Raw genomic sequence first — 70,790 nt, 5'->3', positions numbered from 1 at the left:
GGTTTTTACTATTTACTAAGTATATTCTAGGTTTTCAAGGTATGAAGCTTGATATTTTTTAATTCGATCTAACTTACTAATTTAACAAATCAGGTCCTCTACATTCTTATTTGTTGTATGGTTTACTGATCAGCCATGGGCTAAGAGATGTAAATTAAAATTTTCTACTATTCTGAAAAATTTGTCAATTTTTTCATTTATTTCTTATTATTTTTGCTTTATGTATCCTGATGCTAAGCATTTTGTGCATAATTATTTATGACAGATCTTCATGTGGCTCTCAGCCTTTATCATTATAATATTTTCTCCTGTGTTTAGTTTTCTGATTTTCTATAAACTTGGGCATGTCTGGTAATACTATTACACTTGTTTTCTTGTCACTTGTACTTGCATTTGTTTTTGCTATTTCTTTCTACTCTTGTACTTTCAATCATTCTGAGAAATACAATTTTAGGTGTATTTCTTGCACATGGTGCTTTTGGGTTGTACTTTGTGATTCCATGAACTGTTTCTAAAGAGTAAGATTGTTGGGTCAAAGGTAATGATGGCTTTTATGGCTCTTGATGTCTTTTTTTTTTTTAAATAAATTTATTTATTTATTTTTATTTATTTATCTTAGAGGGGAAGGGAGGAGATAGAGAGAGAGAGAGAGAGAAATATCAATGTATGGTTGCCTCTCGGGTGTCCCCTGCTGGGAACCGGGAACTGGCCTGCAACCCAGGCATGTGCCCTGACTGGGAATCAAACCGCGATCGTGTGGTTCCCAGGCCCGCACTCAATCCACTGAGCTACACCAGCCAGGGCGGCTCTCGATGTCTTTTATGGCTCTTGTTTTCCACTGGTTGCACCACTGTATTCTGTCACCAGCCATTTAGAAGTAAACCTTCTCCCCACCATTGCCAGCATAGCTATTATACTGCTGCTTTAATTTTTAATAGGCAAATATGGGACCTTACTGTTCTTTCATTTGCTTTTCTTGGCTATATCAAATTCTACTTTAAATAAATAAAGATAGGAAAAAAAATAGGCCGAAACGATGCATTCCTCTTCAGATATCTCCAGTGAGATTAAAATGGGTGGTGACATTTCTTAGTCCAGTTTCATATGACGTTGAACCAGTCACTCCCCACAGGCTCCTCAGCCCTTGGATCTTCCCAGGAGAAATTGTCTAGGCTCCTTCCTCACAGCCCTGCACTTGCTTTCTTTCCTTCTGTAGTGAATAGGTAACGTAACAAAACAGGAAGGTATAGGTTCTGGAGCTAGAGTGGGTGGATTTAAATCCCAGCTCTGTCTCTGCCATTTACTAGTTACGTGACTTCTGGTAATTGCTTACCCTCTCTGTGCGTTGGTTTCCCAAGGGTAATAATAGTAACACCTCTTGGGGTTGTTGTGTGGAGTAGTTAATTTATGCAACGAACTCAGTCTGGATTACTACTGCAGGCTCTGCCTCTGGGAACTACTCCTTTTCTTCTTCAACTATGAGGTTTGGGGGGAAGATTTTCCCTCGTATGTGACTCTGCTTCTTTAGCCTCTGCATTTAGTCTTATACCAGGGGCAGGCTTCTAATACAGCAGAGCCAAGCAGAGTCCTTTACTGGGATCTCTGTGGTTGGAAAACAAGGAAGGAAACCTGAAGTAACTCTCGTGTGAAACCCGGATTACTGGCAGCTGTGTTTCCAGCCCGTGGAGAGAAGCAGACATTAGAGATAGAAAGAGCCTAACATTATTAGAACTCTTGGTTCCATTTTCCTAAGCTCACTTGCAAGTAAAGAGAGTTTTAATGTATCTCCTAAGGTACCTTAGGACAGCACATATCATGAGGTCTCCTGTCTGTCTGTCCATCTCTTTCTCTTTCTCTGTCTCTCTCTCCTTTTTTTAAAACTTATTTATACAGAGAGAGGAATGAAGGAGGAAACAGAGGAAGAGAAACATTGATGTGCTAGAGATACATCATCGATCTGTTGCCTCTCTTATGCTCCCAACCAGGGAGCTGACCTGCAACCCAGGCATGTGGCCTGATTGGGACTCAAACCAGTAAGCTTTCGGTTTGCAGGCTGGCACTCAATCCACTCTGTGACATCAGGCAGGGCTCTTTTTAAAATTTTATTTATTTAGTTTTAGAGAGGGGGAAGGGAGGGAGAAAGAGAGGGAGAAAAATATCAATCACTTGCCTCTCACATGCCCCCAGCTAGGGACCTGGGGACCTGGCCGGGCATGTGCCCTGACTGGGAATCAAACTGGTGACCTTTCAGTTCTCAGGCTGGCACTCAATCCACTGAGCTATGCGAGCCAGGGCTGCCTGTCTCTCTCTTAAAGGACAAGAACTCTTGTAAACCCCTTTCTAACACACACACACACACACACACACTCTAAAGGCAATTGCCAGCTTCTTGTGGTCCTCCCCCTGCCTGCACTGTCTGCACACACTGAAAGACAGCTGTGTCGATGCCGGTCCTTAGGAACTGCACTTGCTAAACAGGATGTTGTCCCAGAAAGATGTGCCCTTCTCTGTGTGCTCCTTGTCCTTTTTCTCACTGCCCCATTCAGTAACTTCACAAATATACAATGAGCAGCTGCCAAGAACCACATCAGGCCTGGGGCCCCAGAGAGGCAACAAACAATTACTGCTGTCAAGGAACCCACAGGCTTGTGGGACCATCAGGCTGTCAAGAGACAACTCCAAGAGAGACAGTGGGATGAGTGTTGAACAGATGTTATTACCAAATGCTGCAGCAGCTCAGAGGAGTCTCTGTCACTGGTTGTCTGGGCAGTTGTCTGGCTGGCCTACCGCCTCCAGCTTCTCCCCACCCTGGGGCCACCCTGCCCACTGCTTCCAGAATGCTTTCCTGAGCACTGCTCCTTCCCCCACAGGCTTCAGCACACATTCCTTAGCCTGGCAGGGGGTTGCCTCAGCCACATAGCCCACCGTTCCCCATTCATTAACCTCACCCCCAAATCTAACCAGCCCACTCACTTTTGTCATACATCTTCAGTGTTTTCATACCACTGTGCCTCTCCTCACCCTGTTCCTTTTGTCTCCTGTTCCTGCAAGTGTCAATTGCCACAAGGTGTGGCAAGGGTGTGTTACCTCTCATGTGCCTGCTCTGGTCATCTGGCTATGTTGCTATGTAGATAAGGATTCTGTGGGCACACCTGGGCCCAGGGAAAGAGTGAAGGGATCAGGTAGCAAAATCTGCCATGGACACCAAACTGAGTGCATGTTGGGGGTTTGTGTGTGGGCAAACGACGAACTTGGGATACATTTGCAGACTTTGTTGCCCTTTTTTCCCCTCCTGATGAAGACTTCCTTATGCTTCCAAGTGAAATTAACACTCCGCCCTCCCCCCCCTGAACTTTTATAACCTTCTCTCTACAGCTCTGTTCAGAGCACAGATTGCTCCTTTCTTTTTAGGGATACACCCCCCATTTTTTCTATCTGAGGGTACAGATCTACCATCCTATGGAGCATGGTACAAGGTAAGAGGTCAAACACATGATCTGAACAGATGGAGGAGCCCGTGGAACACCACCGCCATTCAGCAGGATGGGTGTACGGCTCCTACAGAGCCTCAGGGGCTCTGTCCTGAGGAGCCCACTTTCCCCACGGGTTTCTCTGCCAGGGGCAGACTCAGAGGACAGTGTCATTGTGGCCATGTTGTCACTCCTCAGTCCATTCCCTGCGCTGTTACCTCTGTCTGACCTGCCATTTGCTAACTTCTTGTGCATCTGTGACCACTGAGGTCTGAGCCCCCAGCCTGTCTCTTTCATTCTTTTACTCACTAAACTATTACTGATGCCTCCTCGGTGGCCAGTTCTATGTTTGCTGTTTGGGGTACAGGGATGACGTCCTGCCTTCATTCCAATCCCTAACTTGGGGAGAGTGGGCTAGAGATGGAGGCAAGTCTGAGACCTGAGTAACAAGAGACAAGTGGTCTGGGCCGTAAGAGGAAATCGGGGGAGCTGCTGACTGAGAACTGCAGAAGGCTTCTCGGGTAGGAGGTGGAGGTTGCCGACACACCCACACTCACCAAACTCCCTTCCCCTCTGTGCTCCTCAGCACCTCATGACTGAGTTGCCTGACTGCCACCGCTGCAAGCTCTGTCCTCCCCAGTCCAGGGACTTACAATGGTGGAGCCTCAGTATACCTTACCACCTAGACCCCACCCCACGCAAACATGAAAACCCAGCACCAATTACCTACCCTCCACACCTGGGGCCCTAAGATTACCCACTGGACTCCCTGAATCACCTTTGCTGAGTTCACACTGGGGTCTCTGGGCCCAAGTAAACCCTTGGGCTCCTTAGCTGCATGGGGCCCTGGTTTTCCTTTCCCGGGTCTGAGTGACCACTGTGGGCTTCTGTGATATAACTAAATTATTATGGGAGCTCCAGAACTATTGGCAGGTTCGCTGAGGCTGCTGCACCCCTCTCTCCCTCTGGGTTCCTGGCCCACAGTGAGCACCTCCCCCCTCCCTCCTCCCCTCCCCCTCCCCCTCCCCCAAACATGTTTGGGCTGCAGGCCCAGCTGCAGAGCTGTATAGCCCTGTTGGCAGGAGACGGGCTGGCTCCAGAGAGCTGGCTGAAGGGAAGGCAGCAGATCGCATTTCTTCAGCCCGTGCCAAATATTATTCAGACATAGCTTTTCAGACAGACACAAATTGCTCATCCAATAAACACAGAAGAGCTAATCCCCGGACATTTATCAGAGCAGGGAAAGACGAGAGAGAGGGATGGTCACAAGAGGCTTTTGAGCGCTGGCCTGGTGTGGCTGGCCCAAGGGGAGGTGGTGAGACCTCCATGCACTCCCGGGGTTTTCTCCTCAGAGGGCCTGAAACCCAGCACCGAGGCTTTGGGATTCACTTTCATCGTGACACACAAAGCCTGTGTTGGTACACACACTTCCTGTAGTGAACAGCGAGGAAGAAATCCACATGGGCCAGGGTGCCTTTGTGGGCCGACAGACCTCGCCGCCCATTGTCAATGATCTGGGGTAGCTGGCTGCAGGGACTTCACAGCTTCCCCCACTCTGCACAGAGTGTCCTCTGGCATTCTGTGTTTGTCTATTTGCAGAGCTCTCAGGAGATATCTCTCCTGGCCTGGAATCTCTCACTTCTGGCTGACAGGTGTGAGAGCATGGCAGGTGAGAAAGCAGGCCAAGGGACTGGGCTGACCACATGGCAGGGGACCAGAGACACAGGGATCCTCCATCCATACCAGTGGGCTGGCTAAACTACTGAGGTCTTTTGCCAGCCCCTTTTTGCTAGGCCCTTCTAATAGGCTCCACAAACTTTTCCTATGAGGGACTTTGCCCCAGAAATGAGAGAAACAGGGCCCTGCTCTGAGCCCGGGGAGAGGAGGACCAGGTGAAGCCTCTGGAGAGAGCCTGGGTCCTCCCACTGCCCTGTGCCTGGCTCTGTACCACACTGGGACCTTGCAGTGTGCCCAGTGGAGAGGACACCCCGGTGGTGAGAGGGGACAATGACTGGTTCAGGGTTAGGGCATGAATGTAATTGCCAACTTTTACACAATCAGGCACTTTTCTCACCTTTCTCACAATACGACGAGGTAGCTGTACTAACACTGGTTCCACTTTTCTGGTGAGGCACTGAGAGTTTAGAGCACCCACCCAAGGTCATCCAGTTAGCGAATGGAAGGCTTCAGATTCTGTGTTTTTAATTGGACTCTGCTGTATTTGCCTACAGGCCTATGAGAGAGGCTTTGGTTTTAGAAATTCCAGTTGGATTGAAATCCTTAGGAGGCTTTGGAGGTTTCCACTGAGAACCTGGAGGCTCAGTTAGGGTGACCAACTTTCCCAGTTTTTTCAGAACTGAGAGGATTCCTGGGATATGGGACTTTCAGTTTCAAAACTGGGGTGGTCCTGGGCAAACAGGGGTAAACTGATTATCCTATCTGTAACCAAGGGGCTGGGCACAAATCAGTGCCATGGACTTCAGGACACACCTGCAGGTCATTGTCCTTCTCACACCTTGCAGGACAGGGCCTTGCAGAGTGACAAGCTGATTAGGAGGATGGGTGAAGTAACAACCAGCTGGCAGTTGCTCTTTTTAGACGCTTGGGAGAGGCAGACCATAATGTCAGGTGGCAATAAAGCAGGGGCACTGTGGCCCCTGAGGGGGAACCAGGTGCCCTCTGGTGTGGCCAATCCTAACACAGCAGGAAGACTAAGGGGAATTCTCAGGTGAGGACTGGCAAGCCGGTAGGCAAGCGTGAACTTAGTGGCCTCAAAGGAAGCCAGAGGCAGGACTTAACCCACTCTGACAGCAGGGAGGGAGTTTATTTCTGGTTCTTGAAACTTAATTCCCATCAGGAATGGCCTCTTCCCTACCCACCTGCCATCTGGATCTGCACTGACCTGCATTCCTAGCCCAGGAGCCCTGATCCTTCTTCCTCTCTGAGTTGCTCACCACTTGTGTCTATTTGTCTGTCCGATTGGTTGTGAAGATCTGAGACTCGGGGAAGCAACAGCTGGAAGGTCTCAGTGTGAGGAGTTTGGGTTCCGTCCGAGGCACAGACCCCAAAGGCAGCAGTGCTGCTGGGCCTCAGGAGGGATGCCGATAGGGCCGGGAAGCCGCGGGACCACAGGCACTGCTCTCTTCCCTTCTAGCTCCCCTTCTCTGCCGTCTGTTCCATTCTCTCAGCTTATTTGCTTCTCCGTGTTTTGGCAAAAGATGGAACATTTATATAATTTCAATTACAGCCACAGCCAGGGACTGACTGAATGTCTTGAATCTCAAATCCAAATTCTCAGAAGAGACCATCTGATTGGGCCAGCTTGGGTCAGATGTTCACCTCGGGTGCAAACGACTGTGGCTGGTTGGGGGGGTCAAGCAGTACAAAAGTGACTATGGATGATCCATTCATCTGAGGAAAGTCAAGTTTTCAGAAGAAGGAGCCACTATGAATTGGCTAAACACTTACATAAATTTCCTGGAACTGATAGTTCCTGAATGATGCCTTCTCTTATCTGAGTTTGTAAAAAAATTTTTTTGTGGATCCTTCAGTGCTCGATTCCATGTTACTCTCACTCTGGAATATTTTAAAAATTAATTGGAGTAACTGTGGTAAGCTATTCAAAAGTCAGTTTTTAAGTCCATTACCTTTAGCTTATATAGCACCTTGTCATTTTCTCTTTTGCACTAGGGTTTAGGGCCTGGCTACTCAAAGTGAGGTACACAGACCAGCAGTGTTGTTAGCACGGCAGAATTCCCCTCTCACCTACATAAGCAGCATCTGAACTTTAACATCTCCCTGGGTGATTTTATATTAAAGTTAGGTTAGCACTGGAGGGGGTTCTTGTCTTATCTCTCTTACTAGAATAGAAATTCTGAGGTGGGGTGGCTTTATTCAGCAAATATCAATATTGTGTACTTTCTATATGCAAAGTATCTTGCTTTGTCTTGCAATGGACGGAACTCCACAAATGCCATAATGAGGGGATTTAAAGCTCAGAATAGTGGTTGAAGAAGATAAATTAATCACATGGTATCTGAGCTTTGGTTTAAAATAATCCTGTGGGCCCTGACCAGTGTGGCTCAGTTGGATGGGCATCAGCCTGCAAAATCAAATGTTGCCAGTTCAATTCCCAGTCAGGGCATGTGCCTCGGGTTTGAGTTCAGTCCTCAGTCAGGGCACATGTGAGAGGCACCCGATCAACATTTCTCTCTCTTTTTTAAAAATACATTTTATTGATTATGCCATTACAGTTGTCCGATTTCCCCCCCTTCATTCCCCTCCACCCTGCACACCCCCTCTCTTACCATTTCCCCCCTTTAGTTTATGTCCATGTGTCACAAGTTCTTTAGATTCTATATTTCCCCTACTATTCTTGCCCTCCCCCTGTCTATTTTTTCCCCACCGCCTAAGCTACTTATTCTCTGTACCTTCTTCCCCCTTCTCCTCCTCCCACTCCCCTGTTGCTAACCCTCCATGTGATCTCCATTTCTATGTTTCTGCTCCCGATCTAGTTGTCCTCTTAGTTTGCTTTTGTTTTAGGTGTGGTTGTTAATAACTGAGTTTTCTGTCCTTTCACTGTTCATATTTTTTATCTTCTTTTTCTTAGATAAGTCTCTTTAACATTTCCTATAATAAGGGCTTGGTGATGATGAACTCCTTGAATTTGATCTTATCTGAGAAGCACTTTATCTGTCCTTCCATTCTAAATGAAAGCTTTGCTGGATAGAGCAATCTTGGATGTAGGTCTTTGGATTTCATGACTTGGAATACTTCTTTCCAGCCCCTTCTTGCCTGTAAGGTCTCTTTTGAGAAATCAGCTGACAGTCTGATGGGAACTCCTTTGTAGGTGACTGTCCCCTTATCTCTTGCTGCTTCTAGAATTCTCTCCTTCATTTTCATCTTGGCTAATGTAATTATGATGTGCCTTGGTGTATTCCTTCTTGGGTACAAGTTCTTTGGGACTCTCTGAGCTTCTTGGATTTCCTGGAAGTCTATTTCCTTTGCCAGACTGGGGAAGTTCTTCTTTATTATTTGTTCAAATAAGTTTTCCACTCGTGGCTGTTCCTCTTCCCCTTCTGGTACCCCTATAATTCAGATGTTGGAATGTCTAAAGATGTCCTGGAGGTTCCTAAGCCTCTCTTCATTTGTTTGAATTCTTGTTTCTTCCTTCTTTTCTGTTCGGTCATTTTTTTCTTCCTTCTGGTCCACTCCATTGATTTGAGTCCCAGTTTTCTTTCCATCACTATTGGTTCCCTGTGCATTTTGCTTCATTTCACTTAGTGTAGCCTTCATTTGTTCCTCTAATTTGTGACTAAAATCAACCAGTTCTGTGAGCATCCTGATCACCAGTATTTTGAACTGTGCATCTGATAGGTTGGCTATCTCTTGGTCACTTAGAATTACTGGCTTTGGGGCTTTGAGCTGTTCTTCTTGAGCCATTATGTTTTGGTCTGTTTGTGCCTGTTACATATGAGGGGCGGAGCCTTAGGTTTTCACCAGGGCAGGGGGACCCAGTCACTGGGTTGTGACGCTGTAAGTGGGGGCGGGGTCAGAAAGGGGCAATGGCGTTTGTTCTGCTCTCTCTTGGATTTTGGTCCCCTCTACTGCTTCCCACAAGTAAATTGGGCCCTTCTGGTGCTGGTTCCCAGGTGTGTGGGCTTGTGCACCCTCCAGGACCCTGTGGGTCTCTCCAACGAACTCTCTGTGAGCCTGGGAGCTTCTCTCGGCACCTCAACCCCAAAAGTTTTTCCAATGGTGCTTTTAGGCTTTAATTCTCATCACTGGGACCCTGGTTTGCACGGTCTGTCCCACTGCTTGTTCCTCTGCCTGGTTTATCTAAGTGTGAATGTGTGACTGCGGTCAGCCAGCCACCCCTCGCCCTCACGGGGTCTGCCCGTTGCTACCCCACACCTGGGATCTGCCAACCGCCATCTGCACGCCTGGGTGGGCCAACCACCTTTTCCTGTGCGACCCTGCTCTGCCAGCCACTGACTCCGCCCCTCTTACCAGTCTGGCTGAATGGTTAGTTGTTGTCGAACTTTTATACAGTTCAATTATCTGTGTTTTGGTTGCGTTTTTGTTACTAAAAATTTGTTGTCTTTAAACTTGGTTGTGCAAGGAGACACAGTGTTTCCACCTACACCTCCATCTTGGCTGGAAGAACATTTCTCTCTTATGTTGATGTTTCTTTTCCTCTTTTCCCTCCCTTTCCCTCTCTCTAAAAATAAATAAATCTTAAGAAATATCCTGTAGGAGGTGGAAGGAAGTTTGGGGTAGGATGAAGCAAATATGGGGTGATAGAGAAATGGGAGTTCATTTCACTATTCTTTCTACTTTTGTGTATTTTGTATTTTTCCATAATAAAATTAAAAGAAAAGAATAATGGTGTAATACATTGTGAGAGGTTATCTAGCTGCCCAAAGTAAATTTGTTTCCTGGCTAAACAAAGCAAATCCAAGGCACTAAGAGAATTTCCAAGTAAGATTTTTCAATCCTGTCAAAGACTTTTGGAGGACGTGTGCAGTAGGAAGAAGTTTCAAACTTTGGTCATGTTTACTATATCAAATGGGCCTAATTAGTTTAAAATTTCTCTTTTAAAAGGAGAGAACAAATCTTTGAGGTATTACAAGGGCTCCTTGAAATAACTCAAAGCAATTTCCAGATTAAGAAAAAGTCTCCTTTTAAAACCTAAACCCTATGAAGTTTGTCAAATATCCTCGCTGAAAAAAGATTATATATAATTGTGAAACAATATTAAATTATTCACTTATCCAGAGTGACAATAAAAGATATCAAAGACAAATATAAGTTCTCTATTGTTAGCAAAACTTTATTTAGTTCTTAGAATTGAGAAGATTGCTTTCTTAAGTACTTAAGGACTTGATTAAGACAGTATGAAATACATAAATGTTTTTTATATTTCTTGTTTAATGTGTAATAAAACATAAAATCTTTGTTTTCTAGGCAAGAAATGTTTCATAATATCTGGAGCAGAATAAACACGGGAAAAGCTTTGTCATTTTAACAAAGGCCTCCCCCCAAAAGAACTAACTCTAATTCTGTATTAGCTTACTTTTGGTATTTAAATTAATTTACTTAAATTTATTCCAATCATATTCAGCTCAACCACATATAAAATTTCCTGTCTCAGGATTCTTTTTCCACAGACGTTCTACAACCTTCTTCATTCCTCTTAGATTGCCTCTTCTTATTTATTCAGAAATAACCAACTTTAGGACAAATTATTTTCTTTCGATTCCCTTAAAATGTACCTCCATACCTGATACCTTTTATTACGAAAACCATAATTTCTTTTCACTTTATAGAATTCTTAACCCTTAGAAACCTTAATTTCAAATGACAATTGAAAAGTGTAATCAGCATTCTTTAGATTCGTTGGCAGCACAACGGCATCAAGTATTAGATTGTGGAGTCGGCCTGGAGCTCGATTCAGCAACCTCAGTACTTAAGTTCTGGCTAAGGAAGAATTTAGGGCCAAGACTCAAACTATAAGACAAAGTTTATTTACAAAGTCACAGAGGTAAAAGAACTGAGCTGTAGAAGAAACGGGCTCAGGAGACACGATACAGAAGTAAAAGAAGGGCCATCGGAGCTCATGAGAAAGAGGGAGGCAAGGAAGATGTTCCTGCCTTGGGGGTGGGGGTGGGGAAGGCATGGGCCTGCTCCACAGAGAGAGCACCGCTGGATCCTCAGTCTTGAGGGTTTCTACCTGGAGGTCTCAGGGGAGGACGCCAATAAAATATTCATCCGCTTTCCAAAGGTGTCCTTTTGGGTTTGTGGTTTCTGTTGATCGGTCAATGTCAGAGCTGGGGGTCATTAGTCAATGCAGTTGGTCCTGATGTTAACCATGGCATCACTTGTCTGGTTTTCCTGCTTTTCTAGGCCTGAAGCTGGAACACAAGTGAGGCCTAGAAGTTATCCCTAGGGGTTAAGTCTTAAGGGAGTGGTCACGCAAGGCCCCACATGGGACTTGCATGAGGCCACTCTTCAGCCCTTTATTCCTCCTCCAAGTGGGTCTACCACATAACTAGTGACATGCCAGGGAAGGATAGGTCCAAACCGCATGACCAGTGATATGAAAGGTCAGGGGGTCTAAACTGCATGACCAGTAATATGCTAGGGGAGGGAGGGTTACCTCGGCAGTGAGGTCCCATTTTCCCAGTTTTGTCCCTTGCTAGGTACCCTGGTGACCTTCTGTACCTGGCCCATCATCTTTGCTCTACTCATGTCTCTCTAACTGCCTGCCACAGATTGGCAAATTTATGATATATTTTATAATCTTTAGAAACATAGGCTCTTTCATTGGCAAATATATTCACAAGTTTTTTCAGAAACATGCATTTTTTAGTAAAGTACAAAGCATATTCATTCACAGATTCTAATTTATCTTTTAGTTTCTCTAAAATAAGGAGCAGAAAGTAGGAAAATTTAGATTAATATAATAATTAATGTTTCAGAATTTTGAATTGTTTGAGACATCGAGATATTGAGTAATTTTTATCATTTAACTTAGTAAAACTCTAAAGTTTTAAGTTACACAAAAAATTTGGGAAACTATGTTTAACATGTAATTATTATTAAAAGGTTTTATCTAAAAAACCTTTTTATTTTATTTATATCAATTTATTAGTTTTTAACTCTATGAGATACTAAAACCTGTCGGAAGCTGGCCAGCAACCGTCCCTTGACGCGGTCGGGACGGTTGAGATGCAACTGCAAGGCAGAGGCAACTGTGGCTGGACTTCCTGTCTATCCCTCCATACATGTTTGTTTTAGTGACCAAAAGGTGGTGGGATTGTTAGACACCTGTATTTCAGGTTCATTGATTTGCATAATTCCAATGAAGTTATACAAAATAATTTCATGACCAGAGAACAAAGTCTCCCCCTAATGAAGTAGCCCCTGAATGCCTAAAAGTTGATGGAGTAACAGCCCCTCCTCTACCTTGGACAGGAATATATTTCAATTAGAATTAGACGGGCAAAGAAATAAGAGGAGCACAAACTAAGCACATAGAAACAGTTACCAGGGAGTCAGAGTCCATAGTACATAGAGAAACATTTTAGACAGAGAGACAGATAGCTAAGTTATACATCACAAAGGCTTTATAATAAATTTCCTATAACTTCTACTCAATCTAGCATACCCTTTTGCCCCATGCCAAATTCTAAGACCTTTAATAAACAATAAGACATTCAAACTCTGTGCATAGAGCTATTTCAGATCATCTGATTAATGGCTCTCCTGGTCAAAACAGCTTTTGTTTAACATAACTGAAACTATGGAAATTCTTGTACTTTTTCTAATTACCTCTGTATTGTTTTTTTCTGCTTAACTGATCACACCTCTTCCTTTAATGTTATACAACAATCTTTATAAAAATAAAGCCTAAATCAAACTCTATGAGTGCGGTCAGTCCCACAGAGGCTGGCTGTTCTCTGGCATCCATTCGGGTGTCTGACTCTTCATTCACCTGTGCTGTCCATCCTTTGGGGACTCTGAACCATGCCAAAGCTGGACCCCGGCAAAAACCAATTATTATCCAAGCTATTTTTTTGATAAAATTTTACCAGAAATAACATGAACTTATTTTGGTAAATGCAGGTAAAACAAAAATACATTTAATATTAATGACTCTAAAAGACATGTCTATTTAACCAAAATTTAAGCCAGTTAATATCAAATATTTTCCTAGACCATGTGATCATGAAAGGCATTTGGGTTAGTTTCTATTACATATCTAATCTATACAAGTATTTAATTATTTTTAAGGCTTTAAGTATTTCAGATTAGGAATACCATATGGAGGTAGAAAATACCATATTATACATAAAATATACAAACAAACACAAGCATGTCACAAACAGATAAAAACAGAATTACTACTAGTTGTACGAAAGACACAATTTTTCTTATTTGTCATTCATAGTGTTTGAGGAGGCTGGGAAAAGGAAATGGGAGGGTGTTCAGGCATAAGATATTTCTACACTTGTGTTTTAAAAGTGCTCCTTTTCCATTTTTTTCCCTTAGGTTTCTCAGCCTCAGATAGTTGTAGGTTGTGTTTGCATTTCTAAGTACCTAGCAGAAAGACCATCTGAAACTTTCAAAATATTCCTATCAGAGCTTAAAAATCAACTTCCAATTTTGCCAAATTTCTTACCAATTATTTACTTTTATTTTTTATACCTTCACCTGAGCACATTTTTTCATTGCTTTTAGGGAGAGAGAAACATCGACTGGTTGCCTTCCTTACACCCCCAGACTGGTATTGAACTCGCAACCTACATATGTGCCCTGACTGGGAATCAAACTTACAACCCTTTGGTTCACAGGCTGGCACTCGATCCACTGAGCTACACCGGCCAGGGCTTGTTTCTTAATAAATAGCTTAAAATCAATATCTCAAAAGGTAGCTTCAGGGTAGCAAATTTTTGGTCCCCTTCAGTTATGTGCAAATTATTCTTTCCTTTTTTTTCAATTTTTAAAAATATGTTTATTGATTTTAGAGAGACAAGAGGTGGGGGTGGGGAGAGAGAGAGAAAGAGGGAGAAAGGGATGTGAGAGAGAAACATTGATTGATTGCTTCCTATATGTGTCCTGAGCGAGGATGAACCCAGCCTTTTCTTATACAGGATAATGCTCCAACCAACAGAGCCACACTGGCCAGGCTACAACTGATTTTCTAACTTTGCAAAAGGATGGGTGGTTAGTCAGTTTCTTTCTGTTACTTAAAACTGACTTAAGGAAAAAAAGGGAGGGGGGTATTCTAGGTTACATAACTGATCATTCAACAGGCCGTCGGATACGACCATCCCAGGGTACATCCCCCTTGCCTCCCTGTTGGCTTATTTCTTGGTAGGCTCTTTCCACATGATCAGCATAGAGGCTTGAATAGTATACCACCCAAATTCAAGTCTACCCCAAATCTCAGAATAGAACTTATTTGGAGATAGGGTCTTTGAAGATGTAATTAGTTAAGTCAAGATGAGGGCATACTGGATTAGAGTGCGCCCTAAATTCAATGATTGGCTCCTAATAAGAAAAGGAGAAACATCAACAGAAGAGAAACATACACAAAGAGGAGGCCAGGTGCAGACAGAGGCAGACTAGAGTGATGCAGCTACAAGCCAACGAACACCAAGACTGCTGAGAGCATCAGAAATGAGAAGAGACAAGGAAGGATTCTTCCCCAGAGCTTTCAGATGGTGTGTGGCCGTGCTGACATCTTTATTTCAGACTTTTAGCCTCCGGAGCTGTGAGAGAATACATTTCTGTTTTTTTTTAAGCACCCACACACCTGTGGCAATTTATTATGGGAATCCCAGAAAACTATTACAATACCCTCAGCAACTCCAGGCTGGCAACTCCAGAAGTAAGGAAGAGCCCTTTTCTCAGTATTTTCAGCAAAAGTCTTGGGGGAAGAGCAAAGTTTTCCCCAATAAACAATATGTCCAATCACTGTGGCCAAAGGAAAACATTGCTCTGGCCAGATACGAGTCACCGTCCATTGAGGAGCCCGTGGTGAGGTTAGCCTATCTCAACCTCATGAGGACAAATGGGCACCTCTTACTAAAAGAAGTAATGAGTACAGGGCAGGGTGAAGTAATGAGTACAGGGCAGGCATCTCTTACTGAAAGAAGAAGTGAGTACAGGGCAGGAAGCCAGGCAGCCACGTGGAAAGGCCCACATAGAGAAGAACTGAGACCTTTGGCTACCAGTTCCAGCTAAGCTCCCAACCAGCAACCACCTGTCCATCACAGGGAGAATGAGTTGATTCTGAAAACTGCACTCTCATCTAGGAATAGATTTTTAAAGATATAAAGGAAGTAGAGATTCTCAGAACAAGTCAGAGCAAGGACAAATTTCCTTTTTGACAGGTTCCTAAACTGACAGGTCATAGAGCTGCACTTGTTGGTAAATTGGGTCTTCAGCAAGGACTTCTAACCATCTCTGCCATTATATTCTTGTTGATTAAAACGGAAAATATGAGTTGGATGATAGTATAATTAAGAGGAAAAGTGCCTGCTAAATGACTAGAGTGGCCTTTCTAGGCTCTGAAAAAGTAGCACTTGAGGCAAAAAACTTATTCCAACAGATTGTAGGCATATCCTGTCCAGGGAATAGATGTTGCTAAAAATGAATGTCTCTCTCTCTCTCTCTCTCTCACACACACACACACACACACACACGTCAATAAAATTTTTAAAAAGCCCTAGCTGGGTTGTTAAGTTGGTTAGACTATCATCCCTAAATGCCAAGGTTGCAGGTTCAGTCCCCAGTCAGGGCACATATAAGAATCAACCAATGAACTCATCGGTAGGTGGAAGAGCAAATCAATGTTTCTCTATCTCTCTTTTCTTTCTTCTCTTTCTAAAATCAATACATTTTTTAAAAAATTTAAAAAGAAAAAAATGAATGGCACTATATGGGGCCTAGCACCAGTGTTACAGGCATTTTGTGGAGACTGGGGTAAAGAGGTAAGAGGAGGAAGCTGGAGGAAGCCAACCTCACTTGAGGTTACGGAAGGAAGTCTAGCTGGGCACTCAGAAGAAAGTGTTGATGGGAGCAGCACCACGACAGACTGTTTATTTGTGTTGTGATAGATTAAAATTGGCCACAAGTTATTTACCACATCTCTCATCAACAGGTTAAGTCTATTTCCCTTCCTCTTGAATCTGGGCTGGCCTTGTGACTTGTTCTGACCAACAGAAGTAGCAAATGTGACCAAGACTTGACCTGAAGATATCTTCCACTCCATCCTATGCATTTTGAGTAGTCCTTCTTATAATTTAGCTGCTGTGCTCTGAGGAAGCCCAAGCAGCCACGTGGAGAGGCCCACATAGAGGAGAACTGAGACCCTTGGCTACCTGTTCCAGCCAAGCTCCCAATCAGCAACCAGCAACAACTTTTGGCCATGTGAGTGAGAACACTGGTATCTTCCAGACATCCTACTACCCAAGCCAACACTACATGAAGCAGAGAAACACTTGGTTAATACACTGAATTTTAAGAAATAATTTGTTTTAAGAGACTCATTTTGGTATTGCCTTTTAAATAACAATAGGTGGAAAACTTTTTACGTAAAAGATTACAATGATGTAATTTTTCTGTGGGTGAAAAAGGGGGTTCTATGGAAAGTAGAGTGATCTGATCATAAATTCCTAACTGGGCATATCATGGTGGGTGGTCATGCCCCAGACATAGAACTTTTTAGTAAAAGGTTTATCTTTGTCTTAAGCAGGATCTGTCCATTGTTCCTATGCAGCTAGGTGAAAATACTTTTGAAATAAGCCACAACCACCCTCAAGAAAGCACACCCTGTAGCCCAGTATGCCCTGCTTTTCCTCCACCTCCATGAAATCTTCCTTTCCCTCCTTAATTTCAAGTGCATAAAAGAAGCTGCAAAACTATTGATCTCAACAGCATTTGAGATCTTGCTCTGGCATATGTTGTCAGTTTGGCTCAAATAAATTCTTATAAAAATTCTCTACAGGTTTGGACATTTCTCATGTCGACATAGTGAAAATGAGATCTGTCCAGAAAAAGTCCAACCACTGTTAACGTGACAAGAATGGTTTGCATGACATCGACATAACCTGGCAGCCAAGGAGAATGGACTGGAATGCACATGTGTGAACAAGGATGACTTCACTGTACTAGTCAGTGGGGGCGGTAGATGTCATTGAGTGAGCATGTGTACTGCATGGCTGTTGAGTTCAAAATGACTAAGTGAGTGGAGCAATGAGTTTGTATCAAATTTTGCATTAATCTTGAACATTCCTCTGCGGAAACCATTTGGATAATTCAGAAGGCCGCAGCTATGGGGAGCTGGTGATTGGCAGCTTCATTATAACACAGTGTACTTATATATATCATGTCTCATGCAGTTTTGGGTGAAACATCAAATCACCCAGATGACTCAACACACTTACAGCCCAGAATTGGTGCCCCGTGGCTTCTGGCTTTTCCCAAAATACTATCACCTTTGAAAGGGTAGAGATTTCAGACTGTTGGTGAGATTCAGGAAAATATTATGGGGCAGCTGATGGAGACTGGGAGAACTGTGTGAGGTCCCTACTCACACAGGTGCCTGCTTTGAAGGAGACTGAGGTGTCATTGCCCTATGTATAAAGTTTCTTGTATCCTCTTCAAGAAATTCCTCTATTTTTCATAGTACATGGCTGGACACTTTCTGGACAGACCTTGTACTTTAGGTTTTACAGGCAAGACAGTCTCTGTTGCACTACTCAACATTGCCATTGTAGCACAAAACCAAACACAGACACTAGGTAAACCTGTGAAGCTGGCTGTGGTCTAATAAAATTTTCTCTACCAAAAAAATTGGGCTGGATTTGGCCTATGGAATCTGTTTGCCAACACCTGCAATAGATCATTGAAACAGAAATTGGCATCCAGAAGTGCAGTGCTTCCATAACAAAAACCTAAAACAGAGCATTGACTTTGGAAGCAAAAAGCTTATAGAGTCCTGAACAGTAGCAAGGAGATTGCAAGTGCAAATAAGGAAATTGTTACTGGAGGTTATTAGAAACTGAAACCAAGCCCTGGCTGGCGTAGCTCAGTGGATTGAGCGCGTGCCTGTGAACCAGATGATTGCGGTTCAATTCCCAGTCAGGGCATATGCCTGGGTTGCAGGCCGGTTCCTTGCAGGCTAACTACCAGCAGGGGACGCACAAAAGGCAACCATACATTGATGTTTCTCTCCCTCTCTCCTTCCCCTCTAAAGATAAATAAATAAATAAAGTCTTAAAAAAAAAAAGAAACTGAAACCACATACAGTCAACATGAAGTTAATGTGGATGGTACAAAATGTATCCAATGAACTTGTGGTATTGCTCTGGAGATTTCCAGGCAAAATGTTCAAAGTTGCAACTAACTTGCTTTAGCTGCCTATAAAAAAGCACAGAAGAAGAAATTTCTGTTTCAAGCAGAATTTAGAGGAACTATAGAGGGCTCAGGACAGTCTCAACAGCCAGCAAAAAAATCACTCAAAGTAAATGAACTGATATCCAACACCCTATGGATGCCCTCTTTACTCTGCTGGGGCTCCTATATCTGTGCTGGACTGCCACCCTCCCCACCCCTCACCCCACCCCCTCCTCTTCGATGCTTGAGCTTTTACACACTGTCCATGCTGTTTGGACTTCTACTTTGCTCATTCCTTCCTAGTGGCTTTTGGATAGAATTGCTCAGAGAGGAAGGAAGAAGGTAATTTGTTTTACGGTTCATGGTTCCTTGAACGTGAGGAATCATTCCTAGGCCAGCCAGATTCAGATGGTAAGATAAGATTCTGGGCCTGGAGGCTGAGCCTGAAGTCTTAATGGGAAGTGCCTTTGGGTAATCTCTGGAGGAGATTAATGTATTTTACACATGGGAGGAATATAGAAAATTTGTGGCCACTGGGATTACAAAAGATCTCTGCTAATTTTTTCCTAACTCCTTCTGCCATCAGGAGGTGAAGTCTATTCCTATTCCCCTTGAATCTGGACCACCCTATAACTGGTTTTAACTAAAATGCCCATATAAGTGATGCTTAAGGCTGGGCCTTAAGAAATCTACATCTTTTTGTTCTTGAAATACCCCTTATATTGTAAGGAAACCCAAGCAGCCATGTGGAGGGGCCGTTGTGGAGAGGTCCAAGTGAAGAACCAAGGCCCCGCCCCCAAACCCACTCTGACCCAGCCCCAAGCCAGCACCAACTGCCAGCCATGTGAGTGAGGCCATTTGGGAATTTCCAACTGTGCTGGTGCTCCAGCTGACACCATGTGAAGCAGAACAGCCCAGGCAACCAACACAGTTGTGTGAAATGGTTAGTTTCTAAGACATTGAGTTTTGGGGTTGTGTGTTATTCAGCAACAGATCATTGAAATAACTGTTTACCATGTACCTGGCACTGTGCTGTGTCCTTCTGGTCTACTAGGGTGAAGCTAATGTAAACTGACAGGCGCAGACACAGGTGCTGTGAAGGGGCAGAGCAAATGCCTGCAGAGAGAAGCAGAGAACTGAATGAGTCCGGGCAGGTCAACATGGGATGGGCAAACTACCCAATCCGGACCCCAACTTTTGGCCAGTCAGCGTGGCAATTTCCTTCCCCAAGTGTCTCCCCCTAATAGGATTGTTTCACCCGAAAAAAGTGAGAGTGGAAAGAGCTGGAGAAGGTTGCCTTGGGTCTGTCTAACACTAGTTCATGTTGGACAATGTTATCCTGAAGGTTTCTGGCCTTCCGGACCTTTCTGTAGGAAGAAATGTACTGATTCCAGGTACCTCTGGACAGGAGCTGGTGAGGCTGGTGTTCGTGCCTCAGTGGACTCTGCATGTTCCTGGGAGATGGAGCAAGTGTTGTTTCTTTTCCTCACTTCCTGGCCACAGATAGGGTCCTGGGACAGGTCTATGACCCCTAACCTCTCCTCAATCCTGTCTCCTGGCCATTACCTAGATATATAGAAGATAAATCACCATTTTCCCATCCCCTCATTTTTCAAATGGGGGCTAATCTGACCCATCCTCACTCACTGGCCAGGCATTTTCCTCTAGGCATACATAGGCTGTTAGGTTAGCTTCATCCTCACCAACTCGAATAACTCTTGACTTTTGTGTTCTAAAGTAACTTAGCAATAGTTCTTTCCATCTCCCTTTCCCCCATTATAAAGAAGATAATAAACATTCATTTAACAGGTATTTTAACAAGTATTTACTCAATGCCAAGTCTGTGCCAGGTCAGTTCCAGGAACTGCAAGTTCTAGGGTCAGTTCTAGGATGCAGTAGTGAATAAGAAAGTTCCTGCACTCACAGAACTGATTTCCTATTGTTTGAGACAGACATCAATAAATGTCCAATGATGGGTAGTGGTACCTGCTCTGAAAAAAATCAAGCAGCTTATGCAAGTTTGGGTGGGCGACTATTCTGTAAGGGTGACCTAAGAAGACCTTTTTTATAAGGTGCCATTTGAGTGATCTGAATGAAATATGGGAGAAGAGTATTTCCAGCTAAGTGAATAGCCAAGTAAGTACAAAGGAGGTAGGAAGAAATAGGGCAAGTTCAAGGGATAGCAATTAGGCTAGAGAGACTAAAGCCAGTAGAGAATGACAAAGGTAGGGAAGAGAGATAAGAACCAGGTCAAATAGGGCTTCTTTTTTAACTTTGTTCTAAATAAAATGGCAGGATCTGATTTATGCTGATGAAGATCTATTCGGATGCTCTTTGGAGAACAGACTGGGGAAGTGGCATAGAGGAGGTAGAAGCAGGGTGACCAGTTAGGAGGCTACTGTATAAGCAAGGCCAAGACATTGGTAGTTTGGTCTGGAATGGTTACAGCAGTTAGTGAGTGATGCATTCTGATGATTTGAAAGACTGACAATTCTGACAAGACTTGCTGAGGACCTGGAAATGGCATGTGGGAGTAAGAGAATCACACGGATGACACCTTTCAAGTTTGGGGCTTGGGGAACTGGGGGACAATGGTGCCATTCTCTGAGGTAGGTGAGAGTGGGAGTGTAGGTAGTAGGTTGTTGGGGGCAGGATGTGTTGAGTTTAAGAGGCCAGTATGATAGGCAGTTGAATATTAGTCTGGTGGTCTGGGCTAGAGACAGAAATTTTGTAGTTATGAGTATAGTTATTATAAATCAACTCTGAGGAGTGAGCATAGACAGAAAAGATCATCATGGACTATGATAGCCTGGGGACTTCAACAACTAGAGAAAGGAGGAGAAACCCATCAAAAGACGAGAGTGGCCAGTGAAGTGAGGAAGATCGTGGAAAAGCCTGATGTCTGGGAAACCAGGTGAAGAAAGTGGATCCTGTACCACCGCAACCAAAGGTCAACTCCTGAGCCTCTGTTTTCTCATCTGTGAAACGTAGACAGTAGCAACTACCTACTTTACAGCGTTGCTGGAATTAAATGAGATAAAACATGTAGAGCAATTAGCTTGTGTCTGATTGGCCTATACCAGTAATAAACTTTCAATCTATGTTATCATTTCCCCCCACTTTAGAGTTGGCTTCTCCAGCTACATAAATGACAGCACCACCATGAGTCCTTCTCAGGAGTGAGGTGTCTGCTCACTCAGGCAATAGGTGGGCCTGAGGCGCCGCCTCTGGATCGCCTCTGGATCGAATTTGAACCAAGCCTCTTCGGTGGCTAAGCCTCTCACCCGCACAGCCTCCAGCCCTTACTTGCAAGTCAATACGAAGTTAGCATGTGGCACGTAAAAGTTTTGGAGCCAGAATTCTGCCTCTCAACAGCTGTGGGATCTTATGCAAGTTTCCTAAGCTTCCTGAGCCTTGAACTCTATCTGTAAAATGGGGACAATTCCTCCGTCACAGGATTGTGTCCAGGCCCTTTGCTGATTGTCAATAAAGCCAGCTCCTCTCCTCCCGCGCGCTGGCAGTTAAGTTAGTGAGGCCCTAGGCTCCCCTCCTGAAGCGTGTATCCCGGTGGGGTGGGACGCGCGGAAAGAGGCACCCTCCCCCACACGCCCTAAACCAAGCCGGGCAGGGCTCTGATCCTGTCGCCTGGGACGAGCGGGAGTAGCCGACTCAGCCACTTTCTTTCGTCACGGGGCGCCGCGTGAGCCACGTCTTCTCGCCCGGCCCCCACAGCGGAGACGGGCCCCGCACGCCGAGGGAGGGGCCCGAACGGCCCAGAGAACCCTCCGCAGTCCTCGCACCCCGCGCCTAAGTCCGTTTCTTGGACAACCTCTTTCCGCTAAGCTTCCAAACCCCCAGGCCTAACGCCGCCACGACCCTCCACTCCTCCAAACAGCGACCCGCTCGCTTTCTGCCCCGCCCTGTTCGGTGCCACCACGCCGCCCCTCAACACCCCAGGAAGCGGCGGCGCCTCTCCAGGACGGCTCGGAGGAGGAGGAGGCGCGGCTCGCTAGCGACCGAAGCCTCCGGACCAAGGCTCGGGAGGACCAAGGCTCGGGAGGACCGCGGCTCACAGCGGGTCGTCGGGGTCCGAACTCAAACGCTCGGCGGCTCCCTGCCCTGAGGGCTGCCAGCCGGCCCCTGGAAACAACTCCCTTCCCCGGCAGCTCCGCCCCCGGCAGCTCGACTCCCAAAGCCACGCCCCTTCCCCCGTCCCGCCGGCCCCCGCCCTGGCGCTCTCGCCCCGAACGTCGCACTCCTGGCCCCGCCCCCACCCCGGCCCCGCCCCGGCCCCGCCCGCGCCTTGGGCACCTCGGCGTCGCTCCGCCGCAGGGCGGGCGGGGAGTCTCCGCGTTCCGCTGCTTGCTGTCCGGCGCCGAGTTCCTCGGCTCTCCCCGCCCCCTCCCCCCATTCCCGCGGTCTGGCAGCGCCTGGCCGGCGGCCCGCGGGCGGGCCGCCCTACCAGCTGTAGCCCACCCGCCTCTTAAAGCTGCGGCGGGAAGATGAAGTTCCGGGAGCCTCTCTTGGGCGGCAACGCCGCGATGCCGGGCGCATCCCTGCAGCGGGCCTGCCGCCTGCTCGTGGCCGTCTGCGCTCTGCACCTCGGCGTCACCCTGGTCTACTACCTGTCCGGCCGCGACCTGAGTCGCCTGCCCTATCTGGTCGGGGTCCCCACGCCGCTGCAAGCTGGCTCGAAGGGCGCAGGTGCCATCAGGGAGCCTTCCGGGGAGCCCCAAACGCGAGGAGCAGCGCCGCCACCGCCGCCTTTGGACGCCACCTCCGAACCGAGTCCGGGTCACGGTTCCAGCCCAGAGGCGGACTCTCGCCCCGGCTCCTCGAGCAACTTGACTTCGGCCCTAGTGTCGCCCAGCGCGGCACTGTCGTTGCCCGCTTGCCCGGAGGAGTCCCCGCTGCTCGGTAAGGACTCGAGGCTGCGTCAGTCCGAGAACTGGGACTGTCTCGGATTTCCCCGACAGGCCCCCCAGGCTGTCGCCCATGCCTTCTTCCACGACGGCCAGCCTCCCTGTTCCGAATCCGAGTCCCCGATCCCTAACTGTTTCCCGGCTGCTTGGGGGTAGATCAGTCCCTTTGGATTCGTGTTACAAGTCGGTGCGGGATGGTATGGGGAAACCACAGGCCCCTCTGGCCCCAGAGCCCGAGAAGGCCTTGGAGACTCCCCTGCTCTTGCCCAAGCCTCAAGTAGTGTTGGACTTTGAGTGTTTAGGGCTTGGAGCAGCCTTCGCCTTGCTAGCTCAGAGTAACCTCCAGTTTGGAGGACAGATGATGAGGCCTCCAGTGGGAAGGGGAGCTGGGTCCCAGTTCACGTCTGCCACAGAACCACCTCACTCTCAAGGGAGTGTAAGTTAACCTTTTCTCCTGAGCTTTTAGGCAAGTGACTTTCCCTAAACCTCTGCTTTCTTGCCTGTTAAATGGTACCTATTTCAGGAAGTCGTTTTCAAAAATTAGATAAGACACTATAAACAAGGGCTTACGTAAAAAAGAGTTAACCCTCAATAACTTGTCACCCTTGTGTTCAGCTCCTCTTCCATTTCCCTGCCCAGGGACCCTCCTCTCCTGCTTCTTGCCCAAAACCTCAGTGAGCTGGGTCCTTCCCGGGGTGGTAGGTGTTTGTGGGAACATAAAGTGTGTACCCTGGGGATGGGAGGGCTGAAATATAACGAGTTAGTACTGAGTTGCCTCTTTCAGGGAGCAGCCTGGAGTCTCAGTTATTTGGCCTAGAGGATGTGAACTCTAACCTCCATCCAGCCTCTGTTTCAGCTAGGCTGGGAGTTTGGGTGGGTGGGATTACATTCCCCACGTCAGCAGGAGGCTGAGCCTACTCCCAGACCTTTCTTTGACCTGTAATCCACAGGCAGTCAGGCCCAACATGGCCCCAGGTTGCTCCCAAGATTACCGGACAGGTGGCTGCTCATTTCTAATGGCAGGGTTTAGAGACGGTTGTTCCGAGTGAGGGGCCCTGGCAAGGGGCCCCTATCAGGGATCCTGCTGATAGGAACTCTTACACTTTTCCACAGAACCCTGGCAGGGCAGGCCTCTTACGGGATCTTGCTCAATATCTCCAGTAATTACTTCAACATTTTTGTATCCAGTTTGAGAGGAAGCTCTAGCAGTTGGTCAGACAGGAATTGTGGTAACAGGGGGCACTTTTTTTAAAGTAGAAAATTGATTTCCTTTGGACTTGATGATGGTCATCTGGGAAGCAGACTAGTCCTACCTATAAAATGAAGTCGAATCTTTGTCCTGCTGCTAAGTGTGTGATGTAGAGTTCCTCAGAGTCTCTCCTGTAGAAACTGAGGTTGTCCGTGCTTAACTTACAGGGTTGTTTCTAGGACTGAGTGAGATTATGTATGTCAAGTATGTGACAAAATAGGACTTGAGACCTGAAGTTTTATTTCTCAGACTCCCATGGAGAGTCTGAGAAAAGAAGGAAGAATGAGTTCCCTTACCCCTGAGAGGCCTGGTTTTGTCCTTTTGTTTTTAATTGTTGTCTGGACTTTATGCAGAAAGAAAGAGAAATTAATTAGCAAATTAAAGGACTCCAAAATTCATTAAATTGATGTTCGAGGTGTGGACTTCCCAATGAAGCACGAGAGGCTGTGGTGACTCACCTCTGCTCATGGCGTTGCGATTGGTGGCCAGTTGCTGGGGTCTCTGAATTGCAGTTAACTCTGAATTGGTGGCTCAAAGGGACTTTCTGAGATACAGTGCTTTGGAGGGCAAGGAGAGAGGCCCTGGGTCTTCTCTAGCTTGGCTGCCTTTGTGTGACAGGCATGGGACCGGGGTATTCAGGCGGCTGGTTGAGGCAGCCCCAGAAGGTGAAGGCGGAGGGTGTTTCTTCACTTTAACTGAGTCTTTAGATTTGAGTGGTTGGGTGCAGCTCCTGGAGGGGAAGTTCCTGGCTGGGGGCGCAGGGGGCGGGGGGTGCCTTGAGAAAGCTGAAAGTCTCCCTGGGGTGGGGGGGCGGGCAGAGAGAGATAGAGATAGAGATTCAGGGGTGGGGTATCTGTTCAGCTGGGCAGGTGTCTACCAAAGCCCTTTTTGAGTGGTTTTGAGGTTGGTGGGAGAAAGCATCCGTGGGTTTTAGAGCTGTGGCCTTTTCACTACTTGCAGTTTCTTTCCACAGCTTGGCTCTTCTTTCTGGTGTCCAGGGGTCTGGACCAGATGTGGCTGGTAGGGGGTGGGTAATGGGCATGCCCGTCCATGGAGGAGCCAGGCAGGGCTGTTGAGGGGTCTCTGTTTGATTTGTACTGGATTGACAGAGCCCTGGGATTGATTTCAGGTAGACGTGGTTTGAATCCTTTCTCTGTCTGTAGAAAGGATTGTGATGTAGAGCAGGGTACAGTGTTTGGAGCCGCAGTAGGTCCTGCCCTAGGCACACCCAGGTACTAGTGTGAGGTCTCCTGAGCTGAGTGCTGCTGGGGGGAGGTGGGCCTTTCCTGAGGAGTCCTCCAAGTTCCCTAGGGAATTCTCCCAGGGAGATGGGCCAGTAGGTGGTGTCCGCTCAGCCCTCAGGGGCCTGTCAGCATCCAGTCCATTGAACTGTGGTGGTGAGGCTCCTTTTCCTGACTGCCTGAGTGTTTGCCTGCAATGTAATCAGCCTGGGAGGAGCAGCGGCTTTGCATTTGGTGTAGTTTCCCTCCACCCCTGCCCCCACCCAGAATGTTATCTCTGCTTAGATTTGGTAGCAGCTCAATGTGACCTGACTGGTGACTGGCACTAGCACTGCCAGCCCAGAGAGGGTCTAGGTAGGGGGTGGGCAGTACCTCAGGTTGAACAGGTTAGGGGAGTCAGGGACCTGTTAGTACACAGGGCCTAGGACTGTTAGTACAGTCCCCTCAAAAGTGCTTTAGGGCAGGAGGTGGTGGTGAGTATGAGACTGCTTATTTTAAACCCCAGAGGCCCCTCTAGCCCGGCTGTGCTATGAGGAAGACTCTGATCTACAGGTGGGCACCAGAGAGTCATGGGTCCCTGGGCTAGCAGATAGAGCCACTTGTCTATGAGCCATTTTCCCTGGCTTTTGTGGGGACTGTCAGCTGAGCCTCTGCCTCAGTTTGTGCCCTGGAAGACAAAGCATTGGCTGGGTCTCTTCAGAGGTCTCAACTGGCCCTCAGGTATTTCTCTGCCAGCATACAGTCCCCTCCCCCCTTTCCCACATATGCACACGTGTGGACATAACCCCAGGACAGTGTGTACTTTGAGGACATCTGTCCTGGCCTCTGCTGGGAAAGGGCTTTCTCTCCCCTTTAGGGGATGTGTCTTGGAACCTCATCACCTTCCAGCTTGGGGTGGAGTCTCATCCTACGGCTTAAGGAGGCATGAGGAGCCTCCCCTGTGTCGAGATCTTTAAGCTTTGGAAGATTAGGTAACTAGTTATTTAATCCAGTTTTGCCCTGATACTTTTCTGGGGAAAATATTTATTGACATATATAGACTTGCCTTCTTGTTCATCAGGCTGTCATTGAGAACTACCCTCCATGGCTGTCTGGGTTTCTGATGGTGACAGGAGTGATTCCTGTCTGTTTTATTCTTCTCAGACTCTGAGCAAGTATGGGAGCCTTCACCTGGTGAAGCAGGTGTAAGCTCCTTGGGGCACAGGGAGCAAGAACCAAATGTGGGATTGGACTCAGACTGCAGCACCTTAGGATGGTAGCATCCCCTGGTGGAACTTTCTAGTCCCCTGGCCCCCACCCCTCATTGTTGAAAGGGGAGGGACCCTGCCTCCAGGCACACAGCCTGGGAGTGGCTGCTGGGGCTGAAGTCCTGTCTCCTGCCTCCGGTCCCCATGCTGTTTTCTGAAGTTATTGCCCAGTAGGCACCTAGTGCAGAGGCTCAGGGCTGCCTGTGTAGCCTAGAGTTTGGGAGAATCCCACTGGGTGTGTTTGTGTGTCCTTTTGTAAGATCTTCTATGATGACGACTTGCCTGGATGTCCTTGATGGCTAAAGCATTTGGTCACTTAACTCATTCTTCCAACGACATGCCTGTCCTAGGCCTGCTGGGTGCTAGGGCTACAGAGGGGAAGAGGACAAAATGTGAACTCACGATTTAGGTGGAGGAGGCATATTTAAACTGCTCTGATGACATTTAGGGAAATGTGTGTATGTGTTTAGTGTCTCCCTTGCCTTAACCATCCTCTTTTCTTTCTTTTCTTCCTTATTTTGTTCCCTTATTTGGAAACCCTGAGTTGGTATAAAGTTCTCCAGTCCTAGTTTTGTTTTATTTTTTACATTTTATTTTCCTGGTTTCATTTGATTGTGTGGAGACTGTTTCTCTAATTTCTGAAGCCTAACATTAGCTGTGCTGGGTAATTTTTAACTTGCTGCTCTTTAATGATTATGATGAGACATTAGCAGCCATATGACTAGGCATTCTAGTCTTTGGATAGCAGCAGGGTAAGGAATCTCTGGCTGGGACGTGGCTAATTTGTGGGTTGGAAATGATGGGATAGTTGATGCCAAGGCAGTCCCAGCCCTTCTATGGATTCTTCCCTAGGGGCTTTCCAGACTTTGGGGGCTCAGCTGGGTTCTGGGTGTTTGTGAAAGGGGCTCAGTCATCCTGTAGTCAAATCAAAGCTGGTCACTTCTCCAGCCTGTTACCCAGTGTCTCCTACCCCTTGTTCCCTATTGAGTATTCCCTGCCTATTCCTGGCAGGAAGCAGAGACTGAAATTCTGTTTGAATCCATAGCCACCTGGAAATTCCAGTTTTTCTCATCCAGTTAACTACCAATCCAGTTGTGTAGGACGAATGGTCTGCCCTTTCTGCCTAAATCCCTTGAGGGCCTGGCACTGTGGCCATATTACATTTGGCTCTGGCATTGCCCAGTGTGTTCTCTGGGCAATGAGGTCACTGTGAAGGACAGTGGAGGGAGTTAACAAGGTGTGGGTTTGGATTTGGTGGCCACCACAGCGCCCTCCTGTCCCTTAACTTGGTGAGGGGTTCGGGAGCCAGGCTGTGGCTATGATTGTAAAGGCCCCAGTCATGGGGGCCTCTGTGTTTATCTAGGCCTACGCTGGTCACCAGCTTGGGGAGAGATCTGGAATCCCTTTCTGAAGGTTGGTAAGGATGTTGTGGTGATTTGGGGGTGGGCGACAGCGTCTGGCAGGGAGCCAGCTGGTCATGGGCGAACGTGGCCTAACGGGATTTGACCTTAGAAGGCAGAAGGGCTGACTCACACCCTCAGTGTTTCAGGTTCTCCTTTCCAGCCATGCCTCAGCCAACTCCGTTCCTACACAGTGAAGGCCAGCGGCTGTGTAAGTGGCTGTGGCTGAATTATTTGGCAGTGGTTTTAATTTCTGGTCTGGATGTGTTATGTCGCTGCTCCTCTATGCCCCTGTTGCCTCTCCAGAGCCCTCCAGGAAGCCCAGAGAGAGGAGAAGGATTTGCCTCTCTGGGAGGGTCAGGACTGTAGTTGTTCGCTTTTTCCTGTTGTTGTTTTTTAAGGAGCTGACAATCTTCTTTTCTTTTGTGTAAAAAGCAATACAGGCTCATTGAAAATAATTTGAAACATTAAGGAGTAAAAAGCATACTTATGTTCCTGTCAACCAGACAGTGTATGGTGGCGTATTTTCTACTACTCTTAGTGTGTGTGTGTGCACGCGCATGTTCAAGGATATAGCTGATATCTTTGTAGAGGGACAGATAGACTGGTATAGAGATAGATAGCCTGGTATCTGGTATTTTTCACCTAAGGTTCTGTCACAAGCTTGGTTCTATACCTTGAAAAGGCACAAAGGCTATATTATTCTGTCTATTGAATATGCCATAATTTTTATCATTTAACAGTTGTTGAACACAGATGTACAAAGTTTTAGGGTTTTTTTTTCTTTCTGGGGGTCTCGTGAGGCTTGTGCACAAAGTTTTATGCACTTCTGTATTGTTTCCATAGTAAAGTTTTCTAAAAACAAAATACAGGAGTGCTTTTTTGAGAAGGACTAGGTTTTTATTTACTTTTTTAAAAAGATTTTATTTATTTATCTTTAGAGGGGAAGGGAAGGAGAGCGGGAGAGAAATATCAATGTATGGTTGCCTCTCGTGTGTCCCCTGCTGGAACTGGCCCGCAACCCAGGCATGTGCCCTGACTGGGAATCGACCTCAATACTCTGGTTTGCAGGCCCGTGCTCAATCCACTGAGCTACACCAGCCAGGGCCAGGACTAGGTTTTTAAACCAGTTTTCCTAAAGGATAGGCCATTGAAAATTGAAAATTACATGTTTGCTTGTTGCAGGCAGATGAGTATCATTTATTGTTGAATGAAGGCTATGTCTAGAATTTTGATTAAAAAGGAAACTAGGTGCAGGAAGTGTCTGGGGCAGGGAGGGCCAGGCAGCAGGCCAGGCTCTCAGGGATAAGGCCGAGCAGAGAACCAGTGGGGTGATGCCCCACCAGTCAGCTTTCGTAGTAACATTTCCATCTGTCTCCTTAGCAGCTGTGTCCCTGGTTTCCCGTGGACGGTGGGACTATGGGCTTGGGAGCACTGGGGTTGTGGTGCTTGGTGAACAACCAGCTGGCTAACCCAGTATTACTGACATGATCGACTTGACTATTTCCATAGAAGGTGTACCAACAAGCTAGCAAATCTGCAACACACAGCACAGCTCTCCCACCAACAGGAAGCTGTGAGGTCCGGGGGGGGGGGGTCATGAAGTGAGAAACCTGTAGGTTCTCAGGAATTCCTTTGGAGAGGAGCAGGGCTGGGGGTGGGGAGCAGGGGGCTTAGAGACCACGTGGGTCTGGCACGCAGTAGGTGCTTGTTCAGGGGTGTTAAGAGCAATTCAACCTCAGGCCAGTGTGCCAGGCTCTTTCCAAGGTGTCTATTTTGAAGTTATTTCCACTTGTAGTATCCTCACTGGAGCTAAATTCTCCCCTTGTGAGGGACACTTTGGGGTTGGGAATCTGCCAGGGGTCATTTGGCACAGAGCCTGGGCACGGGGGTGGGGGGGGCTGCACTGAAGGAAGGGGCGGGGTTTCGTCATACCAGTGTGACCAGTATGGTATGAGATCAGGGCCCTTCCTGCCCCACCACATGGATCATAGGGATGGGCCCTGGCAAGGGGTTCAGTCGTTGTCTGCCCCTATGAATGGGTGCATTGTAAAAATGCCTTACACTTTTTCTTAAAAAGTTTCTTCCTGTTTTGCATCATGTCCTTTTGCCTTTGACATCCTGAAACCACAGAGTTGTTGTTGGTGTTTTAGGAGACCGCCAGCTCGAAAAAACAGGAAAGGACTCCAAGATAAGGGTAGACTTAGAGAAACATATTTGCATTGTAGGAGGTAGTAGGTAGCTCCTGGCATTCAAGTGAGCTTTTCAGGCAGCCACAGTAGGGTCTCTGCCTATCCCAGAGACTTGAGTCTTCACCCAGAAGTTAATAGAGGTCCCAAGAAAGAGAGTGAATGGGGACTTATTTGGTCATTCAGCAAATTTTCACTGGTAACTAGACTAAATGAAGCATGGAAGTTAGATGCAAACAAGGCCTGACCCCTGTTCTTAGGGAGCCACTCGGCAGTGGACAGACTCTGGCAGTACTGTGTGGTCAGAGAGAGGAGTCAGAGTCAGAATGAAGGGCCTTGCTTCCAAACACTGACTGTAGCGGTCCTACCTCACCTGTTTGAGCAGTCTCCCTGGTTTAGAGGGGCAGGGGTGCACTGTTGAAAACAGCCTGTAATTTCCTGTAGTTGCTGCCTGTAGGAAGAACATCATAGCTGGGGCCCAGCTGTTGCATACAGTCACCAGCAGGGTAGGAGAAGATAGGAAGAGGAGAAGATGGAGGCAGAGTGAACAGAAGATGATAAAAGAGAGAGTTGGTATGGTTGGGATCATGCTGGACAGGAGAAGACTGAGGATAGCTTAGGGGGAGGGGCTGAAGGGCGGAAGGTAAAGGGAGAAAGAGGTACAAAGAGGGTTTTATGGTCTACAGAGGGCAGGAGGAGCAAGCTTTGAAGGCCACGGGAGTGAGGGTTCTGAGTTCTGGTTCTTCTAATTCATTATGTCATTTTGGGCAAGTCCCAGCTCCGTTGGCCCCTCTTTTCATCCCTGAAGTTTGAGTGGGCTGGACTTTTTGGTCTTTCGTGCACTCTGTCTCTTCCTCCTGAAGTCTATATAGGTTGGTGTGGGGGTGGAAATCCTGGTTATATCTGCAACATGAAAGGCTTTTGAAATTCCCTGTGACGTTTACTGTCACCCACTACCTATTTCAAGGGCTCTTGTGGTGAGGCTTCTGCTGAGGATTTTGTCATCTCTGACTAAGCAGGCATAAAGATTTTAGTTGATGAATAACCTCTGTAATGGCATGGTGAATGTTTCTTCCTATCACTCTGCCTAGCCATGTGATATGGGAAAGATGTTATCCTTTCTGTTCTCATCTGTAGCTGTGAAGCTTGATAACAGGGCTTCAAACAGTGCTAACGTAGAATAAGCTGAATATATGTTATCTATTATTGGTAGCACTGATAGGTTTTTTTTCCCCCCAATTCTCACCTGAGGACATGCTCATTGATTAGAGAGAAGGCAATGGAGGGAGGGTGAGAGGAAGAGCAACATCATGAGAGAGAGAAACACCCATTGGTTGTTTCTGCAGCCTAGGTATGTGCCTGGCTGGGGATCAAACCCACCACCTTTCAGCCAACCAGCCAGGCCACACGGGCCAGGGCAGTACTGATAGTTCGTTCTTACTTGTGAAGATTTTGGCTTTTACTTTGTAGGATTTCCTTCTTTTATTTATTTTTTCATTGAAAATGTCATCACCTTAAATGTTTCAAAACTTGATTCTTTTCTCTACCACTGTAACAAAACACGTGCCTAACAGTGTAGTGAAACTTGAACTTACTTAACAAATGTATACATATTATACTCTTTTGCAACTGTAGTGTGAAACTTTGCATTCTGCTATTTTCATTCAACTGTTAAATTGCTTATAATTATCCTAATTATCTTTTGTAGCTGCTCTCTAAGATTCTTATGGATATTCCCTTAGCGTTCAACATTCCAGATTTCACCATCATAGATAATCTTGAACATTTTTGCTGTGTGCAGCTCATTGCTTCAATAGAATTATTTCCTCAGGAGGAATTTCTAGGCCTGAGGATATGGTTGTCTCTAGGCCACTGGTTCCTGTGGCTACTTTGTTTTCCAGAAGATTAGAATAATCCACAGGCCCTAAATTGTAAATTCCTGGGCCAGGGATACTGGCTTTTAAGGAGTGTGAATTCCCAGGGAGAGTCAGGTCTCTCTGGAGTCTCACACTTAAATACGCCCAGCCCTTGGGCCTTGTGCTTATGTTAAGGTCCCCTGTGTAGGGCCTGCGTCCACTCCAGACTTGAAGCTTTTCCTTTTAGCCTTTGCCTCTGGTTCCTGCTGAGGTTTCTTGTACCCCAAAAGACTTACTGGTGGCTATTTCAATATCTTTGCCAATAGTTGATTTACACAAGATAAAACCTATTCTTTTTCCTTCATTTACGGAGGCAAACTTACAGAATAGGGGAAGATTCTCTATAGTCTGGCTTTGAAAACCTGGCTTAAAAACGGTGTTGATCTAAAAATTTGTGGGTCGGGTGCTGGAAATGCTGCGTGTTGCCACACATAGAACTGAGTTCGGTTCTGATGGGCTAGCCAGGGCAGCTGACCCTTTAACCCCAGTGCACGAACACTGATCTGACAGCCCTGGTTTATGGGATCCAGAAAAGAGGCCCAAACGAAGAAAGGCTTTTAAAAATATTGGGTAAATTAGGTTGATCAATAACCCAAGGTCTGCAAATATCAATTGCCAGTTTTGTCTCTATAGCCACCCTCCATGCACATGCCCCTTCTATAGATAAACTGCTGACTTGCAGAAGTTATTAGAATGACTTTAGAGCTAGTGATTTCAGTGACCAAAGGCTTACAAATGCAGCAGACGGGGTGCATTCAACTCGAGACAGCTGTTCCCTTCATCTTGTAACCACTCCATATGTTGTCTCTTCTGCCACATTCCGCAGCAGTCAGCTGTGGCTTATTACTAGGGCACCTTTGGGTCCATTTGGAATCAGACCAGAGCTGCTGTCCAGCATATTGTTCCTGGGGGCCCAGGACAAGACTTTCTTCCTGTGTGGAGTGGGGAGATAATCCTTACCTCAGAGGGCTGATAAGAGTGTTGAATGAGGTGAGGTTTGTGGCAACATCAATAGTCTGTCTTTTAATCAGTGCCTAACCCATCCCCTTGGGCACAGAAGACACACGTTCGACACAGTAGGCCGCAGAGTATAATTTCCTCCAAATGCAGTTTTTATCCATCTGTCCTGTGGTAGAGTTAACAGGAAGGAAAGGTATGAGGCTGTAACCACACTTTGGGGACAGGACTTAGCGTGGAACCAGGGGTTAGCAGAGACAGTTTCCTGGCTTATAGGTGAGCGCACCTGCCCCAGGCCACAAGGAGAGGGGTCTCATTTTGTTGACTCCACAATCCTGGGAACTTGGAGTGTGTGTTGCCATGTGTCAGGCATGCCAGGATTCTGTGGTGACCCCTAGTCTTCCCTTCACCAGGCAGACATTGTTTATCAGTGTCCTGGGGAGACACCGTCATTACAGGTAGCTGAGTGGTCGGGAGGAGGAGCTGGAGGGAGCACTGGATTTTAGTTGGAGCCTCAGGAAGTGAGAAGGGGTGTTAAAAAATGGGGACGGCCCTGGCTGGTGTGGCTCAGTGGATTGAGTTGCCAGCCTGCGAACCTAAATGTCACCAATTTGATTCTCAGTCAAAGCGCATGCCTGGGTTGTGGGCCAGGTCCCCAGTGCGGTAACCACACGTTGATGTTTTAAAAAATAAAGTAATGGGGACTGGATGTAAATGGGCTTAGCCTGGAATATCCAACGACCTGTGCCTACTGTGTTTAGACAAACTTAGGCACAGACCTGTAGACATCCTATCTTTACTCAGGGGCTGGTGTTGAAAGCCAGGATGGCAAGCCATTCAGTCCAGTTCTGGTGCCAACCTACAGAGTAATCTGAGCGAAATCGCATCTTCTCACTGGGCCTCAGTTTACCCATCTATAAAACGAGATGAAGGGTTAGCTTGGATGCTCTCTAGAGTCCCTGCCTGCCTGGGAATTCTAATGTAGCCACGTACTGCTGCTCAGCGAGGCTAAATGGCTCTGTTGCAGGACAGGAGAGTGCTGTCCCTTGAAGGCCAGTCAGGTAGAGTTGGGGTGACTCTCAGTGGACCCTGGGAACCAGGACTGTGTCTTACTGGACAAAATCCATGACCACCTGATCTTTCCAGCAATTTCATTTTCTAGACACAGTCAAAATTTGAAAGGAGTAAGTTGGTCCCTTGGAAAACCTGGTCAGTGGGAGCCACTGTGACCTAGTGTCCTGGGCTCCAGCGACAACCAGCCACCCACTCTCACCACAGATGATGCTGCGTCAGCGCTTCCACGCAGGGAAAGTACTTCATGTGCATTTCTAATAAGGAGGAGCTGCTCGGTCTGCTTTAGTATTTTTTTAAATATTCTGTTCATGCCCTGGCTGGTGTAGCTTAGTGGATTGAGTGCAGGCCTAAGAACCAAAGAACCGCAGTTCGATTCCCAGTCAGGGCACATGCCTGGGTTGCAGGCCAGTTCCCAGCAGGGGACTCACGAGAGGCAACCACACATTGACATTTCTCTCCCTTGCTCCTTCCCTTCCCCTCTAAAGATAAATAAATATGTATTTAAATACAATTTAAATACTTCTGTTGAAGTATGGTAATCATGTGTTTTTTGTCATTTATTCTATTGGTAAGGTGTATTATGCATTGATTTTTTTTTTAAAGATATAAATTAATCTTGAATTCCTGGGATAAGTCCTACTTGTCCATGGTGTATAATCCTTTTTATATGTTGGATTCAGTTACTTAGTTTTTGTTGTTGAGGATTATTCATAAGAGGTATTGATCTACAGGGTATTTTTTTATCCAGCTTTATTGAGGTATAATTGACAAAAAATCTGTAGTTTTCTTTCTCATGATGTCTTTGTCTGATTTTTGGTATCAAGGTAATACTGACTCATACATGAGTAGGGAAATGTTACCCCTTCAACTTTAGGGAGAGTTTGTGAAGGATTTGTATTTAAATATCTAGTAGAAGTCACTAGTGGGGCCATCTGAGCCTGGGTTTTTCTTTGTTGGAAGCTTTTGGACTACTAATTCAAATTTTTAACTTATAACAGGTCTATCCAGATTTTCTACTTATTCTTGAGTCAGTTTTGGTAGTTTGTGTCTCCCTAAAAATTTATCCACTTAATATAAGTTACTTAATTTGTTGTCATACATTGTGTTCTCTTAAAATTCTACAGGGCTTGGGGGGATGTTTCCTTTTTTCATTCCTGATTTTGGTCATTTGAGTCTTTTTTTTTCCCTCTGGTAAGTTTAGCTAAGAGTATGCCTCCTCCGCCCATGCCCCCCCCCCGAAGATCTTTATTGTTCCAAGATTAAAAACTTCATCTGTATTCTCTTCTAAGCTGCTGCTTTAACATTTTAGTACTTGTCCCTAACAGTAAAAGATGGACACGATCACTATTCGACCCTCGTGTACTTCAGGAAGACATGTCATACGTAAAGAACCCTTTGAGGTCCCAGGCTCTTCTTCCAAGTCTACCACTGTTACAGTGGATCAGAGTAGAAGAGTGGAATTTTAGCCACTTGTGGTTGTAGAGCTGTAATAATCTGTAGGCTTTGAAGTTCTAGGGAGTTGGTAAGAAGGCAAAGTAATATTTATTGATCATCTGTTAGTGTCAAGCACTGTGATAAATATGTACATGTGTTTTCTCATTCACCATCTGAAAAGAACACATTATTATACCCACTCCTTAGAGAAGGAAATTGGAGCTGGCTACATTAAAGTAGTCTTGATACCTGAGAGGTGTTGCCAGGAGTGCCCGGCTGGAAGACCGCCCAGGTGGCTGTTGGGGAAGCAGGCTCTCTGCAGCCTAAAGGCTGGTTCTAGGAGTAGAGAGAGGGGTGATGCACTTGTAACCGGTATTACTGGGCCACAGACTCAGTCAGTGCTCCAGAGCTGACTGAATATCAGACGGGCAGCCGACTCACTAATAAAACTCCTGGAGACTTATTTACCTGCTGGAACGCTAAATTTCTGATTTATTGGGGAAACTAGAACTCTTGTCACGTGTCTTAGAATTCTCTGGCTGCAGGCAGCACTACGAGGGAAAGCATAGTTTAGTCAGGCAGTTGGTGAGTCAGAAGTCAGAGCAGGGAAGTGGGTACTCTGAAGTCGGATGGTGACGTGGCTGATCGATCTACCCCCACAGTATTACAGACCTGCTTAGGGACTTTGGTTTGTTCTGGAGGCCAGGGCGTCTCTCTCCCCTGTACAAATGCTGGAAGGGCACATCTAGCTCCGTTTTTCCACCACTCCCCTATTTATTTTCCTCTGTACATTCCCCCTTCCTTCCTTCCCATTCAGTCATCAAACTGTTACGTGGCCCATTATGATCATGGACTCTCTTGCCTGATTTATTTGTTCTCTTTTATTCTCATTCCCACTCCCATTTCTCCACCCCTCACCTTGTGTAACCATTTTGATGTGTTTCATGTGTATCCGTTTTTGCTCTTGCCAAATGGGAGCTGCTGTTTTACATATATGCATTTTTTATTTTAAATTTTATTTTTTTAGATGAGCATACAGTAAAATTGTTCGTTTTTTCCAGTGTATAGGTTTATGAATTTTAACACAAGTATATATTTGTATAACCATCACCACAATCAGGATACAGAACATTTCTTCACTGCGAAAGTCCCCCTTAAAGTCCCATTTTCCTTCAACCTTACCCCCCGACCACCACTGATCTCTTCTCCATTACTGTTGTTTCGTCTCTTCAAGAATGTCATACAAATGGATCATACAGCATATACATATGTATTTTTTGTACATGTATTTTTTACTAATTTATTGTTTTATTTTTTAAGATTTTATTTATTTATTTCTACTGAGATTGAGAGGGAGAAAGAGAGGGAGAGAAACATCAATGTGTGGTTGCTTCTCCTGTGCCCCCTACTGGGGCCACAACCCAGGCATGTGCCCTGATTGGGAATTGAACCAGAGACCCTTTGGTTAACAGGCCAGCATTCAATCCACTGAGTCACACCAGCCAGGGCTGTGCATATATTTTTAACTTATGTAAATAGTGTTATTTTATAGCTCATTCTGATTGTAACTTTTTTCTCCCAGCTTTGTTTAAATTTTTTTTTAATTTTCAAAGACAGTTCATTTAATATCTTTCAGAATGATATTAACTTGATTATAAACATTTGGTAAATACAATCTTTGGCCACATTTTATAAATAAAGATTATGTTAAAAAATTTTTTTCCATTTTTATGGAATTTATTGGTGTGATACTGGTTATCAAAGTTTTACAGGTTTCAGGTGCACAGTTCTGCAACACATCACCTGTGCACTGTACCGTGTGTTCACCACCCCAAGTCAGGTCTCCTTCCATCACCATTTATCCCCCCATACCCTCCCCCACCTTCCCCCAATTATTTTTAAGTTTGACCTAACTTCAAAGGTATAGAAAAGTTACTGGAATTATACAAAGAACTTCTGGATATCCTCTGGTTTCCCCTAAATTTCTCAAATGTTAACATTTGGCTATATTTGCTATTTTTCTCTTTTCTTTCTTTTCCATACATGTGTATGTGTGATATCTTCTGAACCTGCCTCTTTATCCCTGAGTATTCGGTATGTATTTCCTAAAATAAAATCGTTCAAAATATAATCATAGTGCAGTGATTTTTAACACTTTTTAATCTCATATCACACATAAACTACTAAAATTCTGTGACATACCAAAAAGTATACTTTTTGCTGATCTGACAAAAAAATTGGTATGATTTTGATTCATCCACACAAGACAGCTATTGTGTTGGCCGTTGTCGTTTTTGTGTTTGACAATCTAAGGGAAAAAAGGTCAGTGCACCTGACTAAATAGTCAGGTATTGCATGTTAATTTACTTAAAACATGATGAGATTTTTTGTTTTTGGTAGTGTTTGTGTATTTAATGTGTTGCCCAAGACAACTCTTCTTCTTCCAGTGTGGCCCAGAGATGCCAAAAGGTTGGACACCCGTGCTGCATTTTAGGGGTTGTGGTGCAGCTACACTCTGCTGATTCGCCTCAGCAAACAGTCGATCTTTATGGCCCTTTAGCCTCTGTTGCGTTCTATTGAGAATGACTTTGCCTCTTGGAGTGTAAGGCCCACATACAAGTATTTTTTTTTTAAGATTTTAGAGATTTATTTTTAGAGAAAGGGAGGGAGAAACATCAGTGCATGGTTGCCTCTTGTGTGCCCCCGACTGGGGACATGTCCCACAACCCAGGCATGTGCACTAGTAATCAGTGACCCTTTGGTTCTTGGGATGGCACTCAATCCACTGACCACGCCAGGCAGAGCCCCATATGCAAGCATTAATCATATATTCAGCAAATATATGCTATCGGTCTATTGTGTGTTAAGTACTGTGCTATCACTGACAAGGTTGAAAGGTTGTGAAACTCACCCGTGACTTTTCAGAAGTGGTACAGGGATTTGAACCCTGATCTGTGACCTATTCCTACCATGCTGCTTCCCATGAAAATTGCATTTGCTTCCTGTAGAGCTGTGTGTCAAATTTCTATATTTTTTAAAACAAATGACTTAAGAAGGTGCAGAGCAAAGTGTTCTCACATCAGAGGTGGGGGGAAGTGATCAGAAGAGGAGTGGAGATAAAGGTGCCTCCCGCCACCCTGGCCCTGGGCTGCCTGTTGGTGACTGTCTCCGGGGAGAGAGTGGAGGCCTCAGGGGAGGCTAGGGGACTGCCTCAGCCCAGAGGGGTTGTTCTTAAAGTAAAATACAAGACTCTGTCCTTCTGATCCTTTCCAAGAAGTTCAAATCATTCCTCCCAGAAGTGCTGTAGTTCTAAGAGGAGAGAGATGCAGCAGGATCTTCCTAGGGCTGACGTGGCGTTTCCAGGCAAGTTGGCCTGGCTAGCTGTTCCTGGTAGTGCTAACATAACCGTGGGCAGGCGCAATTTCCACAAATTCCAGCAGAGGGAGGGAGGAAGGGAGAGAGGGAGGAGAAACAGCTGGATGAGGATGAAAATCTGTTTTGGGGTCAGGACCAACCAAAGCAGAAATTCCTCCTGGGACAATTTTCCCCAGTGGACAAACACTGGGAGGTCTGTTTACTGGGCTTCAAAAGCCTGTGATCCCCAGCACTGTTCTTGACCTCGGGGCCTTGCATCTCTGTGGTTGCACTGTGGGTGAAAACCTTTTGAGGGAAGTAGAAGAGGGTTAAGGGAAGATACACGGTGCTGGAAAGAGATTTGACTTTGCATGGAGAATACAATATACAAATGATGTATTATAGTATATAATTTTATTAACTATGTCACCTCAATAAATTCAATAAAAATTAAAAAGAAAAAGAAAAGAGAACCGTTTTGGATCACCCCAGGACAGAAATGTACTGTCTTGCCCGCAGTGCCGGGACTTTCAGAGGTTTCTCAGTATTCTCTCCTTTAATTCCCCTGCCTCAGAATTCAGGAGCCCTGGCCACGGGGTGTAGAAATGCACCTAAGCAGGGTTTATGTTAGTGATGTCAAATAAGATTCATTTTTATGCCACCTGGGATCCATTGGTAGCTCCTAGAATCCTTGGTTAAAAAGGATTCTGAGATAGAATCTCCATGCGCACAGCATAGGGAGAGTCAAGGGGCATGTGTTGCGATTTGTCCACTGTGTAGATGTATCCATGAACTTGAGAACCTAAAGGATTAATAAGGGGGAAACAAAGGCGGCTTTTTTTGTGGCAGGGAGGGCAATCCAAGAATGAATGTTCTTGAGGAAGTCTATCACTCTCTCTGGCCTTCAATTTCAAACCCCCATGTGTAACCATGGGGCTGAAACATAATTCTGGAGGTTCCTCCAGCCCTGGTCTGCCAGGATTCTTCTTTGTTCTTTCAGAGAGGATCTACACCTTTCAAGGTGATGGAATCTGACCATGGCTTTACTCCCTTAGGTTTAGGCCTTGATACACTTGGTGACAGGACGCTGGACTGAGTGACTGCCTAAGTGAGGGTTTTCTGGTGACCTCACAGCCCACATCAGATTTTGAGGTTTGGAGTTATTCTGTCAAGGAACAAGTGGTATTTGGTGCAGCGTCTGTTTATTGATGTGACAGTGTGAGGTTTAGATGAGGAAACGGTACATTTCACTAGGCTCTCCACTGCCACAGAGTTTGAACTGTAGGCCTGGAGCTTGTAAGAAACTTATTTTTAAATTGAGGGTCAGGGCTGTGCTTGTCCAGGTGCTGTTCCTAGACCCAAAGTCATCTTAAGAGCCCAGAAAGGGAAGTATTTTTGCCCTTGGTGACCTTGGTTGTAGATGTGTATTAGGACAACAATCTAGATTCTCAAGCATTGAAAGCAAGGTGGTTCCCTGCTCTGTTCTGCCGCTGCTGCTTCTTATTAAGATTTTATTTATTTTTAGAGAGAGGGGAAGGGAGGGAGGAAGAGAATGAGAGAAACATTGATGTGTGAGAGAAACACTGATTGGTTGGATGCCTTCTCGCATGCCCCCAACTGGGGATTTGGTCCACAACCCAGGTATGCGCCCTGACTGGGAATCGAACTGGCAACCTTCTGGTTTGCAGGATGGTGCCCAACTTACTGAGCCAAACTAGTCAGGGCTCAGCTTCTTAACTAGTAGTTGAACCCGTGCTGTATGGGTCAGCCCATGTTTGTTGATGCTGTTTTGCAAGTAACTGTCCCAGGCACAAAAAGGAAGGGTACAGCCCCTGCCCTCATGGAGATGAGGGAGGACGCAGGGCACCCTCATCCTGAAGGGCCCGTCGTAGCATCAAGGATGGTTGGGGCATCTGGAGCAGGGATCACTGGCCCAAGAGGCTTGAAGAAAACTTTAAAGAGAGGATGACATTTGGTTTGAACTTTGAAGGATTGTTGTGTTACCAGTTGGTAGCTTTCACAAAGGTTTTTGAGATAGCTTGTAAGAATACACACCATAAAAAAGGACCAACATATCTAAAATCAGAAATAGAGAAAAAAATGTTAAGGCTGGGGATGAGTTAAAATGTAGACATTCAGGCCATATGGCCCAAGATAGTTGTGACATCTGTCCCTTTACAAGAGCCAGAGGTGAAATGTGTTCCATTACATGACATACGTTGTCAGAAAGGAGAAATGTGCAATGGTTCCTGAGTGTAAGCTGTCTTCCTTGGTACCTCACTCTTCCGTGAGAGCTTCAGGGGGTGGGTGGAGGTGGTGGTTAATGAGTGAACCTGTAAACCAGCATTTCTCCAGATATAATCCAGGGATCCACATTAAAATTACCTGGAGTGCTTGTTGTTAAAATGCAGAGTCCTGGCCCCCAGCCCAAGATGTGATGAGCAGGACCCAGCAGTCTGCAGCTGGCTTCCCCAGGTGATTCTTGCACAGTTTGAGGATGTTTACAATAGGTGGAAGGCTCACTAGCATTTTGAAAGCAAAGAGAGTAGCAAATGAGTGCCTGGCCTTTGTTGGAAGGTGGGGTGGGAATTTGTAATGGGGGAGAGAGCAGGGCACAAACAAGACCAGTTCCACTGAGATCGGTGGTCCATTGCTAGCCAGGTTGTTTTCAGGTCATATTTTGGAAGACCTACAAAGTATGGCAGTTTGGGCACATGGCAGGGCCACTCCTGAGCAGAGATGGATGGAGAGCAGCTGGCCCCACTGTGCCCAATTTGTCCAGCTTGCCCTTGGCCACCTGGGCTCTGTTTCGCAGACTTCCTCTGACAGGTGCCTTTATCTTTCAAGCAAATACTTTGTTTTTCTCTATGCCCCAAAATGCAGGGATCTGAGACCACAAATGTGCCCTGCTTCCTGTTGAAAAAAGATTTCTTTCCCCAGGGTCTAATAAATGGCCTGGGTGCTGAAATGGCAGAAAGAACAGTAGGTGTTGAGACTGTGTCCCTGTGCAGCATGCCCGAAGCATATCAAGTAACATTAGAAGTAGATTATTTCTGTTTTCTAGTCACTAAGTAATATGTTTTGAAATCTTTATTTTGGGAGACACTTCCTTATTAGGAAAGGGATGAAGGAGGAAGTCACATTTCTTGTCCTTGGGTTATATTTTAAATATTTATTGTTTAACTTTAAGGCTCTACCCAAAAGGATAAAGAAAAATAGCACGGACATCTGGAGTAAGAAATAAATCTTTTAAATCAGGACAACTAGAATAGCATAATCAATAAAGTATAATTTTTAAAAAAGAAATAAATCTTTTTCAGTACTTTTGAAGCCTTGGTGAGTTAGATTTTAACACTCAGTGAGGAATGGTTAACACGAGACTCGAGAAGTCCCCCCTGGTGGCTCTCTATCTCCACTCTCTTCCATCAGGATTCCTCAAGCTTTACCACAGTCCCCTTTGTTGGTCACTTCAGTGGCAGGGGAGCAGGGAGAAGAGCTTGGGTTGCCAGGATGACGTGCGCCATCCACCCAGCTAAGATTGGTTGGCATACTCTGAGTCCATGGCAGCTAAGTGGACACTCACAATTCTGTGAGCTGAGCCCCTGGGTAGGAGCTGCGGGGTGCAGTTCAGGCAGCTGCATCTCTGCACAGCTTTCCTTGACTTTCTTCCCTGGCCCTAGAGTTGACTCCGCTTCCTTTGTGTCATGTCAGTGGTTCTCACCACTGTCACCCTCACCATATTGTCTGCTTTGCTGGTCTTCCCCAATCCCCACCCAGAGCAAAGGCCTCCTTTTAACTCAAGCCTGTTGCTGCATGCCAGTATCACTGGCACATGGTATGACTAACTGGTGCGTGTTTGAGTGGATGTAGTGCTGTGAGTGCTTGAGGTGGAGAAAGACTAAGAACCAGCCTTGAGTGGTCTAAGAACACTTCCTAGGGGTGGTGATGTTTGAGCTGAGGCCAGGCAGCTGTTGGGTTGGTGATGACTAAGTCCTTGGAGAACTCTGGAGAGCTTCTGTTCCCTGAAGGCCCAGAGAGGTTTAGGACGAGCCCTGTGCAGTAGACGGTGCTTCTCATTTCTAGTCTAAGGGGCCGTGGGGGGTACCATGAATTCATGTGACCACTGCAAATTGCTGTCATTCCCAAGCCTGGGGTTTTGGTAGTGTCTGGTTCAGCTTCCAGTGCATATCTAGCTCTTGGAAAATGGGTGCAGAGAGAAATGGCCCACCCACAGTGCCTGTGGAACAATGCTGTAGTTGGGGAGGAGAGAGCTCCAAGAGGGGCTATGCCATGTACTGTCAGGACTGAGGCCTGGCCAAGGAAGACCTTCCAGCTGGGAGCTTTTAGAACACAGAATCACAGTTCCCAAATGTTTGAATTCACTGCTCAGGAAAATTTAGAAAGAAACTGAGGGGCTTGACTCATGGCTTCCAGTCCAGCACCAAGATTTTAAATCAATCAGTCAATCAATCCAGCACCAAAATCAGTTGTAATTATTTCATAAAAGAAAGGACATCTTAATATTTAAAGAGTAAGAAGGTCTCAGTCTTAGAGGAAAGGACATTCTGATACATTGGTTACATTTAGCTAATGAAGAACCACCTACGACTCCCCTGACTGTTGCCGTTTTGTCCAAGCTGGTGAAACATTGTCCCTACCCAGCATCTGGCCAAGGTTTGTGTCTGGAGAACTGGCTGTCAGTTGGGAAGCAGTGACTCAATGTTCCAGCCTGTTTTGCTGAGGCTAGAGGATTCAGCTAGTCTAGCTATCAAGAAAGTGAGGCAGGGAGTCTGTGCTGGGTTGGCTGTAGATTAGCAGGGCTTTTGATGGAGAATCGTGTGTGTATTTGGGTTTGCCGTGCTGAGCAAGGGAGCAGTGGAATTTGTCTGAGCTGAGCCTCACACATTGAAGTTATTGAGCGACTTACACGCAAGGCCATGACCTGGGCTCCCAGCTGAGAGGCCCACGTGGCAGGGCTTTAGCTGGGGGAGTGAAGGACAGGCTCACATCTGCTCATCTGCTTACGTAACCCTGCTTCCCAGCTCCCAGAGCCAAGAAAACACACAAGCCAGCCCAGCGGGGCCGAGGGCCTGTGGTAGCATACGCCATGCGCCTCACAGCAAGGGAGCCTTGGCTTAGCCTGAGGACTGTCACAAAGCCTTCCGTTTTTTGCTTTTTCCCAGAAGCCTCAAGCAATGGCTGTGAGACCTGGTAGCAGCTCTTCAAGGTTCTGGGCAGAGCTGGTCATTGCCCTTCTGGAGTCTGAGCTCTGTGGATTTTCTCACTGGGACTGGGCCAGGCAGACAGCAGAGGGCAATCCCTGCAGCCTGGCAGGAGATTTGCAGGGCACTCGGGGAGGCCACCTGGCTGGCACTGGATCCAAGAAGGCATTCTGCTCCAGGTCTGGAGCTGCCATTGACTGCTAGGTGCTACCCACTCTCAGAGGTGTGATCCACAGGATTCTAGAGCTGTGGAGGCTTTACAGAGAGAAGGTGGGGCAGGAATTGCCAGATTGGGCAGGGGAGGCAGGATCCAGGCATCAATGTGCTCTTAATGTGTTAGAGACATGATAGGGGTTGTGAGGAGCGCAAAGAGAAGCAGGCGGGTGAGCAGAGAGGCTGTTCAATGATAAGGCTCCACACGAGCCATTGGAGGAGCCCATGGGGGTGGTGGCAGATAAGAGTTCTTCTGGAGCAGGTTGAATTCCAGTCCTTGCAGTTTATAAATGGGAAGCCAGTATGTTGAAAGCAGATGGTGTTTGCCTAAAGATAGATCATCCAGCAAAACACTGTTGGAGCTGAACCAGGGCCCAGACATCCTTTCTTCTGTCCAAGAGACCTCAGGACCACCCTGTGGAACTCCTGAAAGGGGCACCACTAAGACCAGCCTGCAGGTGTGTGCTTCAGGAAGCTAGGCAGGGCAAATATGAATTCCTGTCTTCTGGGCTGGTTTCAGAAAGTGTGAGCAAGTTGTAGGGTGACAGTCCAGATGCCTCCTGTGTTCCTGAAAATGGGGTTATGTTTAGCAATATCTTGAGAAGCAAAGGTGCAGTGGGACTGGGGGGGTTGCAGATGTTGTGGGGGCCTCTGAAGTGAGAAGAGACCAATGACAGATCTTTTCTCATGTTTTTTCACAAGTGCGCTGTGCAGCAGGAAGACTCACATGTCTTCCCTGACGTGTGAGTTGTGGGAGACCCTAAGGACCCTCCTTGCCTGAAAGCCCCAAGACTTGTGAGGATAGGAAGATCAGCTCGCTATTGCCCAATGTGTGCAAACAGAATCACCTGGGCTCTGTTAACATTATCCACTTCCCAAGGTCCTTCCCAAGATCTGCTGAGTCAGGCTCTCTGGGGGGAGAGTCTGAGATTTCATATTTTTACAAACTGCCTCAAGTGATCCTGATGGTAGTTTTGGGAAAAACCACTCCAGGGTTCACCCTTTCTTAGCCCGAGAGCCCGCTCCTCTGACGGCACTCTTGGAGACTGGAGCCAGCAGTCAGGTGAGGGACTGATCTGTGAGGCCCCTGTCCCTCCAGAGAGGGAGGTACATGGCCAGGAAGGTAACAGAGCTTTGGGACCCCGAGGCTTCCCTTCCTGCCCGCAGGGGATCTGCTTTCTGAGCTCTGTGGTATTGAAGAGTGGAAAAGGTTGAGACCAATTTGGGGCTTTGCTGCTAAAATTCTGGTGTCTCTTTCAAGTGCAGGATCGGCTGTTAGAAGAAAGAGGAAGGGCATCTCTGGCCACGGGAAGACTGGTCATAGGCCTGGTTTGTATGAGTGGGGAAGGGGGTAGAGCTGAGACTGAAGAGCCTTGTTGCCAAGTGAAGAGATTTAGCCCTTCCTTGTCCAAGGCGACACAGCCTTAGAGCCATCGGAGGTTTTTAGCGGGAGAGTAGTGATCAGAACTGTATCTCAGAAGAAAATGAGTGGGAACAGGTCCCATGATGGTGGAACTGGGTCAGCGCGGGAGGGAGAGAAGGTGAGTGGAGTGCTGTGGGGGACTGGGGGCGGCGGGGGGAAGAGGAGGTGAGTTGGCACCTGTGGTCGGGCCAGAGAAGCAAGAGTCACAGCTTTCTCGGGCTGTCTCATTTCAGGAGAGTGAGTGATCTCTGGGGGTAGGGGCACTTGGAGAGCCACACATCATTGCTGAACAGGGTGACAGGGCTGCACACTGGTCTCACAAGCATGTGAACTTGCTCTGAGTTTGTGGTCAGCGTTCTCACCTCTGTTCTGTAGGTTCCTTCCTTTGTTCTTGTGACTAGTTTGCTTTACAGGTGAAGGTGGTTACACTCGAGTAACAGTTCTCAAAGTGTGCCCCTGATCAGATGGCACAAAGGTTACTGCTTCCCAGTAGGTTTGGGAGAGGGTGGGTTACGTAGAGTAGAGGGGTTTCTGGGTTGCACAGCTTCTCAGAGCCGCTTGTGTACGTCCTGACTTTCCTGAGGCAGGATTTAGTAGACGGAGTTCCTACCCTGGTGTGACCAGGACATAGTTTTCCACTGAGCAAGTCTGGCCTACAGGGAATACTGGGGGCCTGGTTCAATGACTCTGTCCCCAATCCCTGTGTGTCCCCAGGCCAGTCAGCTTCCCGCAGCGCTCACCATCTCTGCTGTGTGAGGGGCCGTCCCCAGCAGCTCTCTCTCAGTTCCACCTGTTTATGTTTAGGAAGCAAGGACTTCCATGCCTGTGTCTGGATCCTGACCTTTGCCTTTCCTTCTTCCTAACTTGCCACTAACTAAAAACCCACCATCTGCATCTCATTAGTTTTTTCATCTAAGCCAAAAGGCTCTCTGACCGACTCATTCTCCTCTGGAGCCATGTTCTCCCAGGCCAGACACTTTGCAGCCACCCCTGACTTTTCCTCCCTTCTTCATTCCCTGTTATTCCTTCACTCCTTAATTTTCCTAAGCATTCTTCTCTGATGTTCTTTCCAGCTGTTTTCACCTCTTCTTCCCCCTTGGTCTCCTTTGGGATCTCCTTTCCTCCAGTCCTTCCCATCAAGTTTGTTTCTCCTGTGCATCAACCCATGAGGCTGCCTTCTGGTTTTCTCAACACGGAACTGTCCAACACACACGCATGTGTGTGCTTGTGCACACTCATGCCCCTTTTCTCAATTAGGCTGAGTTCAGAAAGAACCTGTCGAAGCCACACACTGGGGGGCGGGGGGGGGTGGCAGAGTTAGATCTCAGCCTCAGAATCTCTGAGAGTGTGTTTTCTGCATGCTCTCTGGTCCTTCTAACCTCCTGTCCAGACATCAGAGCAGGAATTGGCCCGTTTTCGTTTTACAGTTGGGAAACATAGATTCTGAAGGGAATGTGTCCTGCCTAGGTGAGTGCTTCCTAGGGTGACCAGCTATCCAGGTCTGCCTGGTGTGAGTTTCCTGCAGTGGGTGGTCACACCATTGCTAGACACAGTACCTAGGGTACTGTGCATGAGTGCCTTTTGCATGGCCCTGCTGCCTGTCTGGAAGGGCCGTCTCCTGCAGCCTAGCTATCTGACACGTCTGCAAATCAGTGAGCGAGTCCTGTGGCCTGCTAACTTCTTCCCTCCACCCCTCTAGTTGGCCCCCTGCTGATCGAGTTTACGGCGCCCGTGGACCTGACGCTTCTGGCGAAACAGAACCCTGAGGTGAAGGTGGGCGGTCGCTACGCCCCCAAGGACTGCATCTCTCCCCACAAGGTGGCCATCATTATTCCATTCCGCAGACGGCAGGAACACCTCAAGTACTGGCTGTATTACTTGCACCCAATCCTCCAACGGCAGCAGTTGGACTATGGCGTTTATGTTATCAATCAGGTGAGGTCTGGGGAGATGGGGTGAGAATGGGGGTGTGTGTGTGTGTAAATATGGTATAGTATTTGAGAGTAATGAGTCTAGAAGGAAAAGAAGTGATTTCCTAGGTATGTGACGTTTTACAACTCAGTGGTACTACCTTCTTAATGAGTGTAGATAAGCTAAATGACATACAGTGTACTTGGTTGTTGCTATTAACTCTTTTTTTTTTAAAGATTTTATTTATTTATTTATCTTTAGAGGGGAAGGAGAGGGAGAGAAACACCAATGTATGGTTGCCTTTCGTGCGTCCCCTGCTGGGAGTTGGCCTGCAGGGAACTGGCCTGCAACCCAGGCATGTGCCCTGACTGGGAATCGAACCGCGATCGTCTGGTTCGCAGGCCCGCGCTCAATCCACTGAGCTACACCAGCCAGGGCTATTAACTCTTTTAGGCAAGGGAAATTGCTGGGATATTTTGTTTGAGAGTTTTTGGTTCTTTTTTCTGAAAGTAGTCTTCCAACAAAATTGAGAGAAAAATAATAATTCTAGTTTTCTCCAGTTAAAGCACTGATTACTTTATGTCTCTAGGTACCTGTGTATTTTAAAAAAAATTTTAATCCTCACCCAAGGATATGCCCATTGATTTTATTATTTTTTGGAAGATTTTATTTCTTTATTTTTAGAGAGAGGAGAGGGGAGGGAGAAGGAGATGGAGAGAAACATCAATGTGAGAGAGAAACATCAACCAGTTGCCTCTTGCATGCCCCAGCCAGGGATCTGACATGCAACCCAGGCATGTACACTGACTGAGAATTGAACTGAACCAGTGACCTTTTGCTTTGCGGGATGATGCCCAAACCACTGAGCCACGCTGGTCAGGGCATGGCCATTGATTTTAGAGAGGGGGGAAGGTAGGGAGAAAGAAAGGGAGAGAAACATCGACGTGAGAGAGAAATATCCACATGAGATAGAAGTATCCATCCCCCAGGTGTGCCCCAACCAAAGACAGAACCTGTAAGTCAGCTGCCCTAAATGGGAATTGAACCTGCAGTCCTTCGGTTTATGGGATGATGCTCCAAACAACTGAGCCACACCAGCTATGGCTGTGTTTCCCTTTTAGAAAATAAAACCCCCCATTTAGATGTCAGACTTTTAGGCAATTTCAAATTTATCCAATTTAACTGCTTGTTCTCGGGTACTCCTAGGAGACATGGACATCTCAGCTGGGGCCAGTGAATGGGGACTTTAAGGAAAAAGGAGCCTTGGATGTTCCTAGAGATCGAGATGACCATTGAGTAGTAAAGGCAGCAGAGGTTGTAGGGCCAGAGGTTGGAGCTGAGTCTGTCAGGAAAGAGCAGGACAGCCCCGTTTATGAGGTAACGGAAGCTCGAGGCTGGGAGAGCAGGTGACTATTTGAGTCCCTTGGCCAAGTGAGGCACAGACCAGGGCCCTGAGAAAAATCTATCAGCAAGAGAGCTGTGGGTCACTCACCAGAGAATAATGTTGGCAAATGTAAGAATGAGTCAGTAAATGCCAGACCACTTCAATCCAACAAATATGTGTTTAAAAAAGCCCTGTCACCAAGGAACCCTTGTGTGATGCCAGTGAGCACATGTTAATCATGGATTCAGGAGTCCGTTGGTAAAGCAGTGGCAGTGAGTGCCTGGAAGAGGAAGCCACCATCACCAGGAGCCTGCAGGGAAAAGTACAAGTCATGCCATTATGCCGGCTGCATCTCCTTCCTGTCTTTGACAGTTATCAGGCCAGTAGATGAGTAATACACTGTAGACACAGAGTTGTCCGATCTTACTCATCAAGGCATCCGATGGCCTCTGACAAATCTTCCTGAGCAGCAGATGGACAGCTGTGATCTGGATTTCATCTGAGTTGCATTAAAATATATACTTGCATAAAGAGGGTAAAAGAGTTAGTGATGATGCTGAGTTTTCGAATTTAGGTGGCTGAAGTCAGGGAAGGTTAGAGGGGATGGATACACCAGTGTATAGATAGGTTAAAGTTTTGGCGAATGTAAGACTTCCCTGTTCAATTACAAAGTCGAAACAAACTGGACCAGTGAAATTTAGCCACTGTCTTAAATTCCTGTCACATAATTTATACAGATAATCCTCAGGTTTCAAACAACAGATTTTCGCATGTCCTATACCAGCTATCTGCTCCTACCTGCCCCGGTCCACACTGGAGGAAAAGCTAAGCAAGCCAGCGTGGACCAGTGGCACCGCCAAGCTGCTAACACTGGGCACTGCCTAAGTTGGGACATTTCTCAAAGTGTGCTTTCCAAAATGGAGAGCCAGGCCAGATGCCTTGGAGGGGTGCTGGCCCAAACAGTGGGAGGCAGGTCTCAGTCCTGCAGGGCCTTCAGTGCACTAGTGTCCTTACAGCCACCAGAAGCACTCAGCACACGATGTCACCTGAGCTCCTTTGCCTGGGGGACAGTTTTTTAAGAACCATCTCAAGTAATGAATGTTCTGTGGGTCACACTTTGGGGAAAGGAGGCAGCCCCCACCTCTTTACTTTCTCTAGGATACTGGGAACCCCAGTTCTCCCTCTCTTTCTTATCTTTCCCACTTGCAACTCAGCGTTGGAGATTCTAGCTTTTTTCTCCCTCTGGCCTTGTCAGTGTCATCCCCCCTGCCCCCACCCTCACCCACCACCACCCCATCCTCTACATATTTTCCTTCCTTAAGAAAATCTTAACTTTCCCCATTAAGAGAGTCTTTCCTCTTTATCTCCCTCTCCTCCTGACAACTTTTTTCTCCTGTTCCAACTCCACCCTGGTTTCTTGGAGAAATACAGCCTGATTCTGAGACAACCAAGACTAAGGAGAAACTTGGGTTTTGCCCTCCCTTTCCAGTAAAGATGTTACAAAGAACAAACAGAGTGGTGACAGGAAACCTAAACCTTTGAAGGAAGGAGGCCAAGGGAGAGACATTTGCATCCTTCCCTATTTGACTTAGAAGCTCCTTGTGTTCTCTCTCTGATAGTTGTTTTAGACGAGGGGAGGGAGTCTGTAGCATCTGGCTTTGGCCTTTGTGTGCTACTGAGCAGATGGGCTTCGTTAGAGCCTCTCCTGTCTCCGGGCTCAGACACCCTGCTCTCATTCTGACCGTTCATCCCCAGCCCCATTTAAGGTTAGAGAGAGAATGAATGCTTAAAATAGGAGGGGCCTCTGAGACATCTAGTCCAGGGGTTCTCAAACAGGTTATTAAGAACAGAACCTCTATCCCCTTACTTCCCCTTCAGTCTTTGCTGGGATTTGCGTGGACCCCCGGGGCTAGGTAGTGTGAAATGTCTGCTCTGTTTCGAAGGTGGAGGAAACTGAGGCTCAGAGAAGGGAGGTAGGAAGTCATGTAAATGCCGGTCATGCTGGAGCTCAAACCCTGGGCCCGATCCCTGATGCCTGCTCACTGCATGCGCAGTAACTTTCCTCTGGAGGCCATTCAGCCCCTCCTCTGAAGAGCTTCTCGAAGCTGGCTCTCCAGGGCTGAGAGTGAGCTCCAGCTTAGACTTCCTGGGTTCTTGCTATCCCACTTCCCAGCTAGTGGCCTTAGGCTGGAGTTCTTCCATTTGAGCTCAGCTGAGTTCCTCAGTTTCCTCATTGGTGGGATGGTAGGGTTTTGCTACCCCTGCTGCACGGGGCTGTGAAGCACCTGGCACACGGCGAACCCTCAGTAAACATGAGCTGTTACTGCTATGATTTGCTTTTCTTCTCCCCAGCCCGCTTCTTGCCTATTTTCTCTACTCAGTATCATGGTAATAAACCCTTTACTGCTCTCCTGCTCCAGCCCCACTCAGTCACTCAGTACCAGCATCGAGACTCTCCAAGTCATTTGTGTGGCTTCTGTAGGGTCAAAGGGGAGCAGATAATGACATAATACAGAGACTCATCAGGTAACAGAATCTCAGGGGATGTAGGTACCATGTCAAGCCTACCAGCCCTTCGCAGTAGGGTTGTATCTCAAGCTCCACCTACAGGGGGTGACCTTTTACAGGCTTCTGTGGCTCCTACTCCTGTCCATATTAAGCTGTTAACCACCCTATTTTGGTTTAGGCTCTTCCAATAACCTGAAGAACCAACACTTCACTATAAGTGGTGGGGTGGGGGGCGCAGTTACCAGGTGACATGGAGTACACGCATTGCTGTTTGTCCTCAGGTCATTGGCCATAGCCCACCAGTGTTTGAGGCTCCCTTCAGAGTTTGGGCACTGCCAGCCTGTTGGCGCCAAACGTGCTGCTCTGAAGCACAGAAGTCCCACCTGAGGTCCAGCACTTAATGTTGACGCAGAAGTGTACTTTAAGATGTCATAGCAGATGGGGTGGGGTGCATACTACACTTTGTCATACTTTAATGAGGAAAGGAAACAGATTACCTGAAGTGAGGAGAAAACAGGTTGCCACCTGGTAGCACCAGCCCTAAATAAACACAGGACATTTGTGAGATTAACCATCATAAAAGTTACCCACAGGTGAAGAATGGAGGCCCAGCTGGCCAGGTGAGTTTGTAATCATCACGGCAGCCCTTTGCCCTACAGCCAACGCCCAGGACTGGTCTCTCCAAGTCTGTGTGTATATTTTCTGGCTCCTCTGATCTCAGTTGCCCAAGATTTTTCTAGTTGTACCATGCCACGCCCTCTCTTTAAACCTTCAGTATGTCCCCACTGCCCAAATGCAAGGGTCTACAGAATCTGAAGCCCTGAGTTCAGCATCTGGGACCCTCTGCAGTCCAGCTCTGACCTACCTCCAGCCACTTCTTCCTCCTGCTTCATTCACACCTTGTGTCACAGCGATACTGGGTTCTCCATCCTCACCTGGTTATACTCTGCTCCTGCCTGGTGTCTGCTTCTGCTGTCCCCTCTGCCCTGCTTGCCTGCCTTCCTCCCCTTCCTGCTCTCTTCCTGGCCATCATTTAGCAGCCCCCACACCTTATTAGCTCCGTGAAGTCCCAAGTGAAGCTGTCTTCTCCCTCCCTGCTGCTCGCAGGCCACTCCGCGCATCCCAGCGAGTGATGAGGGATGTTTGCCTGAGTGCGTGCTCAGCTCAGCCAGCGGCCCCTGGACTCGCAGCTCCTGGGCCTGATTGCTTCTATCTCCTTGACCCCATGGCTCTACGTGCTCAGTCAAAGTTTGGAGCACAGAGCCACTCCCTGTGACTCCTGTCGCTGTACTTGTACCCCTCTCAGGACCCCTTGCTCCCCATTCTCTAGTGAGGGCAGTGCTTCTTGGAGGTGAAGCCTCCTTTCGCAGTCAGGCCAGATCACAATCCTTGGGAGTCTGCCCCGCTCCTCCCTGGGACTTCTCCCGAGAGTTTTCTGCTCCTTGTTGACCAGAGCAGACAGCCTAGGATACAGCCCTTGGGGTGACCTCCCTTTTCAGGAAAAATGCAGGGTGCTTACTTTAACCCTGTGGTGGTTGTTTATGGCCATAAAACTTTACAGTTCTGGTCCTTTGGACTGAACATCTTTAAAGGTCTCCCTTTGAATTTTGACCCTTCCAGTGAGACAAATGGTTATTCTCATTGTTCCTGCTGAGGGAAGGCTCATGGAGGTAAGTGTCTTCCTTGGGTCCTGTGATGACTGGTGGTGGAGCTGGGGTTGGACAGAGATCACATGAAGCCTGAGGAATGCCTCTCTTCTCCTCACTGGGGAACGGGTCCACTCCACATGGCGCTGCTGTCCCACCGGCTCATGGAGGGAGGGGGGACATGCCTTTGGAATAACAGCCTCAGAACCCTGTGTAAGGCTTGCTTAATTGTCATGCTAACAGGTAAACCCTGGCCTGACATGCTGGGGTGGGAGGGAAAGTAGAGGGGGCCCTGGCTTTCTCTGGCTTTGGCATATTTCCTATCTGTGCACTGTTGTGAGATGGTTCCGGGCTGCTTGTCTGGGATCAAGTGTGGGCAGGTTTGGAGAGAGTCCTTGTACCCTCCATGAGTAGGAGTATCTGTCACCATTCTCAGAAGCTCATCTCTGTCCCTGGGCGAGGCAGCTCATTCCTAAATGAGGTCCAGATGAATTGGGGTAAAACAGACTCATGAGTCTGCCCATTACTGAGAGCTGCCTGGGCCTGTGGCCCCCACTGGTTTGGTTTCTATCCTGACCATCTTTTACCATCCCCCATCCCTGCCTTAGATTTCCTCCCCCCGCCGTCAGTGGCCAGGCTGAGGTGTGCAGGAATGGGGCTTTGGAAGGGCATGGCTGATCCTGTCCTGCAGGATCCCCTCCTTTGAGCCCTCAGACTTTTGGGGCCCAGGGCCCAGGAGAGCTGTGGGAGGACTGGGTATCTATGCCCGTCACTGCTTGTGCGCTGCCCCGAGATAGGGCATCTCCTGTGCTGCGTTTCCCCCTCTCTGCCCATAGTTTGCTCCACTCTCCTAAGGAATGTGTCAGAGCACTTACAGGTGCTCACACAGCTGGTGAATTGCCTCCCTGGACATTTTTCTGAGAAATGCCATTTTCTCTGCTCACCCTTAACTTCAGGACCAGGAATAACCACTTATTAGGAATTAGCCTTTGCTCTGGAATGAGGGTAGTCAGAATGGGCCCCCTTGTCCTTTGCAGCCTTAACATTTGCCTGCCTTCCTCACCTGCCTTGCATCCACCTACTCTCTCTTTTTTTTTCCTTCTAGTGGGGGTCTTTCTCCTTTACTTGTTCATTCTGTTTGTAGCAAAGCCTGCTGAAGGAGGACCTTCTCTCTGGTCTGCTTCTTACTCTGCACTACCTCCTCTTCTGTTCCCTCCACCTCCTACAGAGAGAGGAGTGCCGACCTAACTTCTGCTGCGACTGCCGCCACTGCCACCGCCGCTGCCACCACCCTGGTAATGTCCACGTGCCCCTAAGTCAAACCCAGGGCCCAGGCCCTACTGGTCACGGGGAAGCTGTGTCATGTGCCAGTGTGCCATCCTTGGGCCCCGTTGTCTCCCAGGCAAGGCTGTGGGCTCTGTTGGCTTGCTTAGAAATGCCAGCCTGTTGTGCAGAGGTCTAAGAGACTTTGCCTTCTTAAAATTAAGCCATAGTTGAGCTCATGTTGTATGTATATGTACTTTTGTATCCTGCTTTTTCCTAATTCTATATCATCAGCATCTTCCCATGTTATTTCATAGTCTTCATAGTCATCGCTTTCCATGTCTTCATAGTTGTTGAGCATACAATTCTACCATAATTAACTTAGCCATTCTTCTGTATTAGCAGGCATTTAGATTATTTCTATTTTCTCACTAGTGTAAATAATACTGTAATGGACATCTTTGAGTCTAAAATCTTATTCTGTATTTGCCTCTTCTACATTTAAGTTTCCCCAGGCTAGATTTTCAGGTACAGGATTATGAGTTTAGAAATAGTTTAAAGATACCTGTGGTTCTTAAGATAAATGAGCAAATTGCTTTCTGAGAGAAGCCTTTATTTTCTGAAGTGTTGCTCTGCAGGAAGTGCCTTGGGCCCAGGGAGAGGGGCAGACGTCCTGCTATGGCTCCTGTGGACCTGGGGTTTAAAAATTCTCTGTGTTCATCTCTCCCAGAATCGCTTTTGGGCTGTTCTGTTAGTTAAGTTCTCTCTAAAGGCAACTCACGGCATCTGACCTGTGTTCCAGCCAGGCAGGGGCCAAGAATGTGCTCACTTTTGTGAGTAATTCCTTTGTTAAACAAAGAACCCTCTCAACTCCCTGATCCTGAAGGGACTGTTTCTTTCACTCACTGAGTAAAAACCTTAAGTCACAAGTCTAGGGAGGCTCAACTGCTGTGAAATCATGGGTAGGTGGACATTAGCCCTCCACAAACTCATTTGTATAATCCCAGGCCCGATCCAATAATCTCTGGAGATCACCTCTTAGCCTGTCTACCATCCCAAGGTCCACACTTAGGCCTGTGTATCATTTCTGCACAGGACTGCTCAGCCAGAGATTTCCCACCACTCACTCTGCCTGGGCCTTTCCTGTTGGTGGCTGAGAGTGTTTCGGCAAACATTCCCACAGACTGCTGACCTGCATCAGGATCCATGCGGTTGAGAGCCTGGGGGTAAACTGGGCAGAGGGGAGCTGCTTTGTGATGGGCTAGGGCATGTGTACTGGAACAACACTGTCTCTCATATCTCATAGAAGTTCTGATTCTTTGGGAGTCTTGGCCTTGGGTTGATGTTTCTAACCTTATTGCTGCTGTGTCTTTTTGTGGAGGAGGGTCCAGGTCTCCTCATTCCCAAGTCATCGTGGTCTCGGGACATGTCTGCTGCTGAGCACACATGGGCCTGACATCAGGGAAGGCAGGGTAGTTTGTGGATCATCTAGAGACTGTTAGAACTTGGGCAAGAAGAAACCATGGCTTTTGGTAGCTACTTATTTACCCTTTATTGAAATGAGGGGAAGAAGGCTGCCCTTTGATTAACCACAGTCAGCATTTGCCTGGGGATTTGACCAGACTCTGGTACCTGTCCTGAAAGGCCCACGAAGACTGCTTGCAAGTACAGCAATGCACATGCCCAGGGAGTAGGCAAGGCGTGACATGGGGGCTTCCAGTCAGGATGGAGGTATAGGTAGACACGCATTGCCTCCTGTACAACCATACAAATGATTACAACCAGATCTCAAAACTAGCAACATCCAGAACCATCAGAAAATTGAGCTGTGTGGAAGTCTGACAACTGAGGATTTAAAGAAGACACATTCATCCATTCAGGTAGGAAGGGAGGAGTTACAGAGACAGGTGGAGAGGTGGTGTGGCTCGGAAAGGCAGCAGTGGCAGTGGCAGAGTGGACAGGAGGGATACCTTCAGAGTGAGTGAGCAATCCCAGCCCCAGGCCGAACAGCCCAGGGTTCCAGCACCAGGCAGATAGATTCCCATTACCTCTGCCTGTAAAAACCAGTGCAGTTTGGGGTGGTGGAAGAAACTTCCAGATATTTGCCACTTTAAGGGCTAGCATAGCCTTAGAACATACATAAACCCACCCACTCTTGGATTCATCACTGGAGCAGCAGCCGGAAGGGTGCCAATTGCACACTGGAAGGGTGTGAAGTGACTGGAAATGGGTCAAGCACTGGGTGAACCTCCAGAAGCAGGTGACGGCATTGCCCCCTCTCCAAGCCCTCCCCACACAGCCACAAAGTGGTGAAGCAGGTGCCCTTCCCTGGCAATCACCTAAGCCTCCATTCCACACAATTTACAGATGCCTTTTACATAGGCCACTTTACTAACACAGGGAGTAAAATTAGCAACTCTACCTAATGCACAGAAACAGACACAAGGAGGCTACTAAATTGAGGAGACAAAGAAATATGGCCCAAATGAAAGGACAGAACAAAACTCCAGAGAAAATGCTAAGAGAAACAGAGATAGCCAACTTACCAGATGCAGAGTTCAAAACATTGGTTATCAGACTTCCAGCCAAAATGGAGGCATAGGTGAACTTGCTTCACCTCCTCACACAGTTGTGGTAAAGATAACAACCAATCTAAAAACAAAAAACAACCAGAACTGCCAGAAAATCCAACTGTATGGAAGTCCGACGACCAAGGATTTAAAGAAGAAACATTCACCAGTTGGGTAGGAGAGGCAGAGAAGACATAGTATGGCACAGTCAGAGAGTGGCAGCAGTGGCCAGTGGAACAGGTGGTCCTATATTCATGTGTGGCAGATAAAAACCGGGAGGGACACCTGGGGACTGAGTAGTCCCAGCCACAGGCCAGACTGTGCAGCCCAGGGTTCTAGCTCCTGGAAAATGGAGCTTCATAAACTCTGGCTGTAAGAACCAGTGGGGGTTAAGGCAGTGGAAGAAACTGCCAGTCTCTCAGGAAAGTCTGTTTAAAGGGCCCACAGGGTCCTAGAATGTATGCAAACCCACTCTGGGAATCAGCACCATGGCAGCAGCTAGGACACCAGTGGCTTATGGGAAGTGGGAGAAATGACTGGAGATGGGACAAGAGCCAAGCAAGGGATATTGTTCCCTCTTAGACCCCTCCCCCACATGTAGCACCACAAAGCAATGAAGCAGGTTGCACTGTCCAGGTGAACACCTAAGGTTCCGCCCATTACAATGTAATGTGTGCCGACATGGGAAGTCAAAGCAGCTTACTAATACATAGAAACACATGGAGTCTGCCAAATTGAGACAAAGAAATATGGCCCAACTGAAAGAACAGAACAAAACTCCAGGAAAAGAACTAAGCAAAAAGAAGATAGTCAACCTCTCAGATGCAGAGTTCAAAATATTGGTGATCAGGATGCTCACTGAAATCACTGAGTATGGATGCAAAGTAAAGGAAGAAGTGAAGGCTATACAAAGTGAAATAAAAATATACAGGGGACCAACAGTGAAGGTGGGGATACCTGGGCTCAAATCAATGATTTGGAACAAAAGGAAGAAATAAACATTAAACATTAAACAACAGAAAGAGGAAATGAATTTTTTAAAAATGAGGAGAGGTTTAGGACCCTCTGGGACAACTTTGAACGTTCCAACATGCAAATCATAGGGGTGCCAGAAGAAGAAGAAGAGCAAAAAATTGAAAACTTACTTGAAAAAAGTACTGAAAGAAAACTTCCCCAATTTGGCAGAGGAAGTAGACATACAAGTCCAGGAAGCTCAGAGAGTCCCAAACAAGTTGGACTTAAGGAGGGCCACACCAAGATGCATCATAATTAAAATGCCAAAGGTTAAAGAGAGAATTTTAAAAGCAATAAGAGAAAAGTAGTTACCTACAAAGGAATTCCCTTAAGACTGTCAGCTGATTTCTCAAAAGAAACCTTGCAGATAAGAAGTATTTAAAGTCATGAAAGGCAAGGAACTATATCCAAGATTACTCTATCCAGCAAAGCTATGATTTAGAATGGAAGGGCAGATAAGTGCTTCCCAGACAAGGTAAAGCTAAAGGAATTTATCACCACCAAGCCATTATTATAGGAAATGTGGGACTTATGGAAGAAAAAGAAGATCAAAACCATGAACATTAAAAAGGTAACAAATTCACAACTATCAACAACTGAATCTAAGGAAAAAAAATAAAACCCAGAAAAAACTCCTAAGCAACAATCAGAACAGGAACAAATCATAGAAATGGAGATCACATGTAGGGTTATCAGTGGGAGAGGAAGAATGTGGAAATGGTGCAGGAATTAGGAAGTATAATTGGTAAGCATAAAATAGGGGGAGGTTAAGAATCATACAGGAAATGGAAAAGCCAAGAACCTGTGTAGCATGACCCATGGGCATGAACTAAGGCTGCAGAGGGAAAGGGGGTACAGGGTGGAGAGGAGCAGTGGGGGAAAAATTGGGACAACTGTAATAGCATAGTCAATAAAATATAAAAAGAAAAAAATGGGGAAGTGGAGCCCTTGCCTTAGCCCTTGGGGGAGACATTCTCCACTTGCCCCCATTACTGCTTGTCTGTATTTCTCATATGAATCATGTAGCAGCTTCCAAACCAGTCTCCCTGCCTTCAGTTGGGGTGTGGGGCAGGAATCCCTCCTTGATATACAAAACATAATCCCCATTTTAAAAAGCCTTCAAAGGCTTCCTGGGGCCTAAATCAAACAGAAAGCCTGAATGTTTTTACTGAGTATCCAGCTTCCTCCTCAGTCTCATGATTTGGTCCATCTCCACCTTCATTTCTTATTCTGGCTTCCACATCATGTATTTCTTGTAGTTCCTTGAATGTTCTGTTTTCCTCACTGCCTTTACAAATGTTGCTCTCCCAGGACCACTCTTTTCAAGCCTCCCCACTAAACTTGGCTAATGTCTCTGAAGCCTTCTCTGATCCCCTCGGACGAGGCTAGTGTCTGCACCTCCACCTCTCCCTCTGTGCCTGCCATTGTAGTTCCTCTTCCCTCCTCTCCCCACGCCGGTAGCTGTGTATCACAAGCGCTCGTCATTCATCGCCCATTACACTTGCCTGTTTAACTTGAAATACCTCAAAAGCAAGGCCTGTTTCTTTTCCTTTTTTGAATCCCTAGTGCTAAACATGAAGTAGATATTCAAAGAATGGCAAGAATGAATATATGAAAGAAGAGACACAGGACCCTCTGGTCCTTTTCGGTCTCTGGGCCTGGCTTGCTCTTTTTAAAAAAAAACAACATTTTATTTCTTTATCTTTAGAGGGGAAGGGAAGGAGAGAGGGAGAGAAATATCAATGTATGGTTGCCTCTTGTACGTCCCCTGCCAGAAACCAGGAACTGGCCTGCAACCCAGGCATGTGCCCTGACTGGGAATCGAACCGTGATCGTGTAGTTCGCAGGGCCGCGCTCAACCCACTGAGCTATCTTTTTTTTTATAACCACTTTATTGAGATATAATCACATACCATACAGTTCACCTATTTAAAATCTATTTAGAGTTGTTCATCCATCACCATAAAATCAAGTTTAGAATGTTTTCATTATGTTAGAAAGAGACCTCACACCTTTTAGCTCCAAATCCCTCCATTTCCCACAGCCCTAGGCAGCCACTAATCTTTCCGTGTCTGTGGATTTGCCTATTCTGTACATTTCATATAAATGGAATCATAACTATGTGATTCTTTATGGCTTCTTTCACTTGGCATAATATTTTTTAAGTTCACCCATGTTGTAGCTAGTATCTGTACTTCGTTCTTTATTATATGCTGAATAACTTCCCATCGGATGGATGTACATTTCATTTGTTCATTCACCTGTGGATGGACATTTGTGTTGTTTCCACTTTTCAGCTATCGGGAATAATGCTGTTGTGAACACTGCGTGAAAGTTTTGTGTGGCCATATGTTTTTCTTTCTCTTGAGTGTATGCCTAAGAGTGTAATTGCTGGATTGTATGGTAATTCTTCATCTATTTGTGGAAACACCAGGCTGCTTTCCAAGATGGCTGCCCCTTTTACATTCCCACCAGCGGTGTAGGAGGGTTCCATTTTCAGACATACTATTTGCTCTTTCCTGTATTTAGTGTAAATGAGAGGGCTCTGGGAACAAGTTTTCATAGCCCCGGAGAGCTCTCTGATGCTTCTTAAGACATTCCTCCCTGCCGCCCAGATCTTGCAGAAGGGCACTGGGTTTGCTCCACCATGTGTCTGAAGGTAGGTTCTTTTTACTTTTCTCTCTTCTGAGGAGCGTGGCTCTTAGGCCTATACCAGGCACCCCATCTCAGGTCCCTTCCCTGTACCCCAGGCCAGCATGCCTGACCAAGCACAGGCCCCTGTTCTCTCTGTACTGGCCGTTGTTGGTTCTGCTTGACTGACTCATACACCCACTGTCAGGACTGTGTGCTCAGTCATAAAAGGCTTCCCTGTGAGCTTAGGTCAGTGGGGCAGCTGCCCTGTCCAACTGTGGGAATGCCATATAGTTTTTGGCCTTTCTTCTTTCCTCTTGTCCTCTCCATTAAGAGGAGCTGGCTGCTATAGAGGGAAAGGCTGAGTCTAACTCTCGTCTACCAAGTTAAAGAAGCCGCACTTTAAAAAGCTCTGTCTTCCAGAGGGGCACCCCCCAGTGCAGCAGCCCTCCTCACCTAACAGGACTTCCCAGGCATTTCACGGGTCTCTACAGGTCTCTTTCCTCTGCTGCTATAGACGCTCCTGTGAGCCGCAGACTGACTCACCGAGACTTAATCCTTTTAAGAAATTCTCCCTCCAGCACAGAAGCAGGATTTGGGAGGAATCTTAGCCTTGACTGGGGAGGACACACACCAATATAAGAGAAGGAGTTGTCTCTAGGTTGGATCTCTGGGAGACATTGTGGAAGGGTTGACTGTTCAAAATGGGTGGGGAAACCTATGCTGTAATCACGATAGCATCTGACATTTGTTTCTGAGCAATGTGTGAAGGCCTTTAACATATTGTCTCATTTAATGCAGCCCACCTATTGTTATCCCCATGCCCAAATGAGGAAGCTAGAGGTCAGATTTGCCCAAAGTCCAATAGCTAATAAATGAAGAACCTGGCACTCTTGGGATAAAAATGCATGTATCTGTCACAACATTTTGGATTGACCAGACAGTACGTACTTGATAAATGTTTACTTGAGTGAAGGAACCAGTGCACCAAATAAATGTGCCCAGTGAGGAGGGACAGGAATGGGGGTGGGGTGTCTTCCTACCTCCTGGAGAGGAATGGGCACCTGCTCTTAGTGGTGGGGCTTGTGGATTTGCCAGGGCCTGTCTTTCTTACCCAGAAACTTACCCATGTTATTAAAGCATTCCATCCAAAGAAGCCTAGAACTAATGTTTCTGTAATCCCAGGGAAGAAAGAGGAAAACGTGTACTTTCCTCATCATTCTGCTGATCTAGTATTCCTAGGGCTAGCACCTGCAAAAATATACCCTGCTCTTGCCCTCTCCCAGGATCACAGAGGTGAGGCCAGACTGGGAAGAAGGATGGGAAAAGCAACGTGTAGTTCTGGTTATTTTGGAAAACTGCCCGACTAATTTTAAGTGTGGACCAGACATTGGAGTGCCTTATCGAGCTGAAGAAACTGTTGCCTCACACGTGGGCAAAGGGGCAGAACCAGGACTTTTCCTTAGGTTTCTCCTCCAAGCTACCGTCGTTCTCAGAGCATGGGTCCAGAGGTGCCTGTTTATGATTTCAACTTACCAGTTTCTGGGAGAGGGAAAATGCTTAGTGTAATTTCGTTCAGACATCTGCTTAGATCAAACAGTAATGGCCAGGAGGCCAGATCCTGTGATCAAGACATGGCCCCAGGAGCCCCCCGCCCCTGGTATTGGAGAGTGTGGCAAGAGAAGGGAGCATTGAGCAGCCGCCGTGTGGGTCTGCTGTGGAGGTGTGAGAAGGCTTTGTGAGGCGCGGCTCTTTCACTGGTTGGAAATCTGTTCGATGGGGTTGAATTGTGTTTGAAATGTTCAGCTAACTCTTTTAGGGTCTCCACGTAGCTGGAAGAGCAAGGTGGAAAGCACCAGGGGCAGGCCCGTCTCCCCATCACAGAAGGTGGAAGGTGTGAGAGGACCGAGGTGGATCTGGGTTGGGGTGAAGGTGGTTACAGATGGTTGAGACGATGAAATGGCATGGCATGCATAAAAACACCTACCCTTTGTGTGGTGTATCATATCCCCCCCAGTAAATATTAGCAATGCATTATTGTAATAATGGTTGCAATAACTTCGTAGTTTTCATATACAGTTTCTAAACTTTGAACTTCTTTTTGCCTCGTGACTTACACAGAGTTAACTGGAGGCAGAATTCTAAACGACTTCACTGCTGGGACTGCTGAAGAACACCGTGTGGGCTGTTCGTTGGTCGCAGCGTTCTCTTTTCACCATGTGTGGTTAGAAAGCTTTATCATGGGCTGAGGAAAGGAGTTCTTGAGTAAGATGTTTCCTTCGTCAGTAGTGTCTCGGGGGCTTTTCTCAGGTGGCTTGTTTTCCTGGCCACGCGCCTATGGCTGAGCAGTCGCGAGGGCTGTCTGCCTGCCCTGCTCTCACACAGGTGGCCTGGTGGGTACCAGTTCCAAGTCCTCTCTCAGGCGCCTGGAGAGAGATCTGGGCATCCCACTTTGGAGACCATGTAGCCACTGCAGGCCCTTGTGGGACATATTTTTCCCCAAAGCAGAGGGCCCTCATCTTGTTTATCCCAGGAGATATGGGGGGAAAGCCCAGAGTCAGGGTCCCAGAGTGTGGGACTCCAGTCCCAGTTGTGTCACTTGTGTGGCCCTAGTTTCTTCACGTGTAGCTGGAAGGGTTCTGGTCAGGATGAGGGCTCGTGTGTGGAAGGGCTTGTGAAGTGCTAAGGGTAAGGGGGGTTGTGTGGATGCTGTTACTGTCCTCACTGACCTAGGGCCATGGGTGTTGGTAAGGGACCCATGCTGGTGACTCCGAAGGGCCCTTTGATTGGAGCTTCCCAGAGTGGACTGCTCTCTGCCATTGTGTGTTGGAACCCGTCTGTTGGTCTACTCACTCACTCACTCACCCATCCATTCATCCACCCATCCATCTATCATCCAGTCAGCAGCATTATTTACTGAGTTCTTATTATATGCCAAGCAGTGTACAAAGCTCTGGGTGAATAAATACTAAAAAATTCCAGCCTTCATTGAGCATACATTCTAGTGTGTGTGGGGGGGGGAATAAACAAGGTAAGTAAATAAAATATGAAGTACCTTTGCACAAACAGACTTGGTGCTTTGGGACCCAGCAGTGGGCATTCCGAAGTAGGTCTTGTCCTCTCTGTCATAGTCCCTGTTTCTGTCATGGCGTACACCACACTGCTGCCTGCCACACGCTGTGAGCACCGTGAGGGCAGAGATTGGGTGGGGTTGCCGTGTTTCTCCGGTGCCTCATTTAGTAACAGACACCTGGTAGGCGCATAGTGTGGTTATCCGTGGAAAGAAGGTAGAAGAGAAAAATCCATCCCATAAGCGCCAGTTTCCTGCGTATCTTTCCTGGAATTAGTCTACATGTAGTATGTAAATAAATGACATATGTTTAAATGCCTTTTCACCCAACAATACTATTTTGAAGATTATTTCCATTTAGGGCTTCCATATTTTTTAAATAGTTCTATTTCATTTTATGGATGTGCCGTGACTTATTTAACCAGTTCCCTAGTGTGCTTATGTCATTGTTTGCAATCTTTTGCGGCGATGAACACTCTGTGGGGAATAATGTTCATATGTCATTTGCATGTTTACAGATCTTGCAGGCTAATTCCAAGAGGTGGGAATACTGACTCAGGACATACCACTTTGTATCAGTTTGTAAATGAGGGCAGAAAAAATGAGGCCCATGAGTGGACTAATGACTCCATGTCATGGGCAAGTCACCAGGCCCCATGTTCTGCTCAAAGTCCTTATGGTTTCTGACATCACCGCTTTTGTTTCTGTGCTAGGCTGGAGATTCCACATTCAATCGCGCTAAGCTCCTCAACGTTGGCTTTCGAGAGGCCTTGAAGGACTATGACTACAACTGCTTCGTGTTTAGCGACGTGGACCTCATTCCAATGGACGACCGCAACACCTACAGGTGTTTCTCACAGCCACGGCACATCTCTGTGGCAATGGATAAGTTTGGGTTTAGGTAAGAGCTGTTTGCCAGAGTCTACGGGAAACATGTTCCTCTCCGCCGTGACCACCAGGAGAGGTTCCTCCAGCCCAGGAGCGCCTCTTTGTGCTCTGGAAAAGATTGCCTTCTCTTGAGAAATGGGTGCTTTTTAAACCCAAAGTGAATTATTATTTGGGGAGGAAAGTGGAGTCCAGAAAGGCCCACAACCTCTGCACATCCAGACAAGAAGAGTTTTTAACGTTTCGGATGGCTCCAGACCGACGCTGTGTTTTCTTGATTTCTTCTCTCGCCTTCCCCACCCAGTCTGGGAAACAAATTAGAATCATTTCCCCTGGTATAAATAAATATAGGGTTGTTATGAAGTTCCCAGATCAAAGGTGTTCTGGCCCTAATCTTGCTGTCTTCAAAGATGAGAGATTTAACTGTAAATGTCACTCTCCGCCCTCCCTCCCTCCCTCTCTCTGTGTACCTTCCTTTTTAGATGCACAGACTCCTATCCTGACCCTTCTTAGCCCCTCCCTTGAAGCGTGGTGGCCAAATTCTTTAGCCCAGCACCATGTCTGTTTTCCCCAGAACCACTTAGGCTTGGGGGGTAGGGCAGGAGGTGAAAGAAAACAGCAGAGACAGCAAAACCAGATCTTGTTCTCTTAGCTTGTACTTCCCCTAAAAGTCAGTGTCTGTGTCTGTAAAAACACTTATTATCAAAAAACTTTCTTGGCCTGGCTTCCTCTGGTTCAAACCCTCACATTAAAGTGCAGACTGTACTGTGAGGTAAGCCAAAAGGTCGATGACTTGGCACCTCAGTGGTGATACCTTAGTACAAATAGATTACCTTAGATTCATTAAAGCAAGCCCCTGGGCATCTTTGCTCGTGGATATTTGCAGTCAGAATTGCTGAATGTATTTGAGAATGGTAACTGCATTTTTTAGATGTGTTCTATGTGATTTGGCTAAGTTCTCTCATGAAGTCTGAGTTAGGGTTTTTCTTAATTCATGTGATAGGTTTTGGTCTCCCTGGATTTCAGTAGGAGCCTGAGTCTGGTTTGGAACTGCACCCAAGGTGGGAGCAAAACCACAGCCTTTAGAGGCCCCACAGAATGCCTTTGCATGGCTGCCGGGCATGTCCTGATCCTTAACACTTCTCAGCGGTGCTTCTGCTGTAGCTGTCAGGAGGCCATGATTCATAACCAATGAAACCCTGAAATACCAAACAGTTTAAACAGACGGTTGAGAGCCCAGATGCCCTGCTGCTTGAAAAAGTGTCCAAATAGAGTCACCATTATACATTTTGTTAAGTTGGGATATGGTAGAAATTCCCAAGAAATGTTTTTCAAGAAAACTTTCAGAACTGCTGTCTTGACTGTTGGAGTCAGTCAGCGTTCAAGCCGGGAGAGCTTTGGAAGAAGGAAAGCTAGACCGGTAGACGGAACAGGTGCAGGGCAGAGTGGGCAGAGGGAGCCTGAACCAGTCTCCGATTCCAGGACCTCCCGGGTAAGGGTTTCCTGTGCAGGAGTGGAGCGCATGGGAAGCAGGCTCCTGTCCGGTGCGGACGAACTGGGCTCATGCTCCTGTAATTGATTTTCTTTTTTTTTTTTTTAAGATTTTATTTATTTATTTATATGTAGAGGGGAAGGAGAGAGGTAGAGAAACATCAATGTATGGTTGCCTTTCGTGCATCCCCTGCTGGTAGTTGGCCTGCAAGGAACTGGCCTGCAACCCAGGCATGTGCCCTGACTGGGAATCGATCCGCGATCATCTGGTTCGCAGGCCCGCGCTCAATCCACTGAGCTACACCAGCCAGGGCTGTAATTGATTTTCTGATCACCACAGAAGCGACATAGTATTCTTACAAAGAAGATTCTATTTTTTTGGTATCTGTGTCTTCTCTAAGATAATCTGAGTCTGCTCTGAAAACAAAACAAAGAAAACCTTATAAATCTCCAATTAAAATGTTCCAGAGAATAAAAATAACTTTAGACTATTCATGTTTTAAGCAAGCTTTATGTTGAGCAAGTTAGAACTTACTAACCGCTGGTCATCTGTGTGTGTGTGTGTTTGCTTCCCCAGCTTACCTTACGTTCAGTTTTTTGGAGGTGTGTCTGCTCTAAGTAAACAACAGTTTCTCACCATCAATGGATTTCCCAATAATTACTGGGGCTGGGGAGGTGAAGATGACGACATCTTTAACAGGTAATAGTCACAACTTTCTGACACTGGCACTGTTTGCTGGGATGGTTGGAGCTTTGAGAAGGCCTTCATGATTTATTTAGCCTCTGCCCGTCTTTCCAGCCTCATCTCCAGCCACTTCCAACCCCAGACCTGCTCACCAGTCCCTGGATGCTTGCACTGCTGTGCTGGCTCTCCGCCGCCCCCCCCCCTCCCCCCGCCTGGTCTTTCCTGGCTGTCCCAAATGTTCTGGCAGATGCCCATTCATCTTCCCGACTTGACTGTGCTTAGTGTTGCTCAGGTAGTTAGTTGCTTCTCTGTCTGTGCCCTGCAGCCACACCTCCCCTCTTCACCTCCATCCTGCCGCTGGCAGCCCTGCATTCTAGGCATCCACACCGTCAGCTCCACGAGGGCAGACGCCCCCAGAGCCTGACACAATAGTCACCAACACAAACTGGGGAGCCAGTGGTAGAAAGACATGGGGAAGGAGTGTGAGTTTAACCACTTTCATGCTGGGCTGGGGTGTGCACAAGTGAGAACAGTAAAGCAGCATGGGAGATGGGGCCACAGTCTTGGAGTTGGGGCTCCCAGACCCGAGCCTTATGGCAGCTCTATAATGAATGATTTTGTCCCTTTTACTCCTTGCAGATTAGCTTACAAGGGTATGTCTATATCTCGCCCAAATGCTGTGGTTGGGAAATGTCGGATGATTCGCCACTCAAGAGACAGGAAAAATGAACCCAATCCTCAGAGGTGTGTTCTGTGTTCATTCATATTCCCTCATCCCCCCTCAGGATGGGGCAGGCTGCAGAAATGATGCGCTGAGTAGGGCTCCATGCCTGGAGGGAAAGGGGGAGGGCTCAGTCCAAGGTGGGGAAGGCAACGAAGTACAAACATTTAATGCTTTTTTTCCTGAAGAGTTTTATTTTGACACCAACCACTTGTCCTTTTTCCTCGTAGGTTTGACCGAATTGCACACACAAAGGAGACGATGCTCTCGGATGGTTTGAACACACTGACCTACGAGGTGTTGGACATAGAAAGATACCCGTTATATACCAAAATCACAGTGGATGTTGGGACACCGAGCTAGCATTTTGCTACACTGATAAGAGACCTAAAAATGGCCAGGGACCTCTGCTGCGTCTCTGCCAATGTCCTGGGCTGGTCCCTCTCGTTTGTACCAATCAGAGTGATAGGCCCCTTTCGCTCATTCACATGCCTTTCCAGATGACAGGAAGGAGCTTGATGTTTTGCCCCCAACTGGACTCGGCATGTGACTTCTTAACTCTGCGAGGGGTTTGTAAGTGTGGAAACTGTCAGCCTTTGGGACTTCTGAGCATGTTCACAGTGTCACACCCCAAAGAATCTGAGCTGTATGCAGCCCCACATCTGGTGACTGCGGGACTCGTTCCCAGTGATAAACTGCTCGCTCATTGTGAAGTGGGTAAGAATTTTGCTTCATATCTTGTATTATTATTACTTTCTGAAAAATTGGACAGTGCTGCTGAAATTGGATTGGTGTGATATTTTTTTGTTGTCATAGTTTAACAGAAAAACAGTTTCAACCGTTCTCATTTTACTCCCCACCCCCCACTTTTTTTTACTGCTATACAACTATTACAATCACCGTGTGTATGTCTTTTCTTAGCAAAAGAATTTTGAAACTTGAGCCTCAGACCTTTTGCCCTGGTGATGTGTGAATTCCAAGGCACCTGTAGCCATCAGAGCAAAAGCCTTGGGCGCTCTCACATTCAGTGGCCTTTCTGCAAATTGCCTGATTTCTGAATGTAAAACTTTTTTTTAATAGCAGTTTGCAGTTTGTAGTATTTTAAAGGCCAAATCCAACTCTGATTGATGATCTAGCTTGATTTTGTGTTGATCCAGATTCACATAGCTGTTTAGTGATAAGTCATGGCAATTTATTTTTCTGAGTATGCTATGTACACTTGAATTACCTACATATTTTTATTGTGTTTTAAAAGTGAGGAGGGAACTGAGCATTCTTTTTAGGGGGAAAAATTCTGTATGCTGTAGTGGCCACAAGCTGCTTCCAATTTAGCTGGCAGGCCAGGTTTTGTGAAGATCAAAATCACCTTTGGGCCCTTGGAAGAGGGCAAGGCCCCCTCGGGACCTCTGCAGGAAGTCAGGAGCCTTGGCCTGCCAGGCAGAGCTCCCCACCGCCTCACCCTCGCCGGGTGGGCCGGGAGAGGGAACCTCTACCACCTCCTTGGACTGACCACTCCCCCCGCCCCCAAGACCTAGGCTGTGGTGTTGTAACTGACAGCAGTCAGGTTCGTTTACTGGCCCTTAGCCTGGGGAGGTGGAGGGAGCCTCAGTTCTGCACACTCCCCGCCCCGACCCCCCCCACCCCCACCCCCCTGTGGAGACTAGGGGCTGCCTCCCTTGTAGGTTCTGCCCCACACTGCCTGTCCCACCTTGCAGGACTGGTTCTTCTTCTTCCTCCCTCTTTCACCTCCCCCTTTTTGTTCTTTGCTTCTTGCTTGTTCCCTAAAACTTGCCTGTGGCACTCAGGGTCAAACAGACTATTCATTCTCGAGCATGAACGTGCCTTTTAATTAGAAACAGAAGTCAGCTGAATCCACCCACACTTTCCCACAACCACTCTGGTGCCTAAAGCCTCCCTTTCCCCCTCAGGTTTTTAATGGGTGCCCCCACTCCAGGAGGCTGACCTATGGAGCTGTCTTCTCAAAATCCACCTCTGCTGGGAGGGGCGTAGCCTGCCTGGGGCAAGATGCCTGAGGTGGTTTCTACCACTGGGTGCTCTTGCTGGGCCCAGTCTGGGCTAAGGCTCTGAGACTCGGCTGTTTAATCCCAGGGTTGACTTTTCAGCTGATGGTGGCTGGGACCCCCGCCACGGACCTGGAACCAGCGCTCAGTGTGGAGGCTGAGTTGGTGTCCAGCCCCAGTTTTATCTGTGCCTTTACTGCTTCAAGCATCTCAGATGCTGACTTGGTTTTTTCCAGAAGCCTTTTTATTGATTAAAATTTATTTACCACTGCAAAAGCATTTGGGCTATGCAAAGGGTATTCCTTCTGTCAGTTCCCCATTCCTTAATAGTGATGTTAGCAAAACTCAGAATAACTGCACTGAGAGGAGTTTGGGAAATACAAAGAATGCAGGCCTCTCTTTCTGACCCCAGATCCTGACTTTTCCAAAGTGCCTTATAAGAAAGGAGACACATACCCTGGAAAGTAACTCTTAAAAAAATCAGACTTAAAAACATTTTTGGTTATATTTTCCTCTATGTTACGTTGGAATATTCAAGTACATGGTTCATTCTCCGAACCAAAGGAAATCCTACATCATCTGTTCCTCATTCACTGACCTGGTGCTCTCATGGGGGCCACCTGGGCCCCAGGTTAGGCCTGGATGTTTGCCTGGTTCATGAGATGCTCTAGGTCCTGTTTCCTCCCTGGGGAGTTCAGGACAGAGGGTTCGGGGAGCATTTCCTTTACCTGGAAGTTGTCACCATAAAGTTGTCACACACTGTGCCTTTGTT

The 70,790-nt window shown here is 46.9% G+C and overlaps 1 protein-coding gene and 1 long non-coding RNA gene across 2 annotated transcripts; one reads left to right on the top strand and one right to left on the bottom strand.

Annotated features, from left to right (window-relative positions):
- Positions 1-10,974: 10,974 nt before the first annotated feature.
- LOC118979795 (uncharacterized) lies at positions 10,975-22,509 on the bottom strand. The gene is made up of 2 exons (XR_005064994.1): positions 19,399-22,509; positions 10,975-11,383 (listed from the first exon to the last, which is right to left on the bottom strand). It is a non-coding gene; the product is annotated as an uncharacterized LOC118979795 (long non-coding RNA).
- Positions 22,510-22,678: 169 nt separating this feature from the next.
- B4GALT1 (beta-1,4-galactosyltransferase 1) lies at positions 22,679-69,492 on the top strand. The gene is made up of 6 exons (XM_037036137.1): positions 22,679-23,294; positions 47,918-48,153; positions 64,929-65,116; positions 67,169-67,291; positions 67,916-68,020; positions 68,228-69,492. The coding sequence occupies exons 1-6, from the start codon at positions 22,880-22,882 to the stop codon at positions 68,358-68,360; spliced, it is 1,200 nt and encodes a 399-aa protein (XP_036892032.1). The 5' UTR covers positions 22,679-22,879; the 3' UTR covers positions 68,361-69,492.
- The last annotated feature ends 1,298 nt before the right edge of the window (positions 69,493-70,790 follow it).

This window comes from Sturnira hondurensis, unplaced genomic scaffold (genome assembly GCF_014824575.4).
Source record: "Sturnira hondurensis isolate 20B ecotype Veracruz unplaced genomic scaffold, ASM1482457v3 Scaffold0022566, whole genome shotgun sequence".
NCBI classification, from domain to species: Eukaryota; Metazoa; Chordata; class Mammalia; order Chiroptera; family Phyllostomidae; genus Sturnira; species Sturnira hondurensis.
This window is presented reverse-complemented; position numbering and strand designations above follow the sequence as displayed.

What these genes read in the sequence shown, in the direction of transcription:
- B4GALT1 (XM_037036137.1), top strand. Translation starts at nt 22,880, where the DNA reads ATGAAGTTCCGGGAGCCTCTCTTGGGCGGCAACGCCGCGATGCCGGGC. An exon ending in GCGTTTATGTTATCAATCAG is followed by an intron (nt 48,154 to 64,928) that starts GTGAGGTCTGGG and finishes TTTCTGTGCTAG; the next exon opens with GCTGGAGATTCCACATTCAA. An exon ending in GATGACGACATCTTTAACAG is followed by an intron (nt 67,292 to 67,915) that starts GTAATAGTCACA and finishes TACTCCTTGCAG; the next exon opens with ATTAGCTTACAAGGGTATGT.